Here is a 72,089-nt window from a genome sequence, read left to right as displayed (position 1 = left end):
TATACTGCGACTGTTTTGGCTGCCCTCCCACGAGGTAGCCCTATGTTTTCCATCCACCCTACCTCTGCCCAACTGACCAGGACTCATCCCTGCACCCAAATGAACTGGGCCATATTTTTGGTGAAGAAATGGTGAAGACAGAAGAGTGGGTGTCCTGCTGTGCTGGCTGAAGGAGAAGGAATAGAGGGAAGAGGCAGGGAGCGAAGCTGCCAAATGCAGCTACAGGATGTGACATTGGGACAGGCAGCAGAGAGGGGACAAGTATTCATGGGATGGAGCAAATTATGCAGTTTATTTACTCTGCGGTGATGAAACAGAAAGGTCAGTTTCTACGCACCCTGGCTTATAAGCTGGCATATATGATTCATATATATGTATTTTAAGTCTTCTATATCTCTCCAGCTCAGGCTGCCACTCGTTTCTACTCTTCTAACAAGCAGGCTTTTGAACAGCGTTCACGCTCACTTTTTAAGTTTTGAAAGAAGCGTCTCTTGCTGTAGAGGCTGCTGCTAATGAGAGATGAGGCAAAGCGAGGAGCCGGCACTGCTCTAGGTAGTCTCTGTGCTGTGCTGTCCTGCGCTGCGTGAGCAGATGATAGTGACGTTCTCCACCGCACCGGCTGCACCGCCTGGGTCAGAGTCTGTGTTAGCACATGAGTAACCATTAACCTGCCCTTTGCCGCTGGCTTCCAAAAACATTGCTGAGCATTCACTTCTTGTTCTGTAAATAACAGTTGTATTCAAGGAAATGTCAGTGAGCAACAAGATAGGGCTCACTAGAATAGGAGTCACAGAAAAGCAAGGTCATGGCAACAGACTTCACTCGAATCTGGGAAAATAAAGAAACTCTCTCTCACGGGCTTGATCTGTGGGAAGTGAGCTGCTCGGGGACTGGCAGAGCGATGGTGTGTCTGCACTTCAACATACAGCCACAGGAACAGGCTGCGGCCACAAAGTGCCTCCGCTCTTCCCACCACTGGGCACACACTTGACATTTGAGTGGCATGACCTTCAGGTTTGCCCGGTCTGCACCAGGAAGACCTATTGAAACAGGTGCTCAGCATCTCTTAGTCCTTAGTCCTTTAGGATTTTATTCACAAAGAGTAACTCGTCTCTCCAGTCACATCCACTTCAGCCTCAACACTAGAGGTATTTGAAATGTTAAGGTCTGAAAAGAAGGTATACTAGCATGTACATGAAAGGGTATCTCCCCCTGTTTTATGATTCACAAAATACAGGATTGAGAACTATGTGCGCTCAGTATTATTATTAACGGATGCAATAGAGCCAGCCAGGCTTGTTGGATGGTCCCGTTAGAAGTTTTGCCTGCTCTTGTGGCCCATTTGCTCCCCTCTGCCCTCTTCAAAGACCAAATACATTTCTTTTTAATGTGGCTGCCAAAGCTCAGGACTTGTGAAAACAGAAGGGCTGGCAGTGCTGATTCCTCTCTTCTACCAGCCAAGATCTTTAAGCTGCTGACCCTGACAATGGTCCTCAAGCCTGTTGTTTGACCCCTTCACCAATTCTGCTCAGCAGATCCTGCTGCAACAGAGATGGGTTTTGCCAGCCCCTAACTCCCAACCCAGTCTGCATCTCTGCTGCGGCCCCCAAACTCATCAGCATCTCCCCTGAGGGTCTGTCTCCAGAAGCAGCTTGCAGTTTCGTGCTTCTGACAGAGAGGAACATGGTAAAGGGGCTGGCAGGGCTTTGTTCACGATCCTAACCCAAAATCTTCGTTCCTGCATCCTGAGGTGAAAATTCTGCTGAGAAGCTCTGAGTGAAAACCTGGCCCATGATCCTGCATAATCCCAACATAAGGGACAGGAAAGAAAGGAGATGACCCATTTCCGTGGACGATGACTAGCAGTGAGCCTAGGAGAGGCTTTTGTAGAGTCACCTGAACCTTCTCACTGAGCTTCATGTGAGAGCAGAGGTGGGTGCAGGTCACAAGTGCAGGACTGGGGACCTCTCCCTCAGTCACCTCACAAGGAACAGGCTTTTTCCCTTGGGAAAGTAGGCAGAAGTGGCAGCTACCTACAAGTCACTACTGTGGTCAGGGTATCACCTAGGCATGCCTCCAGCCCTGCCTCAGTTCCACTGACACTTCACAATCCCTGACCAGTAAGAACCAGCACAGGCACAGAGAGTTCTAGTACCTCTCCTCCTCCTCTTTGCAAAAACACCTTTATAAGAAACCTCCCCACACCAGGAGCATCAGTTCAGTATCAGCAGAAGATAACACCAGTGATACAACAGCATCTTACTGGGAAATTTCCTCCCAATATACCTTTGGAGAATATCAGTAACAGAGGAAAAACTCTACCCAGACCTGGTCTGGCTTTGGTTTGCTGTGTCCCTCAAAATGAAAAGTGGTGTCTACACAGTCTCACAGAGACCTGAAAAATAGAGGGAGGAAAGACAAGTCTTGCTTAATTAAATTTTTCTAAAAACCAGCAAGCGTTCTCCACCTGCTGTCTCTTTCTCAGCACAAGGCTCCAGGGGCCGGGCAACGTGCTGCTCAGTGAAACGGTGATACTAAACATTGAGCAAAAGTCCTTCTCGTTTACAGCTCTCCTGCCTTCAACAGTGTTACAGCAGGGATCGGTTTCACCTGCAATACAGAGCCGTGCAATTTATACACCCTCCTCTGTCTTAAAATTCCCAAGCTGCACCGTACAAGCAAGGAAGCAATAAAAGACACGGTGCACAGACGAGACTTACAGCTTGCACTCAGTTCTGATGCTGTTAAAAATGCCTAGCTGAAACAAAGATCTAAGTTTCACATCATTTATTTAACTTTCAAACATCATACCCTCGATTTTACGGTGATGGGCACTACAGAAAACACGATGAGAAATAGATGGGTAATTATGGTGGTGGTTTTGACTTTTACCATCATCTAAAACTCTAGTAAAGTCAGAAGACACAGGTTTGTGCTTCTTGAGATATGTGTTTAAATCTAGTTTGTGTCATAAGTGATCTGAATGTAATGGTCACAGCTTGACTCCTAACCAGGCTTAGATAAGTGACTTCGATTTAGAATTAGATGGGGTTTTCTCTATCAGAGCACATGTACCACATGGTCTGGTACAAATCAGCACGACTGGTAACAGGTTTGGGGACTAGGAGGAAGCAAGAAACTTAATTTCTAAAAGAAAGTTGCAGACAGTGATGTGCGTGGGATGCTCCCTCAGCAGCTGTCCTTAACCTGCCTGTTCCTCAACCTGCAGCCAAGCTCCCAGCGCTGCATTTTGTGAGAGGCACTGCTTGGTTTGGGAGGAAAGGAAGGGGAGGACAGAAGCTGCTGGTGAAAAAAAAAATAAATTAGAAGAACAAAGCAGACAGGAAAGATGTTTTAAATGGCACGTACGTATAGATCACCAGGGAACTCTGAAATGCATGACTACGTATTGAAGTGGCCATCATACAGTCTGTAACCCCTGACTGTTACAGAAACCCCACGCAGGTAGGTACTGCTCAGGCTGCAGCATCCTTTCATGCCCAGGTACATGACAAGAGCGTGAGTCATCGCACAGCGAGAGCGTGGGCAGACCAGACCTGGTCCAGAAACAGGGCCAACGGGGTCAATGGCAAGCATCCCCTGTGGAACACGATGGTGGTCCACTATTCCTCCCAGGCCAGATGGTCCCAGCTCCACGGGGGTGTGACCCAAGGCACAGGGTCCCCGCCTGGGATGATGGCTGACCCCCACCAGCCTGTGTGGCCCCACACGGGTGGTGGCAATGCCTATGTGGGATTGCCGTAGGATGCTGACACGATCTGCCCTGCCAAAAGCACGGGAAGGCGAGGTGGGGTGGGAGGGCTTCCCACCCGGGAGCATCCCTGGGTGGCAGTGTCCCCGCGTGGGGCTGCCTGTCCCCTGTGTCCCCGCGGCGTGCGAGCCACGAGAGGGCACTGAAACATAACCAAAGCGCTGAAACGCGCTCAGCTTCCCGCGCCAAAGGGGGGTCTCCCGCCTGATGCCACTGCCTTCCCCGTAATTATATCTTTAGATAAAATTCCAGAACAAAGGACCGATACAAGGATATAGTCATTGCTGTGCGTTTCAACTGTCCATTATGAGGTCTGAAACAAAACCAGGGTTCATGAACACCCTACAATGAAATGTTTCATGTGTCGGGAGCTCGTACGATGAAATATGACTTTCTGTTGTAGTTGTTTGTCAGGCTAAAACAATAATTGCATTGAAATTCATTTTTAATTAAACTGTTTGCTGAGCTCTGGGAATCTGCATTGGCATTTATGTAGTGTCCATCATCGCTGTATCGGTGTGCTTTATCTGCCCAATCAGTTAAGCTTAGTATATTTTAATTGAAATTCTTTCAGTCTTTCAGCTGTTACTTCCCCCTTCAGATTATCATTCATATTATAGCTGCATTTCATGCTTATCCTATCCCGAGCGATTACAAGCATTATTCTACCATTATTTTTAATTCTTCCCTACTTCCCCCTCATTTTCACAGTCCCTTTTTACTATAAACTCCTACTGTTCTGAGGGAATTTAGTGCAAATCAGTTCACACTTTTTTTTTTTAAACTATAAACCAGATGTAAGAAACCCCAGCATTAAAAACATGCAGCACTGAAAGACTATCATTCTTCAGAACTGAAAATATGCCACAAAGATAATATGAAATATTTTTAAATAGAACTGGAATATGTAAGATGTAAGTACTGAAATGATTTTAATAACATATACCCTTAAAATTTCCAAAAGACCGCCTCATCAAAAAAGGAATGAAAAGAAATCCTGTTACTGTCTTTTTTTATGCAACATTTTTCTTTTACTTCATGTAAATTCAATTTCTCTTAACATTTTTGTTAAGCATTCTTAGCTCATCTTACTGTAAAAAAAAAAGGAAAAAGAAACCTGGAGATTCATAGATTTTTTTGCATGAAAGAAAAAGGTTAAAATTAAAAATATTTAAAGAAAAGAGATTTTGATTCACATTTGTCCAATAATTCCAATATATTAACTTAGTTAAAAAATAAGTTCTGCAGATAGTTATATCAATTAATACTCTCTTAGCAGTACATTGTTTTACTGAAACCCCTAGAAATATATTTCATTGTCTCTCATCTCACTGCTATGGCACTATTTACAGTTTAAACATAACAGTCTTACTGCTGAAACCCCGTATCCCGAGCAGCCTGCATTCCTAACCTCTGCTAGAAACAAAAGCGGCAGGATGTAGAGGGAAGCTCAGAGGAAGGAATAGCATCGGAGTTTGTTTTTACTTCAGTGGGAAGCATCACATAAGAAAGAACAATTCCTGTGAATAAGGGTTCTCAGGACCACAGTCCACAACCAATGCTGGCAAGGGAGTGGACTTACCCTAATAGGTTATTTCCACATCTAACTACCACGAGCCTAAGTAATATCCACCACGTTCAGCCTAAACGAGGCATTTATTTCAGCTTCCGAGAGCTTAATTCTTCCCGATTGTTACAGCGTCGTTCTGGCGCTCCATGTGGACCCGCAGCTTCCTTAAGCATCTGCGAGGGCCCTGGGAGCGAAGCCGGAGCGAATAACCCACGGACACCCGTTCGGTGGGATTACAGGGAATTTTGCCATTTGTTCATCAAACCTTTAGACCCTGGGAATTTTTATACATCTAAGTCCAGATCATTTATATGAGTGCGTGTGTGCCGGTATGGTAGGGGAAAAACCGCTGCTCTAAGAATCTGTATTGCCTGGTGATGGTTTTCCAAGGAAAAAATAGTTTTTGTCCTGGCTTGTGCTATATTTCAGAGAGCTCATACCAAGGTAAAAACGCAGCAGGGACACCTCTTTGTGGCTTCAATGTAAGCTGTGGAAGATTGTTTCTTGTGCTTCCAAACAGCTGATTTGCATCGACAACATATCTCAAAATGTAGAAGAACTATATTAACGCGTAGGGACAACATTTGCATATATCAGAGCAGTATATATTATAAATGATTCTATTATATATCTATATATGTATGCATGCCTGCAAATTCTGCCTAATTTGCAGAACAAAGCACTGAAAATTCATCCCAGTTTAATCTGGTAAATTCCTGGTTACATTGATTAAGGAGAGTAGAGATTTGTCTGGCTGCTGGGCGGATGACCAGCCTGTAGCTCACACGGTATTTTCCAGCTTTAAATCTCCCATGGCCCATAAAAACCTTTGCAAGTATTTCCTATTGTTAACTGTGGTATCTCACGATGCGGGTAGGGCTGATCTCCTGAATGATTTCCTCCCTCTGAACTACCCAGAGAAGCAAACCTGACATCAGCACACCCATCTACGCTCGCTTCTCTTTTGCACCACTGGGAAACCCACCGAGCGATATTCTGTCCACTGGGAGCAAACACCAGCCCAGCAGTGCTCCAGACGCACTCTCCTTCAGGGGAAGGTGGTGGGGGGGTGTGTGTGGGGGGGCGATACTTTTTCAAATTCTCTGGGAAGATTTGACTTCCTCCCCCACCTTCTTTTTTCCCCTCTCTTTTAAATGTCAGACTCCTCCACAGTTTCTTTGAAAGTTAGAACAGTTAGTTAGATCAGTCTGGAAGCAAAACAAACCGCAGCACACTTCACCTTCTGCAGAACTTTCCGAGAGACAGCACGCATTTCAGAGCAGTGACTATTCAGCGTTCAGCTCTCTGGGGCTGGGGTGTAGGCCTAAAATTCAAAACATTTTTTTGTACATCTGTGTTGAATCAGGGCTTATTTCTGATTAAGGTGGCTGAATTCTTAATATTAAATTCTTTTTCAAATTGATGACTGTTGTATTTAGGGACATCAGATGGAAATGGATAGTTCTGCTGCAGCATTGCTCACTCTGCTTAGGATCCAAGTTAACTGGGTTGGAAGGTTTCTGATTTTTTCCTTTGGCTGTGTTTTGCCTGAGGTACAGCCTGTGACAACAGAATCTAGACTCTTTGACCTACTCGTGGCATTTTCTTTCACTGCGTGCGCCAGGACATGCTCAGGCGTCTCTTTCCCTTGTCCTGGTGCTGGACGGGAAGTTCATCTCTTCCGCCTCTCCTTGCTTGCAGGAGACAGGGTGCTGGAGCATCCCAGGCTGATGGTACATTGGGTACCACTGAGAGAGGGCTTCCCAGGCAATACAGTGCTATGGGAGATACTGGTGAGGTTTTGAACCCTGAGCTTGGAAGGGGAGCTGCTTCTGCTCCAGCTTGCTGCAAGATCCAAGCCAGAGCAGCAATCTCACCACCTAAGTACTGGGAAAAACGAGGGATGGAGTGCAGCCACCCCCGCCACTCATTGTGGGGGGTCTGTACACAGCCAAACCCACCCAAACACAGGGCGTAGAGAAGGGGGGACAGAGAGGAGAAACAGATTTGAGTCTTAAGTGAACCAGGTAGCAAGAGAAGCTTGTGTTTCCCTGTCCTCCAATCCCAAGAGCTGACCTATCAGCCAGCAATCTGCCAAAATCATCACTGGGGTGTCTCATCACCCCAGCAGCATCAGCCAGGAGGGTCCCTGACACTTTTGGGGTTGCACAAGTGGACATTGCTGTGATAAAGAAAGATACCTAATGAGCAGTGGTGGATCTGAAGGGCCCAGATCATGATGCGTGGCCGAGGCAGATGGCGCTGCCAGCTGACACATCACACACACAGGCTGTGGGTAGTGCCCAGAATGATACTCTGAGAGCCGCTTGCTACCTGCTAAATGCGAGTTAGCATGTTTATGCTGTATCCAGGAACCAGCAGGATACTCTCTGGGCAGCAGACTCACGAGGTCCATGCAGGGAAAAGAGAGGGCAGCAGCACTGTGTGGACAGTGGGGTGCATAGGGCAGAAAAAGGTCCTGCCTCCCCAGCCAAGTGAAAGCACTCCACTTAGGAGTAATTGAAAAGGGGTTGACAATGGTTTGGATTCCCCAGGACCTGCCACTGAACAACTGTGGCTCTTGTTCCCCTAGACCAGGGGAGGTAGAAGGGGGTTAGGGAGGTCAGGGCACAAGTGGAGGCTGGCAGCAGGTAGGCAGCACGCTGGGGAGCAAAGCTGCCTTCTGGTGGAACCAGTCGGATGCCTGGCATGGTGGGATGGTGAGAGGTGAGTGACAGGGACGTAAATCACATCTGCACAATGCTGGTGGTCACGATATACTGCAAGTCATCTCTGGCAGCACTGCTTGCCTGGAGATGGTGGCTGAGTCCACCTCCCCAGTATTTTCATACTGTTCCACATCTGGCGTTTGTATGCTCTGAGATAATGAAGAATCACAATTATGTATTTTTTTTTAAAGGAATGCATCATAAGCCTTATCAACCTAGAAAACACTGTGATTTATCTATCTGCAGTCACCAGATTTGCCCGCCCCACATCAAACTTTGTTATTCCCCATCATCATCCATCATGCAAGAGGAATGGCCAAGGACACCCTCTTCTTAGCCCCCAAGCCTAATTCTCTGGCAGCCTAACATTTTACCTTAACTCATTGCTGTCTGGACAGAATCCCCTCAGTTCTGAATTAAAGAGATGACAGAAACCCTAAAAAGAAGGGTCCTTCCATAACAACTGTGACTTCAGAATAAGTGCTCTCTTCTTCTCAATATTAGCAACACAGAAACACTCTTGCTATGAAGCTCAACCCTGTGTACAGTCTGTGTATAACCTTTTAAACAGCTTTTGCTGTAAAACACAAGTCTGTGTTTGCTGTAACAGAAGCGTTTCATTCCTCACAGCAGAATAAAAGAGTTTGCTGAAAGAAAAAGGGCATTGCAAGTCCCTGCTTTGTGCTCTGAATTCTTTTCCAGCATCTTCCTTTTAATACAGCGCAAAAGGGGGGAGAGAAGAAAAAAAACACATTAAAAAAAAAAGTGTTTTAGAGTGTTTTCCCAAGAAATATCACACACTGAATTGAAACACCTTATCTACAAGGAGGTCCTGGTGGCAAGTGCAGAAGCAACACAGGAAAAAAATCAATACAGCCTGCAGAGATTAAAAACATACTGGAAAAACATAAGAAAAATGCAACAATTAATGCCAGTTGTACATATAATACGTGAAAACAAAGCAGAGAGGCATTAGTGTCTACACACAGATCTATTGGATAGGTAATGCTTTTATCTCAACTTGAAAATGGAAGCTTTATTAGACTGCTTCCCATCAGGAGGCATCATACCAAGAACAGTGTAAAGCTCTAACTAGCTAAAAGCCTCTTCCCCCCCTCCACCTTCCGTCCCAATCACTTTGCATACGGGTGAGATTCAAATGGCTCAACCCCAGACTGAGGTGGTGTCAAATGGGGGTTCAGATTTACCAGCTTGGATAAAACCACACACTCCCCCTTCCAGTGGAAGACATGAACCAACCAAGCAAGATGCCTTGTGATAGGTGGGAGCATTTGGTCTGTGGTTTAAAAAGCCCCTCTGTGAAGTTACAGCTAGAGATTGTCTTATTGTCACATTGTGTTATGCTGCGTCATCTATTATTATACGCCTGACGAATAAAATGCCTGACACAGGTTTTTAGCTCTAGAGGGTTTCATAATAAAGAAAGATGTTCACACAAAAAGATTAAGCAAATATTTAAGGTGTGGCTCAGTGGAATGACTCCTCAAAATTCCCTCCAGCAGCTCTGCATCCATACAACAATTAGGCCAAATTTTACCAATTTACCTAGTATCTTGAGTGTAAAGCTCAGGAAAAGGCATTGTATCTAATAGCTTTTTCTTACTCCACCACCTAATGTTAAAGTACATTATGAAGCCTAAGTAGAATATTTGTATCCTTAGTTTTCTGGATCAGGAACAATAAAGAGGAATACCTCCTTTCTCATAGACACACACCATAAACACAAGACTCACGGCAGGGCTATAGATAAGGATAAGCATTGGATAGCTTGGCAATACCAGAAGAATAACACTTTAACCTTCCTTCTGCTGCCATCCCATCGAAATAAATCAAGGTTAAATCCTTTCTTTTTAAACCCCAGAAACATGACTTATGGTTTACTCATCCCCTTCCTGACACCGGTGAGTATAGAGGCAGGTACAGAGTCACACACGTGCTGGTGGCCTGGACGCTTGGTACTACTTGGAGGCAATAAAAGAGCTAAGCTGAATAAGCCACCTGAAAGTCTTCCCAGGGCAGGGACTTGAAGGACTAAGCAAGCATAAAACATCCAGGCCTCTAACTCACAGTTGGTACAATTTCTATCCAAATACATCCACTGTACTCTCAGCATTGCAGAGGTCAGAATCAGAGCAGCACCTTTAGTGGAAGTCCGTGCTAGACAGACACAGCTAGGGACAAGATACACAGAGCTATTGTTACACACCGCTGCAAAGGGAGGGATTTCATGGAGTTAGGAGCTGTGCTTCGCATGGATTTCACGAACGGCTCTCGGAGCTAAGTTCCTACTTTGCCCTTGCTTTTTGTGGCAGGGGCACCTCATGCTTTGGCCAGGCTCCCATTTTAGCATCGTATAAATCCAAACGGATAAAGAACATACTTGGGTACTGGTGTTCCCACTACGGACAGGCTGCTTGCCAGCGTGGATAAACAAAAGTACTTTTCATTTATTAGTTACTAGATTTCATTCAAACTCCCAGAGCGCCGATTCTTTTACTTTGGACCACGTCCCGTGCTTCCACTGAAGCCAGTTGTAAGATTCTTCTGACCACGTTGAGAGCAGATTCATTTGAAAAGCATTTTAAAGGCTCAGCTCTACTGTTCTTACACAAGAAGGTGTAAAGTGACTTCAACGGGTAATTCCCGAGGATGACTTTACACAGACCAAATTTGCAAGATTTTAATGAGTCTTGAATAAGACCGCTAGCGTTTTTTCAGTAATGCTGTCCGCTCTCAGCAATAAGTAATAAACATTCACAACACCCCATGAGGCAAGAAGTCATGGCTGGGCCTACTTTAAGATGCATAAGCCACAGAAAAGCTATTAAGGCTTCATAGCGAGCCAATGCTGGAGCCAGCACTCGGAGTGCAGGCAGTCCTGGCTCTTAATGCACATATGAACCTGTTAGTGCTAAGGTTCAACTTTGTCCTGTCAGACGTCTTGAGTGTTTACTAAATCCAGATGGCCTGAGGAAATAAATGAGATTAAAAAGAGCCTGTTTCATTCTCACACTTCCCAAAGCCCTCTGCAAAGTATTGAGTTGCTATAGATAACCCATGTACGTGCAGGCAACGGTGCAACCATTATGAACGTGCTCAGGACTTCATTTAACTTGTCCTCAGCAAAGCTCAAAAGCCTTTAACACTTCCACGCCCGTAAAGAAAAGGAACATGGCATTCTGCCTTCTCTGTTCATTTTGACAAATGCTGCCTAACCACTGGTTTTCAACCATACAGCACCTGGGAAACATTTTCACAGACATATCCAAGAGTCCTTGGTGGCATGTCTCAAAGTGGGAGGGGACACCTGACCTCCTTAGGGGGCACAGAAAGGACACACAGGGTACACGGACTCTGCAGTGATGGAGAGATGGCAAGTAGAAGCACTTGAGTTTAGAAAATCCTCACTCATACTCTGGATACAGCAGTGTACAGATGGGCTGGAACTTGCCAGCAGAGGCAGAAAACCTTTTTGCTTAGTCTAGCACAAAAGAAAAAGGCAGAGAGGGAAAATCTTCCACATATGAAAGGCTTAACTCCTTGTGAGCAGTTGGCTGAGCCTCTGGTTGTTTTTCTTCATATGTGGTGAGGCTTACAGCAGGTAAGGAAAGAGGGATGAGTAACAAGCCCAGGGAGGTAAATACATTTTGAGTTTGGGCCATCAGCCCCCTGGAGCAGCAGGAAACGATGGGATGCCCTTGAAGGAGCTGTTATAGAAGAGCTCAGAAAGAGGTCCATCAGGAAGAGCCCAGGAATGCTTGATGCCACCTCAATACGGGAGAAGGACTAAATGGCCTCCTGAGGCTGTCTCACAGAGCATGTGTATGGACAAAATTAGCCCTGCTACCCTGTATATGGGGTGTAAAAGGAGCGATGGGGAACCTTGCGGCCACACAGTCTGTAAAACAGCGCCTGGCCATGCTCCGCACTGGTTTCCAGGAGCACGGCATTCAGACACGTGTCCTTTGGCAGACAGCAGTACCACATAGGACCGACCACTGCTGTGCTCATGGGCACAGCTCTAACAGGGCTGAATAAACACCAGGAAGGCACCCAGGGTTCTGAAAGAGTGAGGAAGGTGATGCAGCCAACTCATTCATCTCCTGCATGGTGTTTGGGGGCACGGGCTGGACAAGGTCATCTTCGTAGCAAAAATGGGCAAGACCTTAATTTCTCACTTTCAATAGCTACCCTTTACTTGTGAGCCCTTCTCAGATCTCCTTCCCTACGACTCTCTTCCTTCTTCATTTTAATCTGATGAAAGATTTATCTTTTTGTAAGGAAAAAGCATCAGATTGAGAGCATCATATAGAATGAGAGGAGGTAAGCATACTTGGGGTAAGGGGTTGCGGCTGGGGGAAGCCCAGATGACTGCTACTAGAGACTTGGGCAGATCTCCTGCTTGCTCCCCACTTCAGCTCAGTGCTTGCAAGTCAGAGATAACAGACTTCTTTTCTTCCAGCCATTTGTCTGGGAAGATTTGGGGTTACTGCACATCCAGCAAGAGGTGGCCCAGGCCTCAGCGGAGATGTCGGCGCTCTACCATTGTACAAACAATAGCACCTCTGAGAAGCAAGCCTTTGCTTTGTATATTTACTTCGTTTCTTGTTGAAGCTTTGTTAGGGAACTGAGGCACTTAGGCTGGTTACTAAAATAAAGAAGTGCTATAAAAAGAGATCAGCTCTTGCAAGGAAATCCAAGCTGCAGAAACATGAACAAAGATCCATTGAAAGGCAGGGTTAAATAAATACAAATTAATTTTGCATAGTTCCAAAGTCCTTCGGTCAATACACGCCTGTTCTCATTATTATTCAATAACATTTAGCTAATATATTTGGATTTGCAAGGCCAACATTTTCAAACATTTTTCTAAATTAGCACAAATCTTCTGCTTCGTCTTTTCTTCATCTACTGTCTATGGAGCAAATAATCAGAGAACAAATAGATACGTACTCCGCTTATAAATTCTTCTTGCCAAAGACTCGACCTCTAGAGACTTGACTTCACATTTGCTTTCCCGTAGAATTTAACAAAATTAGTCAAGTGCGATTTGCTGCCTGTTTGTTTCTTTTCAAATGACGGCAAAGCTCAGAAATGTCTAGCTCCGGTGATTAAAGGAAGAAGGGAGATTTTATTAATAATGCTTAAGTGGAAGGACATTAGAATGCCAGAAATACTCATTAACATCTTCCACCTGTAGGTGAAAGCTTATAAAATTTCATCTTCTGTCAAGACTGAGGTCATATCCCACTTACTGCCACAAAGTCAAAAAGCAAGGGGACAAATCCTAGCCTCAGATACCCTTGCATCTTCCTGGCTGGGCTGTGGGTAGGATAGGCCAAATATTGAATTTCATAACAGAATAACATGCAAAGCACCGGCATGATGTGGCCCTACCCCTGAAGCAGAGACAACCAGAGATGATTACGTATCATCAAAAGCGCATCCTTTCCCCTCTTTCTCATTAGAGCCCGAGGAAGGGACTCTGGCTAAAGCAGTTGCTGCGTTCGGTGCAAGGAGGAGGCATCTGCATTTCAATAGGGTACTTGTCAAGGCTGACAGCAACCAGAGAGTTACTTGTTATAATGCTGTGTACTATAGTTGCCACAGCCCTACTGTATGCCTCTGGTTACTGCAAGCACACTCACTTATCTTTCGGAGGCCTTTAAAGCAGGTGGCAATGGGGGCTCAAACACTGCAGAAAGGGAGGAGAAGCAGAGGACGTGGCCAGCTTCTTGAACATGATTGTACCTTCATTTTTATGAATCAGCCTTTCTGGTCTCGAATGATAATAAATGGAAGGCTTGGAGATCAAAGGTAATTTGATTTCTGAAAGAAAACTAACTGTGATAAACACGCTACCTGGGTATGTTTCAAGTCAGCAACATCAGGGGAATTATTCAGTTACTGCACTCGATGCTTCCCCCGTAAAAACAAAAGAAGTCAGAAACTGGCAGTCCTGCTCTGTTCACTTAGGAGGGGCTGTCCAAGCCATCCCACACTGGCCAAAGCCAGCAGAGCAATAGGGAGAATGTTTGGGAAGGGTCCTAGCTGTCAGTGCTGGGCAAGAAATGGTAGACACTCACCAAGTGATAAATAATTATTTGGTTTAATGGAACAGAAAAGATATACATATAAAGAATTCATATCTGTTACAGGTCTGGCCTTATGCAATCTGTGTTCATGGTCCCAGCAAGAACTGTGTATAATAAGTATTACTCCCTAACCCAACCATGCCAGCTCTAAAGTGCCAAATCTAAAGCAAACGGGGTTCAGCCAGTGTTTCGGTATTTCCAAGAGAGGTTACCCTGGAAATAGAGTTAGCATCAGTCTTTGGTGGAGTCTGACCTGGTACTAAAAGGAGCTTCAGCATCGCATGACAAAACCCCAGACAAGTGGACCCTCTAAATTTCACTTGAAATTTAGCCACCACCACTATTTACTGTCAGATTAGAGCCCAGTGGGATCACACACCATTTTTCTCTATGAAACTGGAAAGTACTTTATTCAAACCATCATTAACACTTGTGTTGGGTGAAACTAGTACCTGAAAACAGTGTCCAAGCCAATAGCTGCAATAAATTGCTCTCTGCATAAGTGGTGCAGAACAGCTAATTAAGTCTCCACTGGAAGCACACCCGAGTACCACTTAGGGCCAGCTGCCGCACTACCCATCTTTCTCTTTTCATCTCCATTTTTTCCATCTTCCTACCTACTCACCTCTTCTTATCCTCTTATGCTCTGCCTTCCCTCCTACCCCTTGCTTTTGTGTTACTCTTCCACCACCACCTTTCAACATTCAGCTTATTCCCTCCTAATCCCACTCAGAGAAAAATAAAAGTTTGTGAACAACATGCCTGTAGGCTGCTTCAAATATGGCTTGTCTCAAGTGGTCCATTCACCCCTGGGCCATTAAGTAGTACCTTCATAAACACAGGAAGTTTGGTCTCTGAGAGATATCTGAGGCAATAATACAGATACTGCCCACTTAGTGCATGTCCACATCCACGGGCAGTAAACTCCATAGGGAAGGTTGCTCTGTGGATAAGCTCAACAAGGCAGGGCGAGCACTGAAATCTGCTGCGCTTTTTGCTCTTTTTTCCTTCCTCTCCCTGACTAAAGGGAAGTCCTCGGACTGCGTGCCTTTCCAACAGTAGTATGTATAGGTGACCATTCCTTTGTTTGACATCAACCCTTCTGTCTTTATAGACTTCTTAATTTCACAGATCTTAGAGAGAGACAACCCCTTCCCTTCTCAAAACAGGTGGGGAAAAGAGATTTCTTGTTCTCTTCACTAGACAGCACTGAGCTGCCGAGGGGGCAAACAGTCAGGTTCAGCGTTACCCAGGGGGTAACAAGCAAGTTGGCAAAAAAATGTCTTTTTACTCTCTACCAAGACACACATCTTGTTTGAACAGACTTGTGCATTTAAGAGACAAATTATGGGATCACCTGCTGTTGTGTTATTTGGAGAAGTGTAAACCTAGATAATTATGCGTTGTCGCCAGTTCACTAAAGCCACCTATAAGTCAAAGACTTTCTTTTGAAAGACAGAGCAAAGACTCACACAGTGACGTGACTCTTCCTGAGAGTAATCCAGGAGTTAAGACGTGTTAGCTATTGCATTTCACTCTGGCAGCCCAGCCCAAAAGACATGAGTCCTTGGTGCAGCACAGCTGGTACCACTGCCATGACCAGCAGTGTCCCTGCATGCAGAACCACCTGGAAATGCTGCTGGAAGGAGGAAAACAAGTATGGGAGCTCAATTGATCTTCTTGATATTGAGAAAACTTATTAAAAATGAGAAAAAAGGAACAGGAAGTGTATAATTATCCAAGGAGCAAATCCCTTGGTGAGACAGAGCTTTTTCAAACACATCTGGATGTCCCCAAGACAATATTCATGGGCTCTCCTTAGCCTCTCCTGATGAAGCTCTGAAATCCAGCAGCTTCCATGACCTGAAATGAGGTTGGAGGTTAGCTGAGACCTGCCTTTTTCTGGGTTCAGACCTAAACAGCTGGATCTCCAAGCAAATCCATCACCCTCTTTCTGAGCACCTTGGGAGTGAATGGCAGACCTACAAGGCATGTATCTTCTGGCTTTCCCAGGTCTTCTGATGTTCCCAAAGGCAGCAGCAAACCATCATGCGCTTCGATGAATGGAAATGACCAATAACTCTTGGCAAAAAAAACTACCATCACATGGATAAAGTGTTCAAAAACATTTCAATACCCTTCTGCAGTTGGAAGCCTAATTCACATTAGTGGTTTTAAGAGCTTTGCCCCATGCCTCAGCTAAATTCAAAAGGCATTGGATCTAGTCACAATCAAAACAAAACTTTGAAATAGGGCCTATTTCCACTGGTCTCAGCAGGCCTTGGATCAGACTGACATTTATGTTTGAAATAACATATTTAAGAGCCTGTACCCAAATGAGTCTGTCTGAATATCATCCCAGTCAGGTGTTTATATGGAATTATTGGGCTCTTGTTACTTCACTAAGCATCCATTTATGACCAAAATAGCCATTTTTTTTTATGATTGAAGTTGTCCAACTCCTCCTGGTAGACAGAAGTACCTCTTAACCTAAGCAACAGTTGCAGATGACTCAGAAAAGACTCAGCTATTTTACATGTTTTTCCTTCAAGGATGAAAATTACTTGTCCGCATTCTTTTAGAAAACAAGCTTTTTAGTTTTGGGTGCATTTTTTGTTTGTTTTTTCAATGGCGCAATTGGCCTTCTCCATTCTTATAAAAAAAAAAAATCTTAGAAACAAAAGACAAAATAACCTGCTGTAAGCCTCACCACATATGAAGAAAAACAACCAGAGGCTCAGCCAACTGCTCACAAGGAGTTAAGCCTGCTTGGAAGAAATTGCTAAACACCTTCCAAAATAAATAAATAATAATTTAAAGGAAAAAAACCCACACAAATAAAAAGTTTGTCTGTCTTAATCTTCTGTGTTATCACTGTGGTTGCCCAGAAAGCTTCTGTAATTTTAATAATGTGAAAAATAATTTCTTTGTCCTTATGGACAAAAAGCCTTTTTCAGCTCATTGTACGCTGGAAAAATCTCAACTATAAGGTGCTTTGTAATTTAGTTCTGATATACACCTTGGCTCACAGGTGTAATTAAAAACCCATTACAATCATCCAACGAGCAAATCAGAGCAGTCCCAAGAGGAGCTGAGCTGTGAGAGCCTCTATTTATAAAATCATATTTAATGTAGTCTTATCTCTACACTGAAAAAAAATCTGTTTAACATACTGTAAACAAAAATATTAAGGTTCCCTGGCCTTTTTGTCAGAATGACTTATGACATGATCTGCAACATATGCAATTAAGGTGTAGCAGAAGAACTGCCTAATTTCTATGGAAACAACTACAAAAACATTGTACATTTGCTCCTGGTTGATACCTTCAGCTCAGGAGTGAGAAAACAAGGACTGATCTGGGGGGGGAGCTGGGGAGACTTAAGAGGGACTTGGTCAACAATTTGCAGCCTCTTATTTTATTTTTATGTCTCAGCCTACAGAAAATAGAGGTGGCAAAAAATGTTTTGTTTTTTTTCCTATGATTTTTGTCTTGAGACTGCAGGGAAAAAACCATGTTGCCTCAAGTGTTAATGAGCTCAAATTAAAGAAAAAAAAGTAAACCAACCACTACCAGCACCATAGAGAGTAATAAGCACATTTGCATAATCCACTCTCCCATGCATTTATAGATAACCAAGTCTTATATACAGAAGATGAGATGCAGTTTGTTCTACCATGAGGATAAAAACGGGAATATAAGCACTTTGATTTAAGAAGTTAGACTAAAATAACACAGTGAGACCAGCAGACATTGGCCATCAGCTGTTGTCAGTGTCATTCTAGGAAAGTCAAGCATGAAGTTTAAGTCTTTTCCACTGCCCCTGTGAAATCATGTCCCCCACCAATATAGTGAATTTAAAATTGGTGGATAGCCACTGAGCTGAGCGCCAGGATCAGGATGGACATTGATGAGTGGTGCTGCACTCAGATGTTGCTCTTCCTGGGAGCAGGACAGATCCAAGCAACACCACAGCACAGCAAAAACCAAGGTGGTCTGCTTGTCAGTGGGAAATGCAACAACGTAGGCAATGGCGCTGCAAAGTCAGGATTCCTGGGGAGCTCCATGGACCAGAGTGGGCTATCGCACCTGAATTCATGTGTCCATTGAAAACCAGAATAAGGGTCAGTGCTAGATCTGGCAATGCCCTGAGCAGGTAGACTCTGGAGCTGCTGTCGCTGCAGGAGCCCAGCACTGTCCATGCGGGTGCACCCAGTGCCTGCAGTACCCAGTGCTGCTGTCATGGGCAGGGACAGCTGGAGCTGTGCCGGGAACCCACACACCATGAAGCACTCACAGCTGTATGCTAGCCTGGACCAGCTGCCATCCATACCTGGCATGGGGGCTTTTCTTCCAGCCCTTGTGTAGCTATCATTCCCTTGCTTCATTTTTGTTCCTTTTGTTAGGTCAGAGAGTTCCATTGCAACTACACTTCTGGAATGAATTATCTTCTACTTTAGGGGTAAAGCTGTTTCCCTAGTTTATCGTGGCCATGTTGTTATAAGGATGAACATTAAATGCAGCAATAGTTATGTTTTTTAGTAAGCAGATAATTGCCTATGATTACGTGTTGATAAAGCACAAGATACAGATCAGCAGCGTTGCAAGAACCTGAGGAAATTAGATCAGAAAAGCCTTCACAGCAAGGACATAGTTAAAGACAGAAAAAGGAACTGACACATCCTACACTGCCTGGTTTGTTTACTTCCATTTTTGACTTGGAGACAATATCAAGTTGTTTGTATGGTTTCTGTTTGCTGGAGATGCTCTTTTTTGGTGTGTTAAAATGTCAGCGTACAAATGGGAAGCCTCTTATATGCAAAATCCAGAAGCAAACAAACAGTCAGGTGGCACTTAATGTTCCTTCAGAAGTGCCTGAATAGGGTAAATGTGTCAGACACACAATTGCTTGCCAGGGCAAAAAGGTGTCCTTGAACTCCAACTTTCATGATGATGAAATGCTGTATTAAATGACTAGAACTGGAAACCAAAACCACACAGTGTAAGGCAGCAGCACGTATCAGTTCATTGGGAAAATGTCCAATTGTAACATCCCCAAAACCCAACGGTAGTAGGTATGCTGTGCTATCAAAGCTCTGCATAAACAATCCCTTGCTAAGTGCACTCAAAGCCATGGCTGAAATTCTGAGGCTACTGAAGTCCATGAAAAGTTTCTGACACACGTGATGGCAACAGGATCCTGCCCTGTGCGACCCGTGCTAACAGTCTTCTACACAGGGATGTGTACTTAACTTTCAACATCTGCTCCTGCTGTGAACTGGTGCAGAGGGTATCTCAATTCAGAGAGAAGTGATTGGCAATTATCGGCTCTGGAGGTCTTGTGGCTGATCCACCTACAGCAGCAGAATTACATGCTGCGTGTTCATTTCCAAATGGGTATGTTGGCAAACAGATGGTATGGGGCTTGCTTGAGATTACATGATTACAGTTAGCAGCAAAATATACCTGGTTAAGAGAAATTACAGGACAACCCAGTTTACAAGTGCCATTTTTCCTTTGAAAACACTTCTAACCAGCTCTAGCTACATAACTCAGCCATTTCCCTGCTCTACTCAATAGCACAGTTGAGTGAAAAGGGAAGGATTTCCTCTGATGTTCACTTGAGACAAAAAAACAAAACAACCTCAGAGCTGAATTTGCCACCCTTTCACAACCACCAAGTATCAGAAGGGACCGTCTGAGATCACAACCAACACACAAAGAAATTAATTTGGTGTTGACACTTTGCAGTGCTTTGAGATTGTAAATCAGAGGCTGCTTGGCAGGTAACAAACACCACCTCCCTTAAACACAGGAACACAGCAGCCGAGTAGACCTTTCTGAGTCATCAAGCACAATCCCCCACTATCATAGATTGCAGCATCTAATATCCCTGCTTCCTTAATAGCCCTCATTATCACAGCAGCTAAGCATCTGGCAAAGTACACAACACTGGAACTGCCCTCCCACAATGATCTGAGCCTGTGTGCGTACTAAGAGGAAAGATATATTCGTTCATACATTTTGATATACCTGTGAACTTCTGAAAACAGACAATAGTCACTTATAGCCCAATGGAAACCTGGGCAGGAAAGACCTTTGAAATATTTCTCAGATGGCTGAGAAAGACAGAAATAAAGCAAATTATGCTATCCCACTCTTATACCTGGAAGGTTCAGAGTATATTCATGCAACACATTCTTTCCATGCAAAAAATTTAGTCCTAGACATTAAAAAAAATAAATCTTTCTAGCCTTAAAAAAGTCTGTGTACTCAGCTTAGACGGGCACATGGCAGTGTCAAGTGGAACGTGTATTCCCTGTGATAATAAATCTTACAACGGAAATCAAAGCCAAGTTGAACTGCACGTTAGGCATTAAGTGTCCCACACTGCTCATCTCGCTAAACCTTCATAATAAAATAACATTACCGTCTATAATTACACAGTGTAATGATGCCACAGGAGTAAAGCTCAGGAAAAGCTTAATTTTCCAGGCTTTGCAACAAGTGTGAATTGGTGTGAGGCTTAAAAGGCATTTACAAGCTGGATCCAAGCCCTGGTGCAAATAGGACTATCATATGTGACATAAACCAGACAAACGGTGGGAGTTCATGCTCAGAGTTGCTAATCAGGCTCTGGGAATGGAAGTTCCCAAAAGCCACCCAGATTTATTGGTTCAGTGTTGCAGCCTGTTGCATCTACGGTGTTGTTTCTGACAGGTCTGAACAGAGGAACCCAGAAAGGCTGGGAGACTTTTTCCACTGTTGATTCTGACAAATTGTGAAACAACAGCAGCTAAAACTGGGAAATAAAGATTTCAAAAATACACATTTTACTTTTAAAAGGATCCTTTTTCCAAAACTCCCCAACTGTGACCACTTGTGTTTTTAAAATATAGGGCTCTCTTCCAAGGTAAGAGAGCCTCAAGACTTTTTTTGGCTAATGCTGATCTGGTACTCAGACATAGAAATGCATCAAATTACCTGTAATTACCCTGACAGCTCGTGGTGGCACTGAGATGTCTCCAGCAGCCAAGGAGCCACCCCAGGTATTGTGCTCAGAGCAGGCTGCTTCTGCTTCAGTCATCCAGCCTCTCCCAGGCAACACATCCCGCAAGGGGATTTGTCTCCCCCTTTTTCTTGCAAAGTGAACGATCACCCAAAGTTTTCAATGCTGTTACCTGATACTCTCAAAAAAAAAAAAAAATTCACCTCAATTGGTTTTAAAGTTTAATGTCATGAAATTATGCTTCAAATTACCTTGCTCAGAAACGAAACGTGGCTTTTAAGGGAGTGTTTCATACCTACAGAAGGTCTAAACACTAAGACAATCCATTACCTCTTATTAAAGTAGCAATCTCAGGGGCAGGATCCCAATTTGGCAATGCAGACTGGCTGCTGAAACAAAGCATAAGGCTTAAGCCTGCTGACTACAACTACAAGGACATACTCTATTGTTACAGAATAAGTTAGGCTGGACAGAACTTCTGGAAGTCTCTCACTCAAAATCCTCCTCACACCAGGGCGAGCCTCAACAGGTCAGGCTGCTCACGTCCTTACCCAGTGAAAGTCTACAAGGGTGGGAATTTCTCAGCCCTTGTCCCAGTGCTTGGACACGCTTGCTGTGAAAATGGCTTCACTCCCATCTAGTCCAAAACTTCCTCTAAGTATTCCTTCTTGTCCTTTTGTACAAGGCTTCTAATCTAATCTAGTAATGTTGCCTCCCTTTACCATCAACAAAGATGGAGATAATCATCTCCATTCCCATGGAGAAAGATAGCCCCTGCTCAACTCCTTCAGCATGGACAGACCATCTTCTGGAAGTGCCTCTTTTTATCAGTGTCTGCAGAGAGACCCTGGAGGATCTGGGTGAGATGCTCAACTTTCAGAACACTTAAAGTTTGGTTAAATCAATCATTTTGCTCAATTTTTCCCTCACCTTCCCTTGGAACTTCTAACCCATGGGATACTCCACTGTTGTGAAATCAATATAAGATGTTGAAATATTATCAAAAAGCTCACGGAACAAATTGTTCGGGAACAAATGCAGTCAGAAGTAGTAAAATCTTAAATTTCAATATCTGACTAAAACAACATTTTAGGGATTATGGCAACATTTAATTTTTCTTCTTTCACTGACCTGAAATATTTTATTTTGAATTAAGTCATGCCAAAACCAAAAAAAATTAGATCAGTGTTGCACTAAGCTGGAATAAAATGTCTTGTTTAGACTCTCCAAAGACAAGACCAGCATTTAGAAGTAAAGCAAGTTTTTTCCCATTTTGATTTGGTAATAGCATCATCTTCCCATTAAAATGATCTTCAGAATTCTCTATCAAGCCCTATGACTGATGAGATGCTAATATTTTAGATGCTTCTGCAGATTTTTTACTTTCATTATGCCCATGGATCAGAATTTAACCATGAAGAGTCACTTGAAAAGAAGTACCTGTAAGTATTTCAGCAGCCCACCGTAACCTCAGAAGTTGCTTTTTGTGATTTGTTTCTATTATTTTTTTTCCTAAACAAGACTAGCTAAAAAAAAAATCCTGTTACAAATACAGGCTTGATTTTACAGAGCTAAAAGATAATACTAGGAATAGATTTAAATAACTAGCCTTTACTTACCTATGACTTAAAAAAGCAGGAATTACACATAAAACAACAGGTTTCATTTGCTGGTTGGATGCTTTCTGCTTATTCTGCACCATTTTCACGCATCGAACTTCTCCTTGAGGAATGGGTGCAGAATAAACAGCAGATACAAAGGATGGTCGAGATCTGTGTTGCAGATCACAAGGGCTAATTGAAGCCTGCACCACTAAGGGTGATGGAAAGACACTACAGCAAAGAACAGATCATCAAACCTACAGGTTCTGGGTTTGAACCCAGGCTGCAGAGTTGGAGGAGCCGTCCTTGCATTTCCCTTCAGCAAAAACAGGGCAGTATTACCAATCTGCCTCTCTCAATCTGTTCAAGAGCGGTATCAACAAGAAGAAACAAATTAAATTTTCTGTTTTTGCAAGGCAAAATTTGATAACATTTTATGTTTTGAAAAAATTCACAGCTGTAGCTTCATTATTTGTTCATGTTCAAGCTGTATCTCTTATGTATTGACAGAGATATATTATGCAGCATCTTTGCAAGACTCTGAATGTTTTACATGCTAATCACTCAAATGCTGAAGTCCTTACTTATGACTTGGTTTTTGGATGCAGACAAGGAGCACACCAAGAATATGTATGTCTATATATAAAACACATATGTGGATGTTTTTAATAATTATTAGATTCACCTTTCCTCAGTTCCTCTACAGTAGTTGCTATTTTTCCTTATGTTGCATTAAGGCTACAAGCTGGTGGATCTCTCAGCTGGATTGGGGTCATAGCACTCACCTTGGTTCCTTGCTCTGCCCAGTAATGACTAAAGGCACAGGCAGAAAAAGTCCTCACCTTAAAAAGTCCATTATAAAAAGCATCCATTGACTTCAAAAGGGCCAGGATTTCACCTCTTTCTTTCCTGTGGCGCTCAGGTATTGCCGCAAGCACTCTCAGACATAGCCAGGGACCTAGGTCTCTTGAGTACTAGTAACTATTTTATTTACAGACATGTAAGACCCATAAGGGTCACATAAATAGCAATAGGGGAGTAAAAAGGTCATGGCTTTCCTACAAAACCTGTGTCCATTACTGGGCACATGGTGATAGGTCAATCATGGGGTCCCCTGAGCCACGTGGGAGCTGCATCTAGGTGTCTGCACAGCGTCCTCACAAACTTCAGCTGGGTTGGAAAACCTACCCGTTATAACATCTCTATAAATGCTTTTGTATAATAGGATGACTATGAGAAGTAAGTCTCCCTACAGAGTTCTCTGATATACTCTTCTCTTACCCATTCTTTAGATGCTTTTGACAAACACTAGTGAAAACAGACTCTTGAGGTGTGGGGTTAATTGTTCTCCCTTTTCTGTTTACATAAGTATTCTGCAGATTGAGAATTGCTATTTCCAGAAATGCACAAATCAATTAAAAGTTTCATATCCCCACCTCATGGATAATTTCAGAGCCTGAATCATCTGGTTTGCAGCAATTAAAACAAAGGACGCTTGTTCGAACGCATTGTTTTCACACTAGAAAGCCCAGTCTGCCTTCAGCTGTCTTTACCAACTAGGAATTCAAGAAGAAAGAGGCTATTAAAGTTTCCTCTACTCAGTTTAAATGTGGCACAACACACATTTCCAGCCAACTTTTCAGACTAAACATCTTAGTAAATTCTTCCTGACAATAGTTAGTGACAAGCATGTCAGAAACAACAAACTCAGTCACATATAAGGCTTATCAATAATTTAGTCTTTTCCCCCCACGAGAGACTGTGTGTTTTGCAATAATGAAATATATGATTTTAAAAATAAATAATAGGCTGTTGTCAGGCCGATTGTAGCTAGAAGTTATGAATTTGATTGATTGATTGAACATTTGACTTCATTCTCTCTAGCAAGATCAAAGCGAAACTCTTCCATTTGCCCAAGGCCACTTGCAATTTATTTAGAGATTGTGTTCATATCCCAGCAGGTAGCAATATTGGACTGAGGTACACAGAAAATCAGCTCTTTGAGGTTTTTTCTGAGTCCAAGGGATGCAACAAATGAGATTTTTTTAGTTCATTAAATCATTAACCACTTAATCACTAAAAACCACAACATTAGTTGCTTTTTCCCTTAGCTAGGGAAAGCAGTCATAGCATTGAAAACCTCCTTTTTAACATCGGTGCCTTTGTCAAACATAACAAGCCTGTATTTTTTTATTTGTATAGCTATTTGCCCCCTCCCCCTTTTTGTTTTAATTAGCGTGGCAGGAGGCAGTGACACCCAAAAGTGACAGGCATATGAATTGCGATGAGAAATCCTTCTACGACCAACATGGAAAAGACACATACATGTGCATAAAAGCACACAGATGATGTTTGTACAGCAAATATTGCAAATACCTTAGTGTAAAGGAACCCCAAACAAGTCAGCCCAGACTAATGTGAAACCTTCAGCCACCATGAGACATGGCCAATACCAACTGCTTTTTTCCCCTCTCCAGATAGCATTCACATGCCGACTATAGACGTTTGTGAGGCTTCCTCGCCAAAAAAAAAAAAAAAAAAATTCTTTAGCTGTCCTGTTTGTCCTACATAAGATTTGGGGATTAGCAGCATTAAAAGAAACAGAACCCAAACCCAAGCAAGAAGGGTCAGCGCAGGCGGCCGAGCAGCAGCTTGTTGGCAGTGATGCATGCACATGCAAATCAGCAGCGGCTACACACATGGGACCACAGCAGGGGCTGCCAGCAGCATAGAGCCAGCAGCCCCAGAAAGCCTGTACAGACACAAAGATAATGCTGGGGGAAGGACGACTTCCAGGAGTCAGGTGGACCCACCTCAGAATGAGGGAGAGGGTTCATAGGAACCATAGAAGATCCAGCCTGGGCAACCACAAGCTGAGAGGAAGAGCGCAACACTGCAGGTGTTCAGGATGCCTCATTGAAGTCTCCAACAGATCATGCCACTTGTGGCCTTAATGCCTTTTGCCAATGGTCAAGACCTGTAGCTCCCATTCAAGTGGCAGAAAGACACCTCTTGGTCTGATGACAGCTTGGATGAGGCCTAGATTGAAGGCACTGGCAAAGCACAACTTCAATTGGCTTTGTTTCTGCTAATGAGAGCATGGGTTTGGAGCAGAGACCTATCCATCCAGGGACCAATGAGCAGCGGTGCTAGGGTCTTATCCAGAGGGCTTGGCACTGTACAGCTAAAGGGCAGAGGGTCCTCAAGGTAGCTGGCATCTTGCATTGTCTCTGTGGCAGTGCTCCTTGGATCTCTGAACCATGGCTAACAAACCCCAGAAATTAGGAATGCAAGTTGTGGGTTGTTTTTTTTTTTTAAATAAAAGATCTACTTGTAAAAGTGATCGCACAGTGAGAGCTGGGAATACAACTAAGCAGTCCCAATCCTCCTGTTCTCAGTTCTCCTGCTCGTTAGGGAGAGTAAAGTTACTCCAGCTGTGGAGAAATACATTTAGACCAAGTAGCACTGGTTGCACATAGGCTACTCCAGGCTGGGAGCAAACGTAGCATCAAGGTTTATCAGGGAAAAGTGTCAGCTATTATCTGCTCCTGCTATCTGGAAAGAGGGGGAAGGAAAAGCTGAACAAACATAGCAGTGTCAGAGGGGTTTCTCACATACAGTATCTTTAATATAAGTATATATATAAATAACTAAAAGGAAAGAATAAAGAATGAATGTTTCCTCAAAAACCAAACTTCACTAAAGTTTCCCATAACAGACCAGTATCATAAGTAGACAAAGATCCAGTTAAGTAACACTTCAAGACAGACATACAAGATGTTTACCAAATAATACACAGGCTCTACACAAAGTACAGCTCCTTACAGTGATCACCAGTCACTAGAGGGCATTTATGTCCATGAAGCTGTCAGACCCAATATTTTCACTGAAGGTATGATTAGTTAATGAGGCTTGACAGTTCCTAGAGTTCAGCTAAACAGCTGAACATAATCATGTGGAAGCAAACACGTAAGCACAATTAGCAGAGTTCTTTACAGACTTTCAGAAATGTTGACAGTGAGTTCCAAGCACAAGCCTGGCTAGTTTTCTTTGTGGGACAGCCTGAAGGCGAGAAAAACCAAGACTTCAGGGTCCCAAGGCAGAATTAGTGAAGACAGAACTCCCCTAGGATAACGGCGTAAGAGCAGAGATTCAATCTGCCTACAAAAATGAACAGAAGAGACACCCAGACCCTGACTAAAAAACAGAAGCCTAATGCGAAGAATGGGAATAGTCTTTTGGACCTCAACGGGTATGAAATGGTTGATTTGGGCACCTCATCAGGTAGGACGTTCATCAGGAGCTTACATGCATGTTCCATGGCATCATAACTTGTATATAAATGCTTCTTGTGTGAATCAGATTTTATTTAATAACAGACTAGAAGGACAAAGCTGCAGGCAAACCCAATGAAAGCCTAGGAACTGCTGAAGAACTCCCTTGAATAATACGAAAGCAGCATGACAGAAGCATGCCAAAGCTATTACTTTTTTAAAAATTGTATTTCCACTCCACCCAATCTGTGAGACTAGTTTTTTTTTTTCATAAATGCTAATGCCCAGGTGATTAAGAGAAGAAAAGCAATCAAACTAGACCACCGACACCCCCTGGGACATATGAAGAAACTAGATATGTTTAGAATAATTGATGGAATGCTAGATAATAGCACTGTTTTTCCATCAAAAACCTTTTCTCTAATCACCATCTTCCCACCATTAAGATAAAGTATGGTTTGGTTCTAAACCTTTTGCTGATTTCAGTGACAGATTGCAAAAAGGTGTGAAACACAGGCTGATCTTCTGTGCCAACACAGATGGTGAAATAAGTCTTGTAAGTCAGAGTCTAAGTCACAGAATTGCAGGGATTAATTCAGAAAGTGAACCTTAAGGTACTGGGCAGAGCAGATGCTATCCTTTAAAGAGAGGAAAACTATTAACTTAGCCTCACAGAAAGCAATGAAGCATTTTTTTTGCTATTGGTGCTGGAAATACAATTGTTTAGGATACCAAAAAACATTAAAAATGTTCTGAATACACCAACAGTCTTGAATCGATGTTTTAAATTAGCTCTCACTTTTCTCAAACTTGCTTATCTGTTATTTGTCCAACCATGGATAAATACTCTGAGTAGGAAGAAAGAAATCAACCACTAAACCATGGAGCAAATCTGAGCAAAAAACCTGTAGCCTTCAAAGTCACCTCCTAACTCATGAAGGAAATAATTAAGGTCTTCCTAATGGAAACAGGTTAGCATCGTGTAGTCATGCTAGTCTAAGAGCACAAGCAAGACAGTAGCAGTAAGGAAGGAAGTTACCTTATATTAAGCCAAATGGTTTTGCCTCTCCTTGTAGACCTTGCTTATATCTTTAAATAGTGATGGCTACAGTATGGAAGGTAAAGGTCACCATTTGAAAGGGTGATTACCAAATGTTAGATAGATTAACAGCAACATCTGCTTTCTGGTTGGTTTACTAAAAAGCTTTAATTACTACCACAAATTGTGCCTCATTAATAACACAATGTCATCTTCCCCAGCTGGGTAGCTTTGCCCCCTTTCATTCTGGCTTTCTGCACACATATCCCACAGCCAAGGCAAAGGAAGGAAAGTTTGGGGTTCTGGATTCCCTTCCTGGCTCCAAAGATAAAAAGGAAAAAAAAAAAAAATCCAGTGTAGAGAAGAGAAGTTTTTACCATTATCTAAGAGCAACTGAAAGTACACAAAGGTTGTTTGGCATTCAATGTCCAAGAAGGGACATGCAGGTGTAGAACAACTGGAATCCATGAGACACAATTTCAATCTAGAAAAAAAATTATAGGCTTAAGACCTGACAAAAGTTTCAAGGTAAAAAGATAATTCGAAGTTTTGTAACTGAGAAAAAAAAAAAAAAGATAAGTCATACTGCAGCATCAGTGAGGTGGAAGAAAGTTCTGCTTATCTACATTGGCAGGCAAATGGTAATTAATGAAAATCACTCACATTCTCTGTCTACTGCCAGCAGTGGTTGACAAGCTAAAATTGGCACATAGTGACAGGCCAAAAAATGCTGCATACATTGGCAGCTCTTACTTTTCCTCCTGGTATCCCCCAGCTGCTGAATTTATTTTTAGTTCCAGAGATTTGGGGTTTCTACACCAGTCTCTTGTTGCTTTGGTACTACAGCATGGCGGGGTCCTAGCATAAGTTCTCAGGCATTTAAAAAATGAATAAATAGAATTAGTTGTAGCTGTAGTGGGAGAGCTAATTCAGAGTAGCTATTCACTTTTACCCCGGGACAACAGCTGGACCTGCTTAAGCAGTCATCTTAAGTCATGGTGAGACAACTTGGAGCTAGCTCCACAAAGAAAATTGAGTCTTGGAAATGCAACTTCTAGATTCTTAGCCGTCTAATGAAGGTGCTAGTCCAGAGTTAAGCCTGCAGGGGACACCTCCCACCTGAGCGCACAAACCAAAAAGATCAGGGCTGTGATCATGAGCCAGTGACAAGTGCCTAGGAAAGGTATAGGAGCCCTATGTAAAACCAATATGGGGCAATGAATATTTCAGAAGAGTACTTTGTCTATGTAACTACTGAAGCAGAGGTTTCTCGTCAGGCTCGCTTACCGTTTCCATCTGCACACTCAGTATCTTTCCTATTTCTCACCGTACATATCTGTATAGTTTGCTTTCCAAGTTACACAGCTGCTAGTGGCTGCTCCTCCTAAGAGCATCTGCTGATGTGATAGTAAGAAACTTCATTAGCTGATTCAAATCAGAGCCACAAATATAGCTTCCTTCAAGGAAGTCTGTGTAACAGAGCCAAATTTGCCCCTTAACATCCGTAAAATGCCCTGGAACGTTCAGATAAAAGGCTTTACAGGAGTTGACAGAGTGATAATTGAAGCTGACTGCTCCTATTTCAGCCAAAGACATCCTGACCTTTAAGTTCAGGCATGGAAAAACTGGTAGTCAAAGCATACCTAGGTAGGTGCTGCGCTAACCGTGAAGCTACAGCAAGGTATCACAACAGCAGAGCCTGCAGTGGGATTCAAGGGTTCCTCCTTCCACCACGTCGTGCGACGTAAAGCATGTGGGGCTGAAAAACCCACCACCGGGCTTGTGCTGAAGCCCTGGAAGGTCAGCGACAAATCACCATGTAGGATACAGCTCCTGTCTCTCCGCTTTTGTTTTGTTTTCCAGAGCACACCAAAAAGAAATCAGTGAACCTACAAATGTGCTGATATGACCTCTTACATTGTTCCCTTGGGCTTAGACACCAGTGCTGCTATGAAGCAGCTCCGCACTGGCACGGCATTCTGGCATTGACATGCAAATGAGCAAAGCCAATGGAATATCTTCCAGTCCTTATGAATGCCTGATTTCTGTTATTTTTTTTTTTAATAGGTCGTATTTACTTTTTGATGCTTTCATAGTCCCCCAGAATAACTTAGATGTATTCCTACTTCGACAGCTACAATTTTTTTCCCCCAGCAGATTTAGAGCCTTAGTGTGTGTTTGTTTATATATACATATAGATGTGTATAAATTCATCTTACTTTAGGAACAGGAATATTTTAAGCATTTCAACCACAAGAAAAAGCATATGATGATTCTTTGAAATTCCTCAGTGTAAAACAACTGCAGTTGCCTTGCTTTAAAACAGTCAGAAAATCTGAGACCTAACACCCAGCAATGATTATTCAGCTCCCATGAACTGACAGTCTGTGTGCCATTCAGGAGAGGAAAAAAAAAAAAAAAATTCATTTTTTCCCCCCTCCTCCTTTGGCTCATCAGGTATGAGGCAAAAATTCAACAAGGAAAACCTTGACTGAAACTTTTACTGCAAAATTGTTCCAGAAATGCACTTTTTGCATAGTTTAATTGTCTGGGTTTAGATCCCCCAGAGTCGAAAAGAATTCCCTGATCCCTTCTAGCAGACATCTGAAAGAAAAACACTGAAATCTTCAGTGGGTTTAACTGACAATGAAGATAGAGAGCAAGGTTTACCCAATCTTCCCAGTACTTAAATCCAAAGTTCTGGCTGATGTCCGAGGGGACACTGAAGTTCAGGGTACAGTTTACCTTGGAGATGCACTGTAGACAACTGCATTTTTTTGCATACAGGCTACAGGAGGATCAAGAACACATTCATCTAGTATGGTTGAGTCAAAAAACTTGAGCATGTCTTCCTCCCCCCACCCCACATTGGGAACAATGGAAGCAATAGCAAGGCTCTTCTGCTGAAAAAGCTCACTCATTTTCAGATGCCATAGAGATGTAGGTTGCTGTAAGACGCACTGAACGCTGTTGGGTGCTGTTTCAAGGAGAAATGACATTTGTACCCTCCCAGATGCTTGCTGAGCATCATTCCTGCCTTCTTCCACCTATTCCTCCCCAAATGGTAACTTTTTTACACTTGTTTCAGTTATCAAAAACATCGTAATGAACTCTGGGGCAGATTTCTCACATGATCCATCACCTTGTGCAAAGCTGAGGAAGCATTTTTAGAGTTTGGCCTGCAAAAAGACCTCATGACTAAGGCATGTATTTTAAGGCTTCTCTGTGTGTGCTTGTTTTTTAAATGTATACAGCAATAGATATTAAAGCACTTGGAATAGCTGAAAATACTACCATTGCTTATTAACAGCATTTATTTTAACATCTTTGGCTATATATAGAAACTTGAGGTTCACATCCAGAGGAATGGTTTATTTTGTTTGAACCACAGAACTGTGGTGCAGTGGTCCAGACAGTCCCACTTTTATTTAGCTTAGGGAAAACAGGAGACAATGTGTTTTTATCTCCAAACATCTTCAATAAACCCATGGTTTATTGCTAATACCAGACCTCTGTGAATCCCATCCCCAGGCCTAGTGTTGCCATTGATTACCCTGAGGTTTTCAACAAGCTGGCCGCCCATGATTCCTCCAGAGGATGAAAACAGACAAAAATAAGGTGGGTGGGGTAAAGAGGAAGGGGATGTTTCAATTCAGAGGATGCTCTACTAGGCACAAATAGGCTTGGAAGAACAGGAACGTAAACAACACATGACCCTTGGCAATGAGCAAGTTAGCAAACAAAAATACCCCAGGACTTTTTGTAATGGTGCCTGATAAATATCAGAACAGCCCTAGATTTCATTTAAACATTAGAACTAAATTTGGATCTGAAAACAAAGAATAAACATATTTCTTCTGACATTTAATGTTGTCTGATGACATGCAATTTCATTGCTTTTTCTTTATGATGTAATTTTTGTAAGTGATACCAGTTGTCATCAAACGTCATAAAAGCCAGACTTGCCTCAAGTCATCAATATTTATTGTTCTCTTATAACAGAGCCTGTTTTGAGTTTGGTGCGCATGGCTTTAATTGTTTAATGGAAAAGTTAAACCCAGCCTTTCCTAGTATAAAATACCAGTCTGAGATGGATCTGTTGACATGATGCAATTGAGATATTCTGGCAGCTGGTGCAGCAAATGTCCTTTAAGGGAAAAAAAAAAAGTGGGGGGGAGGAGAGATGGGGATCTGGCTGGATGAGGGGATTAGTAACAGTACACTGAGCCTTTTGCCTCTGGGTCAGTCATTCAAATCCTCCCTGGGTCATGAGTGCCCACCAGCCCCCTGCCACCACAGGGCCATTGAGCCCCCATGGGCTGGGCCAGCAGGTGTCCCCAGCATTACACGTGGCATTAGTTCACACCATTCACGGGTGAAGCCAGGAGAGACCAGTGGGAAACAAACCTGCCCTAGAGGGATGGGTGTGTTGAGAGTCCAGACCAGCCTGAGCAACTACTATGCCTACAATGGCCAGGGAGACATGTCCTGGAAAGAGCAGGCCCTCCAAGGAGACTCCCTGCTCCTTCAGCCTCTACTTTGGGCCTCAAACCCTGCATGTGATGGGATCTACAGGAACAAAAGCAACAAACAAAACCCAAAACAACACCCACATCCTCTCTTTGCTACTATTTGTTCTTCCACCATTGTCCAAATCCCACATACTATAGGAAATCTTGCTCCAGCCCTCAGAGGCACCACGAGGGTTGCTGACCTGGAGGGACATCTCATCCCATGGACACCCATAACACCAGCCTCCCACAGACCCATCAATAAACAGTTGGTTTATTCTCTCCTTTCAGGAGATTTCTAGGTCTCTGTGCTCCTCTCCTTTTGTCAAAGGGAAGCAGTTTAACTTCCTGGCTGTTTCAGGGCTGACTGGAAGAAAAACTTTTGGCTACGAGCAGTCACTAAAACAGAAAAATGAGCAGCAAAAGCCCATTTAAAAGAGATGGGAACTAGAGCAGTAGAAGTTTGACAAGGAGAGGGATGTAACAGAAAGAGCAAAGATGACATTTTTGGAAGGAGCTCTCTGAGCTCGAGTGTCTCTGGAGAGCTGCATAAAGTTCACTGGAGCAGCTGAAAGCAAGGAATAAAATTCACCTGACTTGTCAGGAGAACATTGTTCACAAAACCCTGCTAATTTGGCTCTTAAAGCACACAGACTAACTCACATATGCCCAGGCTCAGGCAGAGGCACTTCTGCTCGCTTGCCACATTTAGTTTAGCTGGGTGGATTTTGTTTTATTTATTTATTTTATTTTGCCCACACATCTGGTAGAAGGAGCCTGTAGGGGCTTCAGCTCACATTTGTCTTTGTGAATATTTTATGTTACCACCCAGGATATCAGTACTAGATCACCAAACCACAGCGCAGCACAGGTGCTGTACAACTCAGATGAGCCTAGGATTGCACATCCTAAAAAAAACCTTGCTCAAAACCAAAAAAAAATTCCCCCAAAAGAAAAACTGAAATTTCAAGACTTTGCTTACAGTTTTAATTGGCTCTCCAAGTCTCCTCACACATGGCATGAGGCAGACTGGATTTTGCTCACAGGCCTGCAACATAGGGATTTTTGGTCAGGATCTATTAAAACTTGTTTTCATCTCACACTCAGCTTCCTTTAGCAGCACTCTGAGACTGGATGGGTTTTATTTATTTGCTATTTTGCATTTATCCACCCTGGGTCCTTCATGCACATTCATTAAGGAGCTCTCACAGCTTGTCTGTGAAATGTGTCGTTACTTCTGCTCATAGCATTTCATGTACAGGTAAACCAAGCTGAGCAACAGCTTTGGGTGCTTGGGAAGAGCTCTGGCAGCCGTGCAGAGTGCCTCCAAGGGGGACACCAGCACATGGTGAGGGGTCCAGCCCATTAGAGGAACCTGACATAATCAGCCTGTTGACTTCTGTTGGCACAGACATATGCAGACCAGTTTGCTTTCATCAACACAGGTCTCCTTTGTGCAAGGGCAGGGAAGTCCAGAGCCCCAGAGAACAGCAATGGGGTTGCCAGGCTGGTTACTTAAAGCATCAGAGGTGACGGCATGGCTCTATCCTTGCATTGATACCTGCTGGGGTTTTGGTAGGCACCAGCAGTGTACTACAGTCTCACAAAGGCTACCAGCTCAGGGCAGAGAGCACCACAGCCACTCTACCATAAAGCCCTAGTAGGGCTTTTCTGCATAGTAGAAACAACAGAACAACCAAGCCCAACAGAAGAAAGAGAAAACATATTCTTCATTAGACCATAAGCCAGGCCCGAACCCGGGGAACTCCTCTTCCTTGCCCAGTTAGGGGTAAGATTTCAGCTCAGGAACTAAGGTCACCAGCTCAGGATACAATCTAGCATGATTTCAGCAAAGTCTGCACCAGAAAGTCCTAAACCCCCAACCATTAAGCCCAGGACTACTCACCTTCAGAAGCAATGCATTCTGAAGACCTTCTCCAGCAGCAGGTCAGCTTCCTGCCAGGCTCTCCTATGTGCTTTCTCTGGAGCTGTGCCTCATCCTAGATGAGCAGCACCTGCCTGAGGGCGGGACCCATCCCAGGTGGGGTCTGTGTCAGCCCACTGGCTGGTGGTGGAGATAACCTAGGGGGACCAGCTCATCAGGGTGGGTTTTGATCAATTTGGGTTTTTTTCATACCATGTATGTTATACTGCTGGGCAAAAATCTTCTCTATTTCCGTTCTTGTCCCAACTCTGCAATAAGGGTATGCTCCCAAGAAATTTGTAGGCAGATGAGAACTGAGTGCAGAGGTGGTGATAGTAGCTCTGTTGGGACACCAAGCTCACAGAGAGTTTTTGCTCAGCTTGGAGCCTGAGTGTAGCAAGCTTGTATCTGCTTTCAAAACCCACACAACAGCTCTTCCATCTACTCTTATTTTCAAGTTTTGATCAAGAAGCCACTCTTTTTCTCACTAAGAAGTCCTGCTGTAGAGGGTAAAGCAAGATATATATATTTATGTTCCTGAAACTTCAGATCTGCATGTTTTTAACAGAAAGAGAGAGTAAAGAACATGGCCTTCACTAGATCACCTAGTCCAGAAGACAGTGTAGCAATACCATTTTTTAAAAAATACGAGAAAACTTAAATATGGTTACCCAAATTATTTTGAATTTTGTCTAAAATGTTTCAAGTGTCCATTTCTTTGCCAAACAGAAGTTCTATTAGCCTAGATGGAGAGAAAAAATGGCCCCTTTCTCATGCATGGGATTTTTAATTTGATTTGTAAACTCCAGGCTTCCCTCTGTTGTCTGTCTGTGTGGCTTTGTCACCTTGGAGAATGCTCTTTCCATGATACTGGAGGACAGCCCCAGTGGGGAAATGACTCTGTAAATAATATGGAAGAGACCAGGCGAGGAGTTGGAAACATGTGGGATGGCCTTAAATGTAAGTTTGAATAAAAGCATGAATTAGAGTATGATGTAAATACTGGTTGCTCTTTCATACAGTGTATTGGTCTGTCCTAATGCCACCATTCAGTCTGATTCTGACTCAGTATTTCTGATGATGGAAGGTCATTATGCAGATTTCTAGTAGCTACTGAAGCATTATCCAGTAGAGGCAATATCTGGTGATCTCATTTGTTATAAAGATCTGTGTGTACTGTGAACTATCTGCACAGAACAGCATGTTGAATTTTGGGTGAGTGTTATATGTAAGAACTCCTTGATTTGATCTGTGAAGATTAATAATATAGGGACTGGAAAATTGTAGACCACAAACTGACTGCTTTTACTTGCCAATGCAAATCAAGGTTTTCCTTCCTGTTAAGAAACTGTGGCAGTGGAGGCAACGTGAGGAGATGCTACATAGGTACCCTGCAGCCCCACAGGTACGCTCAGTCATTTGGAGTGAGGATCTATAGCAAATTTTTTATTTGAAAAAAGAGAAGAAGAAAACTCATACTTACACAAATGTATTCAACAAAACACCCTCTTTCAGGTGCAAAGAATCTTGTTTTCAAACACTTTTTTCATTTCTTTAAGCAACATCAGCTGTCATATGTGTGTGAGGAGACAGGGTGCAGTGTCCGTGGGGGTGTGTGATGCAATGCCTTGGGATGATAATTGGCCTTTACAAGAGACTTTGCTTGAAAAATTTATTTTCCCAATGTCAGTTTAATAGTTTAATATTCCTTACTTAAGAGAGCCTGGGTATTAAACACCATCAAAGACAGTGGTGTTTAATTGGGCTATAAAGCTATTTAAACCTACTTGTGACAGGAGTACAGTACAACGTGGCCAGCCAGCATGGAGAAGGCAGGGTCATGCAGCGTGTGAAGAAGCAAACAGCCCCTTCTTCTGCCCCACGCTTGCAGCCTAGGGCTGAGCTGGGGCTCATTTAGCTCCTGATCCAGCAATCCTTTCGAAACTGGGTCCCGTGAGCTAATTCCCAGCTGAGCCCTGGAAAGTTTAGTTTGTGTTGGCAGGTGCTGGCTCCAAAAGGTAAACCGTGTGCCCTGCCTGCTTTAATAAAACAGATCTGCCCATGTGCACGTAACCCTCCCAGCTTCTTCAGATCCTTTCAGTTCCTTGGATGACTCTGGCTGAATGCCAGACCTCTGCTGCCCAACGAGCCTGTGGCTAAACCCACAGGAGAGGCTGGAGCACCTCGCAGTGTTGATAAAGCCAATTCTGCTGAAACATCCAGAATTTGATCTTTATCCAAAACATCACCAAGCTGGGCCAAAAATACCGTTAGCTATTTCCATCCTTATTCTTAATATGCACACAATGAAAAGAAGTGAAACATGATGTTAAAAAAAAGATTTTTTTTTCAACCAGAAGAAAAAATTTACTTTGGGAAGGGCTTATTCTTGTTGTATCCATCTCCTGGTTTGAGGATTTGATCTTGTAGAGCCCCTGGCTTGTGCTTATCAAGTTTTAATTATCTAATGAAGTCAAAAACACCCAACAATATTTCCTTAATCTTAACGCCATGGCTAACATGCAGTTTGACATTCCTTTTGGAAAAATATGGCATCAGAAGGGCACCAGATATGAACTTGAGACCCTGCAGCTCTGGCCACTTAGTTCCTCTGCCAGGGAAGGGGAGAATGTTGCACTGTCACTGGCCACATTTCCCAGGCAGCCACACAGGGCGGTTAGAGCTTTTGCAGACTGGCGTTAGTGACTACCACTGTGACCCAGAGCAGCAACACCTTCAGCAACGGAACCACCTATTCAGGTGCACAAATGTAGTTTTCCAGGTGCATGGCAGAGATGGGTCCATGTGTGCTCCTCAATATGAAAAGTAAACACAATTCCAGCTGAATCACAGAATCATAGACTGGTTTAGGTTGGAAAGGACCTTAAAGACCATCTAGTTCCAACCCTCCTGCCATGGGCAGGGACACCTTCCACTAGACCAGGTTGCTCGAAACCCCATCCAGCCTGGCCTTGAAATAAAAATGAGAAGGGAGGAAAAAAGGACAGCAATGCATGCAGCTGAAGATGAGAAGGACAAATCAAGAAAAGTCAACAGTATCAGTGTTGAACAGAGGGAAGTTTCCAGGCATTTTAAGTCAGTTAATGTGTGTGGAAGTGAGTGTGTCCTGTCAAAAAGGATGCAGGACAGAGTTTATAAGGTGAATCCCAAGAGCATACAGCTTACCACTAATCAGTAATAATCTTCTTTGTTCCTCCACACAAAGGTGTGAAGCATTCCAGCTAAATACACTTTATGGCAATATCCACCTTGGATAAACAATATGCAATGTAGTGCAATGTTCCTGTAAACTCCTTGGCCAAATAATTACTGTGCCTTCTTGTCAGTAGTCCAAAGAGGCAGGGAAAAAGGGCTTCCATGAAGAGAAGTAGGAGACACTGACCTTCATGCAAATACCTCCTTCTTCTGCTTTATTTCCCCCCTCCTGTTGTCCAACAATAAGACTGTTTTAGAAGGCCAGGAAAGAAGATGTTTGGAAATGGAGATTCTGCATTTTGTTGTGTTTTTTTTTATTTTATTTTTTTTAAGAAATGTCTATGTAATTTCACAATTAGCCTACAGCAAAAATTAGCCCTTCATGTAGATTCACACAAAAAAAATGGGCTGTTTTTGCTGGGACTGTAGTAAACATTTCTAAAACAGATGTAGCCTGAGGTGAAGCTATTCTTATACTTGTGTTTAGAAAGCATGGGATAAAAAAAATATGAAATGAATCATTCCTGAGTGGATTAAAACTGTAAATGCCTGTTAAAAACACAATCTCTGATCATGTGGGCAGCTGGTGCATCCTACTATATAACGTTGCTACCTGGCAAAATGAAGGGCAATTTAATTAACAGACATTTTCAAATCCACGGTAATACGCCTTACAATGGGTGAGTCAGAGCCTGAAGCTGTAGCCCTTATTCTTGGGAGTAATCTTTACTCACCAGAGTAGTCTACTGGTTTCACCTTTTACCAACTTTAAACTGGGGGGAAAATAAAGAATATCCATGGATAAGTTTTTATCTTTGTTAAGATGACACATTCTCTTCACCCATTCAAGAAATATCGTCCTCTCTTATCATCCTCTCAAGGTCTTCAAGTACCTACATGAGGAAGAGATTTCTGATGGAAGAAGGGTCTTTAATCTAGCAGAAAAAGGCATAATGAGATCCAGTGATTGAAAGCTGAAGTTAGACAAATTCAAACTATCTTATCTAGGAGCTTGGTAGATTCCCCATCACTTTTGAAGTCTTTAAGAAGATATCCAGTCTTGATGTAAAAGATATGCTCTAGATCAAACGGAAGTTATGGGTTTGATGCGAAAATTATTGGGTGAGGTTCTGCAGTCTGTGTTATGCAGGAGGTCAGGCAAGGGAATCATAATAGTCCCTTCTGGCTTTAAAATCTGTGAAGCCCAAACACGACTTCAATAAGGAAAAAGCAAACCACCCTGACGACCTCTTCTGCCCACAGAACTTTAATTTTGGAAACAGAGGCTGGTTAAAGCAGTTCATCAGCCTTACCTGGACTCTGCTTAGCAGAGTATTCGTAACACCTCAGGTTCCTTCAAAGGAAGAAATTTGAAAACAGTCTAGTTTCTCTTTAATAAAAGTAGTTCAAAAATGCTGACTGGTTTCTCAACCAGCATACAGCTTTTTCTTTCCAAAGTATAGCAACTTTTTTTTAAATTTCCATGGTAAGTCTTACATTGTTTCTCATAATTTTCAGCATCTATTTATTTGATGCTCCTGCAAATTAAGAGAATTGAACTAATTATGTGAGATTCCTACTTTTAATGACATTTATATAGCTGCTAAGTGGGGAATAATTAATGTCTTATATTATTTTATTGCTTTTCTACTATGTAGTTAAGAAACATCTTTCAAATTGAGCCCCAATAATACCAGCTTTCACAGCTTTATCTTGAATCTTGGATAATTTTCCTTAAATTGCCAGCTCCAGGAGTTATGTGACTATATGAAAATATTGACATTTATTTTCCAAAAAATAATCACTCATGGTGGTTTTGAGTAAAGCTTGAAAACATGATACTTGCTTTGCTCAAGACCTAAGCAAATTGCTAAATAAATAAACACCTCCATTTCCTTTTTCATCTTGTAATTTTAAAGCCAAATCCCCTCATTCTGGAATTTAAAAGTTTGGGGTTGGCAGTTGCCAGGTGTGTTGAGACTGAAAGTCTCCCATGTGGAAGGAAAAGCTGAATGGGGGAGAATGAGCCACCTTGGTTTGCATGGCAGTGGCGGAGGCTTAAAAATCCTTATTTTGAGTAAATAAACCCCCAAAATTCAAGTGCCAACAAAGAAAAAAGACTTGAACAGGAGATGAAGACTTGGAGATGCTGATGGCCTGGCCTTGGCGCAGGGACTTTGTGCGGCTTCTTCCAACAGAGCACCTTTCCCTTCTGTAATGGTCTGGAGGGTGGCCACGATGATTATTTGGGTGAGGATGCAGTAACACACACTCTTCCCGCACCGCTGGCGGTAAATATTCACTTCAGCAGCAGCCAGATGTTTTCTGCACCGGAGGCGTTAAAGAGGCTAAACCTAATTTTCTGTGACACAGAGATGTTTAATTCACATGGGGCTGCTGCCACGCTCCGTGCAGCTTTTGGGCACACAGTTTGCCATCCTGCACTGCTCCTGGAGGTGCCCATGCCCAGGGGCAGGGGGTGCCCATAAAGCTCCAGCACTGCTGGGAACCATCGCCAGCTGGTGAGGGAGGTGTGGGGGGCAGAAGAGGTTGGATGGTGTGGGATGGGGGGCCAGCACCTTGCTGACACATGCAGCCATTGGCACAGTAAGGTGTGGGTGGGTGCCAGCGGACCGAGGGCAGCCATGGGCAGGGGGACCAGGCAGCCCATACGTGCTCCCCTCAGCCTGCCTCATCCCCCCATCACCTCGGCCTGACAAGCACCCATGGCCAACCATTTCATAGCCAAACAGGAGTGAGCAAGCCAGGCTGACTTTGCGCTGGGACAGAAGAGGAGCATTCACATTGCTACAGCCGAGCACAAGCCTGGAAGAAATCTGACCCTCACCTTTCCTCTGTTTGTCTGAGATTTGTTGTCATTCATGCACACCTCATGTAAACGGGAGCTCAAGCTTTTTCCGGAGGGATTTCTCTGCTCGGACACTATCTCAAGCCTTAGACTGTGATACCTTCCTTTGAAGAGTAACATTATGGATTGGCAACAAAGTGGGCAGAAACTCGGGGCTTAAATGCACGTAAATGACCATGTGGACCTGCTCACAGTGGCAGCATCAGGGTCCACAAATGGGCTGTGGTGCAGAAGACGTGTGAAAAATGGCAATAATATGTAAAAGCCTCTTTAAAATCTCTAGCCCTTAAAGAGGCATGGACACCCTGCAAGCTCTCCACAGCTCTTTTCTGTTGTCATCTCACTCCAAACTGTCACAAGATGTCAGTGTTTTCAGATACTCCTGCTATGGTTGAGCAAACAGCCTCCCCGCACTGTCTGGCTGACTTTCAATGGAGGAAAATTCATCCATAAAATTGAGCCATAAGTTTCACAGCAGAGCGGCGATACCACATAGAAACTCGGCGCAGGGACCACATCTGAGTTTCAGCCTCCAGCAGCGGGATCAAGGCACAGTTGTTGTTTCCTCTTGGCCCTGGGGTAGCTCTAAGGCACTTGGTGCTCAAGCTGAGGTGAGTGATGCTTGTTTGGAGCTTGGTGTCGGCACGGAAGTCGAGCATAAATGCAGCAGGGTGAACCAAGAGAAGGAGATGTGGCAAAACAGCAGACAACTTTGTCTTTCCATGTGCTACAAGATTGCCCTTTTGGGGGGACCCTAGAGGTTCAGGTCATGCGGTTGTCACAGCTTCCCCATGCTGACACATGCCAGCCACAATGACCTCTGGTGAGTAGTTCAATATTCTGCCTATTGGTATTTTCTAAGGTCCTTTTACATCCAAAGACCTTAATCCAGACCATTCTTCACTCATGTATACATAGAAGGATTTGCAGGGACCCAATGTCATCTGCTTTTCCCAGCAAATACAGAATATGTAATTTCCTGTCCACTGATGAGCCTACTACTCTGGGGCATGGGGGTTATAAAAAGTGGTGAAGCCTTGTGCTGAGAGCCCTGTGACTCATATTTCCTACTAACAGAAAAGTCCAGTTGTAAAACTGAAGAGGAGCACCTTAACATGAAAGGCATCTACATTTACTGAGCTATCTTCAAGGTCCTTCTAAAACCAATGCATGGGTTACAAAATCAATATGGGATCCTATTTTGGAAGCTTTAAATTACCCTTTTAGGGAGTCACTCCTTGCTATCACCAAATTAAGAGGAATAATATCCTACTAAGCAATTGATAGACTCCACCAGTTGGATGGCACTAATGTCCCCTTGTCCCACTGGATCTTCCTGGCAGTATTCGGTGACCCCCTCCAATGGGGACATATAAGAATTTTTTCCCTTTTTCTTCATGGGAGACTTGTCCTTTTCAAGGCTCAAAGGGCTGGGGTTTTTTAACAGAGACCTTTGTGGATTCTGCCCCTGAAGCCATGAAAATTAGCATGGTTTCAGATGGCGTTGTGTTACTGGGAAAAAAAAAAACTTGTCCCATTGTATAGAAAACTCCTAGGAAAAATAAATTGGTTATAGTAATGTTTGGAACTCAAATCCATCTGCCTTGAGCCTTTCGTGTTAATGCCAAGGTATTTATTTCAGAGAGATGCTCTAGGTTGGATGTTTCTGTATGAGAGGACAGCTGATTCATGGTGTGGTTTTTCACCACCGAGCCATCCTGCTGCTTTGCAAGCCGCACCCTTTGCTGCCTTCCCGAGGTTTGGATTTGATTTCCCTTGAGACAGAAGCTTGTGTTCGCATTCCCCATCCACCTGTGTTGCCTCAATACAGCATTGTATGTTTTCTGCTTTTTTTTATTCCCCCCTGCTCCCTACCTCCCCCAAATTTGCTCTCATTGAGTGACAGGAAGGAAAAAATAATAATAAAAAAAAAAAAAGCCCACCTCCTACTAAGAGGACTAAGACCTGGGGAGACAGCGAAGAGGAGAGGCCGTTGCCTCTAAAGTTCAGAAATAAAAAAAATGACTCGTTCTTTTGAGCTTGCTGTTCCCTGATGTGACACTGTGATCAGTATCAAATGCTTGGTGGCAAGGATTTTTGTCAAGCTTTCCCAGCTAAAATAGATTTAACCTACCAGTTGCTCTTTGTGGGTTTAACAATGTGTGTGACAATAAAGGGCTGCTGCCGCTGCATTGTTAATACATGAATAGTCCTGGTTCTCTGTATTTACTATTGTGCGCTGCAGATTTCCAGGAAGGAGTGTTTGGCTCTGGCTATTGATACAGGTCCTGTTTTGCAGAGGGAGCTGAATCAGCCCCTCAGTGATTAGTCAATGCAGAGGCGCAGTTAGGGTTTAATTGAAATTAAGGAAAGCACCCAATTGCCTTTGAACTGCGTGCTGGGCTTTCTCCCCTGCTCAGAGATGGAGCACCTGGGTTTCGCACTTTGCCGTCACTGCCTCCGGATGCAAGGAGTTCACCCTGCGGGCAGGAAACTCACAAAAAGCCAAAATCAAGGAAGAAATCTGCTCCTTGATAGGAGTTTGTGGTCTGCTCTTGGCTGGGGCTGGCCAACAGTGCAACAGAGAAGAATAAGAGGCAACGAGAAGGGAACTGATATGTTCTGTCCTCCTGGAAAAGCACGGTCAGACAGGTCTGCACGAGAGGGGAGCTGCCAGTGCTCCCGTGGAGGCTCCCGATGACTCCTGGGCATGTCATTTATTCTCATCTTATGTCAAACAACACTGAGAACACCCAGCTGGGACCGGGCTACCTGGGTCAGAGGAGGATGGTGAAGGCAAGGGGGCTGGGCAGGGTGAAGCAGGGTGCTGACAGCATCCCTGTGGGTCCAGCATGGGGGGGACTGACCCCTGCACCAAGGTGCAGGTGTGCCCCTATCACTGTGCCCTGCTTCACTCACCCAAAATACCCTTGCAGCCTCCATGGTGCAATGGGGCTGCCCGTGAACATTGGCCAGCCCCATGAATGTCTCCCCAAGAGCAAATCTCAGCTATGCCTTTGCTCCACCAAGCCTAAGGGAGCGCTTGTGGCAGTGCCCTTGGTGGGAGCTGAATTTGGCTCTCTCCTGGATGGCAAGAGCCCCCAACGATCTCAGGTGACCCAGAGTTGGCCACTCGGGTAGGAAAGGAAAGTTGCTCTCAGGTGCTGGGGAAAAAAGGGGAAAAACCCAAAGGGTGAAACCCCCCTCCATCCTGGAAACACTCTTTGCTGGTGTTTCTCTTGGTTTCATTTCCGTAACAATCAGCCACTTATTATTAAATCAGAGCTGCTGGGGAAATGGAGTTAAATTAAGGGAGATCAGAGGCAGGAACGGAAGCGACGTCTATATAAATATCTGCCTATATTATATAGAGTACTGTAGTTAATCAATCCTGAGAACAAAGAGCTTGGCTTGAACTAAGAAACAACCCCAGCCAAGTGAAGGAGCCCTGCTGCGGTAAGCAAGCAAACAGCGCTATCGACAAGGAAAATGTTTCTAAAGGCCTCTCTCCCACTGAAGGAGTTGAAAAACAAGGGTTTTCAGCCCCTGGGGCAAGCGCCGGTCCCCCGGCTCTTTGGGCGAGTGCTCCTCTGAAGGTTAGCGAGCGCGGGAGCCAGATGAGGGGACAGCAGCTTCTCTTAACTGAGGCAAAAAACTTATTGATTATACGTTCAATAAAAGGTCAAAACTCCCTTTGAGGGTCACCACAGTTGCGGTAAAGCTCTTCCCAGCCCCAGCCCCTCTCCCTGTCTGCTGAGTGTTTCGTGCCAGTCTCTCCAGGTGGACACCTGGGGTAAAAGTGAGCTGCAAATGAGCTAATCATCATTAATGTGTCGGTAGAACCTGCCAGCCTGACATCCCTCCTAATGGCTGACAAATGTCAGGGTGACTTGTATGCTTTTTTTGTTAATTGAATTGGTTAATTAGGTCCCAGAGGCCTGGCTGCTAATTATGAGCTGCAGTGGAATACGGGTTTAAAAAAAAAAAAACAACAAAAAAAAACCAAAACCGCCACCAAAAAAAAAAAAAAAACAAACCAACCCAAAATCCCCCATAAAATCCGATGCAAGGAAGTTAAAACAAAAGGGAGCGATGGGGGGAAAAATAGCACCCCCCACTCACTCACTCACACGCACGCACACACAAAACCTCCTTTGTGTTCTTTACAATCTGTACAGTTACCTTCGCTTAATTTCTGACCTGCCACATGCTACTGCCTTCTTGATGTGTTTTTAAAAGGAGGGTTAGAGAAATTCCAAATCTGCCTTTTTTGACGGGAGCATCTGCTCAGTCAGAAACACAGTCATTAATTTTCTGCCAATTAGCAAAAAAAAAAAAAAAAGAGAGAGAGAGGGAGAGAAAGAGAGAGAGGAAAAAAAGAAGAGGGAAAAAACCCCTCCAGATTTGCATCTTAATTTGTTACTTTGTAAAGATGTTGTTTTTTTTAAAAGTTAAATACTCCCTCCGGTTTGCCAGTCATAGAAAGTGAAGAGATGATAGCAACTTCCCACCAAGAAAAGGCAATTAATCATTATATTTTGCACTTCTATAGCAGCTTTCATCCCCTGATCTCAAAGCGCTTTGTGAAATTATTGCATTAAGTCTCCTGCCAAGCCCCGGCGAGGGTGGCAGTGTACCAGCAAACTCCTTGGGGCCAAGGTGGTCTTAATCTGCATCTGCTGAAATGTGCCAAGGACACTAATAAACTTTATAACAAATAATTACTAGTCTACCTGTTTCAGGGAGGGGTAGGCAGAGGTGCAGGGAGCGCTCAGGGGCTTCCTGCAGCAATACGACCTGGGAGCTGGAGGGAACATCTTGAACCACCTTCCTTTAGTCTCAGCATTCCCACTCCTTCTTTAATAACAGCCTCAACTGGCAGCTACATGCAGGAAGATCTCTGGCATTGCAGTAATTAAACACATTAGAGCTAGAGCTGGTTGGGAATCAGCTTTTCCACTGTACAGAATACCCCACAGACTATGAAAACTGCATCTGCTCTGTCCTGAAACAAAAAACTTGGGAATTCAAACATTTCCTTCCAGGCAAAAGTTGAAAAACAAACACCCAGTAACTCGAAACATCTTTTTCGTAAACCATACCACTTTGCACCATGTCTCAGCACTGTAGACTTCTCCATTCATTTCCACCTTCCTAAAAGAAAATCTATTATTTTGCTTCAAAAATCAATGCTATTTCTTCTGAATGAAAGGAGGGGTGTTTTTGTTAGTGGGCTTTGGATTTTTTAAATAAGATGCTTCCCTCCAGAACTGGTTTGTGCAATTTTAAAGAACATGTCAAAATCCATACATTTCCAACAAAAAGGAAAAAAGGTCCAATTAACATTGAATGACCATCGCTCCTTCAGTAGCCTCTTCCTGAACAGGTACTGACATGGGGGGCTCAGCCACTTGCCTGTTCCCATGTGTATTTTGGATTGCCTGGAATTTTTCTTCCTTCATATAACAGAGGGATCCCATTGACCCAGCAAGTGGAAACCTAGGAGGTCGATCCCTAGTGTTATTTCTGCTGCGGACTAGTTGCAGCAGCACAAGTCCATTTGCCTCAGTTTCCCCGTTCTCCCCTTGGCTGCAATGCCTCCAGGCTTCCCCCCTGGAGCCCTTGCTCCCCTTCTCTCTCCTCACCCCAAACTCTTAGGGGTGCTGCCGGGCTGTCAGGAGGGGCAATTTGCAGATGCTGGCGATGGACTTGCAGCCCTCAGGTGAAGATAAAATAGGACGATTATACTGCTTTCTTCCCCACCCCCCTTCCCATCGGATAGCAAAGTTGCCTTACGAGTTAAAATAAATTGCCTCGCGCTCCCCACTGAAAGCATTTTGACTTTGTCTTGAATTGCGTATTCCAGTAGTCATTATACTTCAGCTGCTTCTTCTTCTTCTTCTTAGCATATGACATATATAGCAGTTCAAAAGTTGCAGCGAGCTGCTGCCAGGTCACATTCAAAGGAAAGTATCTGGGAAGCTGGCAGCTAAAAGTATCTGATAAGTTGGCACTGTTACTGCTCAGCGGGAGGAGGGAGAAGTGAAGGAAGGAAGGGGAGGGGGAGCCAGGCATGGGGGAGCAGGGAAGGGGAGAGATTCAAAGGGCTTTTGTTTCTGGATCAGATTCTTCCAGACTCTGAAACTTTTGCAGAGATGTATGTGCCAGGGATTTTTTTTTTTTCCCTTCTTTTCCTCCTCTCCGTAGTTTAATGCATTAAAATAACCTATTAAAAGGCCTATATTTGCTTTCAAGCAGACTCTGAAAGGCGCTGAAGATGTCACTATTAAAAACGGCGCTGCGCTTTGCAGGCGAGGGTGTGTGGCTAGGAGAATAAAGCAGAATTGATTAGCTGCTCCAACTTTGCCAGCCTTACAAAAGCTGCGGTATGCCACAAGTTGCTAGAGAACAGATCAGCAGCTTCTAACCAGCCCGCCGGTATACAAGGGTGCGTTGCTCCGAAATCCAGCCCGGTTTTCCAAAGCCTGACGCTGATCTGGCATTCCCACGGTGTACCCGCATTTCCCCCTTCCTCATGTCCTGTTTTCCCCCTTTTGTGAGTCATTTGGGAAGAGTCAAAATTAAACCATCATGAAATTCTCTCTGAACCCAGAGAACAAAATACCCCCCCGGGAGGCTGCAGAGGGTGTTCGATCCGAGGAGGCCACGGGACCCCAATGCAAACACCGTGGCTGTTGCCCCAAGAGGCTTGTTCCTGGCTCCATAATCGACAATGAATATTAGAACAAACAGACTGGAAAATGTCAGCAAATGCTGCAAATAGCCAAAAAATATAAAGCCAAGGCACAAAGGTAAAGAGAGGATTGGAGCCCTTACGTTCTGCATGGAAATGATCTACTCTGCACCTTTGAAATTAAGAAACGGAGTTAGTGTCATGCCGTGCATCAGTCTGACAATCCACCCCTGAGTAGTCATTGTCATTATACCACGGGTCACATGTGTTACAACTCTATTAATGTGTATGAAGTTACTCCCAGTCTAACACTGGTCTAAGAAAATCAGGCTTAATTAGATTCTCCTTGTAATTAAATGCAATTTATTCTTATGCTTTGTGTTATGCTTCTGGCTTGCCCATACTATTGTCTGCTGATTATTAGAAATGTATTTATGGAAGGTGTAACAACTGTGTAAGAGCCGTGTTTATAGCAAACATACAATTAGCCATGCTTGTACCATTCCCAGCACAGCAGGGGCTTGGTCCCTGAATGCAGCTCATGATGGGAGTACTCTGCAAATAAATAGTAGGCACAGGCAAGCCTGATCTCATTTGCCTTGGTAGGTTAAGGTTATATCGTATAAAATCAGGCTGAGGCTCTGTGTTCCACATTTATACCTATAATTCTTCCCCAAAAAAGGTCCCACTAACCCTGACTAATGACTGACTAACACCTTCAGCTATGCTTTTTCAGAGATTTGCAGTTAATTAACCCAACGAGTTAAAAACTGGGCCACTGGCTTTAACAGAGACTACATCTAGACAAGCAGGTGTCAGTCCCTGAAGGACTGGGTCCCTGTGTTATTCATACCTGTGCAACTCAGGTGGAAAACACCTTTTTCTCCCTTCACAATTCTGTCGACAGCTGCCCCAGGTACAAGCGGAAGAGCAGTTCCAAGGAGAGACAGGGCTGCAGGAGCAGGCTCTCATCGAGCTGCTCCCCATGCATCCCCTCACCAAAAATTACCAGCCACTGGGTTTTCATCTTTTGATTTCAAGGAAGCATTTTCTGAATGGTTCTTCCGTGCCTACCGAAGTCAATAGAATTAGAGGAAAATGATCCAAAACCTTCAGTAATTTCAATTTAAATCAATGGTAAACTAGGTGCAGAGAGCAAACCAGGTCTTCCCTGTTGCTACTTAAAATATTTTAATAGAGGGAAACACCTTTGCAGGTGAGCTGGCTCAGGGAGGGCGAGAGTCCGAAGCAGATTGTGGGAACGGTTATTTTCCCCACCACCATGCATGTTCTTGAATAACCCGATTATTCTCATTAGCTCCATTCAGATGGCTGCAACTAAATAAAAGAAAGCAGGGGCGGGAGCGGGTAGTAAATCCTCCATATATGAATACGATGAGGAGTTTAGGCAGCTCCCTCCCACTCCAGCTAAAAAAAGTTTTAATCTTGGCTGCTCCGTGAATATTGACTGGCTGCATATTGACATGCCACCTGCTGGGGCTGCTTCAGCTATTGATAACCAATGCCATCACGTCTAAAGTTCAAAAACCGACAGGCGGCTTTCATGTTTGTAAACAGTATTGATCTGCATAAATAAGCTTGCCATTAGACTGCCGGATTAAACAAGGACGAAGACAGAACATTTGTGAGATTAAATCCGGAAACAGTTAATTAAAAGCTGAGCGATAAACCCAAGCTGTAAACAGCAGCCAATTAATTCAAGCGTCTGTAGATCTATGAACAGCCCTTCCCCGCGTTCCTGGCCGTGCCCCCACTGGTCCCCTGTCCCCAGCCCACCGCCCGTCCCCATCCCCAGCATCCTGCTGAGCTTTACCTGCTCTTCTGCACCTACCACCAAGTCCTGCACTGGTGGTAGCCCCCTCACCACACTGCTGCAAGAAGGGGCTCTGAAAAAAGTAATTTTGAGATGAAGGGGCACTTTTTTGGTGAAGAGGGGGAGATGGAAGCCCTCTGCGCTCTCCTTGTGCACGGTGCAGCCCTGTTACAGTAGAAAGCCTCATGTAGGTTCCTTGTAATGAGCAATGGTGTGGATCTGGGAGAGGTCCCAGGGATTCCTGTGATCTCTTTTTACATTAGCCCCCACTTTGTGGCCTCAGGGTCATCACGTTGGTACTTCACTTCAGTTCTCCTGGCTGCAAATGGAGAAGACAAGGCTTTGGGATGTTCAATTCAGCAATACTTTCCTGTATTTCATACTTTCATGAAATAAAAATGTCTTGTTTTTACATAAATTTTCATTTTTGAAACATGCACCCCATGATCTCAAAAAAATAACCAGCAAGGTTTGAAGATTTTGGGGGTTTTACTCTTGCTTGTCTGTTTGCATCCCCTTCTTCCCTTCCCTTTTTCTAATGACAATATGAAAAAGAGAAAAGAAGGAGAGAATAAAAGCTGCTTAAAGGAAGAAAGAAAAGTTTATTTAACTGAAAACAAACATGAAAATTCAGAAAAATAAATGCAAAAAGTTATTTTAAATTTTCCCTTAAAAGGGAAAAATTCCCTTAAAATTTTCCCTAAGAGATTCCCATATTTTTTAACCAGTTCTGTTTGCTACAATCCGTGCCTTATAGAATTACAGTTAAGTTGGCTGCATTACAGATGATTTAATGGTTATTTTATACTGCCTGTGGAGAACTTGTAGGCTCTAGAAGGCAGTGCAGTGTGACTGAGTCTGTAACCATGTGGGATTTATAGGGCCACTGCCCTTACCGCATTCAAGAAGGATGTGCAATCCCCTACCAATTCTGCTTTCAGAAGTGGGGACTTGGGGCACAGAAATGTAATGGAAAACTGGGAAACAAACCCAAACCTTCAAAACCTTGTCCAACACCATGAGCACTGAGCTATCACTAGCCAGGGGTTTCTCCAGCAAGCAGTGGGAACTGTCAGCAGATCTGCATTGGCCCCAGTGGCTATTCTGCTTGGCTTTTTTTGTCCTGATACTCCCTCCACCATCTCATGATGATTTTATTGGGGGGAACTGGATGCTGTATTTGTAGATGGGCAGACTATATGGTTTCATTGACATTTTCTTACAGTGGCTGGCTGTACTCCTATGAGCAGTCCCAGTGGATTATAATTGACAACAGTGGATGACAGAAATGCCTGAACTTCCCCAAAGGTGGATTTATGGTGGTACCAAAGCCAAGACTTCAGCCCAGATGGAGTGCCATGTATCACTCCAGGAATGTGGTGTTCTCTGTTAGGTAAAATACCTCTACCTTAGATCCCCCATCCATTTTTCAAGCTTAATCTAAAATTACAACAGGCTGCTCCCCTTGGTGTATTCCACTTACATCATTTTCTCTCTTGTGGGAAGAGTGCAAGAAAAAATATCTCAAGAACAGCACTGGAAATTAAATGCCTGTCACTCATCTTTTTGCAATAGTGTTCTGATGTCACGTCCTGGGTCCTCTGCTCTGGACAAGATCTGACAATGGCAAGTAGGCAAAATATTTTTGTGTGCTGATGCTTTCTTGGGATGACAGTTTTCTATCAAGTATATAAGCAAATAACACGCAAAAGGAAGATTGCACAGAAGGATGGGTTAGAGTATTTTCTTTGAAGTCCAGCATCAGGAATTGGTATTACCACATCATCAGTTTTAAACTGGTGAGCTACAGACTTTTAGGAGATCATGGGCCACTCCTGAGAGATTGATTTTTGTAAAAACACCTCACTTAGGTGAGCAATGTTTGTACTATCAGCATCTCACCAGGTTTCCTGAAATGGTATGGACCAAAATCAAACCAAACCAAACAAAAAAAGTTTCGTTATTTTGGAAAGTTTAAAGGTGCTAACTGCAATAACTCAGTTTGTAGCCCAGTGCCAGGCTGCTTCAGTGGTGCAGCTGAGGAGCTGTGAGTAGGAAGAAGGGCAATGGTGCCATGAAAAGAAACGGAGTGGTTGCAATGGGGTAGCTGGAAATGCCTTCAATATTTTGAACATGAGTTTTGCTACTACTGCTAATTTGTGTGACTCCCCCAAGGAGTGCAAGCCTTGACAGTCACCAAGAGCTCTGCCTGCAGTGTCCTACAATCAGGGGAGTGATGCTGGAGTTGCTGTCGTGCATAGCTAAACCTCTGGGTACTAACAAGTGGTAACACTGGTGGACATTGTCACAAAATACAGCACTCTGGGGCAACTATCAAAGCTAACAGAAAACAAACACTAAAAAACACATTTGACTTCTTGCCATTTGAGGTTTTTTTTTTCCTTCCTTATTCTCAAGAAAGTATCTGAAAGCTTCATAAATCCCCCCCACAGTGGCTCAGAAAGACAGGGGTGGGAGCAGGCTGGTCAGTATAAAGGATGCTCCTGCCCTCTTTCATCCCCGTTCCTCAGAGGGCAAAGCTCTCACCTTGAAGGTCCCAGCTGGAAGTTGGAGGTTCAGCTGCTTGTGACTCCTTCCTTCAGTCAGCCCCTCTGAAGGGTGTCCCCAGGCCATGTGGGGGTGTGAGTTATTTATTTAATGAACAAACCCCACGTGCTGGGAAATTAACTTTTACAAGTCTGTGGGTTGACAAACGCAGTACAAATTGCTGTTGTCAGCAGCAACTGGTTCCTCCTGGCTGTCTCTGCCCAAGGCTTTCGGCTGGAGGGAGAAGACAGGTCAGGGCTCTGTGTGAGACCTAACAAGCCTAAGCCAGTCACTGGCTTTGCTTTGGGCACTCTTGACTTGGGGAGAACTCGGGAAAAGCAAGTATAATGCTGAACAGAGATGGTTTTAAAATGACCTCTGAAAGCTCCCAAACCATTGATGAGACTTAGCATTGCCCTAGATGGTCAGAGGGACATTGTACCAGCCAGGAGGGGAAGGCAAAGGGGCTAAGCAAGGCGTAGACCTTTCTCCCTTCTCATCCCACCCCTGGGTGCTGTGGGCCCACATCAAGCAAGAGCCTCATTTCTTTGACACCTTTCCACTTCACTTGGGGTTGAAGGCCATGTACAATTTGGGTTCAAGAGTAATAGGGGGCAGCCCAGCCTTTGAAGACCCTTCTACTTGGCCTCCCTCCAAGTTTTTATTCCAATTTATTACCTAATTATGTTATTACTGGTATTTAATGCTATTATTTTTGCACTATAGTCATATGTCAGACCTCTGTCATGAACCAGGACCCTACAGTATTAGATGCTGTACAACTCCACGGGAAAAAGAAGGCACTTGTCCCCAGAGCTCACAGCCTAAATATAGTACAGTGTTATGGCCTTTTCCCTTCATTCAGAGCCCTGTTTTTATCTTCCTGGATTCAGCTTGTAAATTAAGGTGCAAGGACTGGGTTTTTCTTCTAAGAACTCAATTACCACTGGTGACAACCAGGAATGATTTCTCCAGTATTACCAGTCTGCTGACTGCAATGCCCAGTAGAGCTCAGCCATGATCACCCACAGCAGAGCAGGACCTCTGAAATCAATAGGTGTTTTTTCCTGGCTTGGGTCAGGCTTGGGATAAGACAGTTCAGGGAAATTTCATATGCCTGGTGCTGGGGGAGACAGCAGAGAGTTAAGGATGCTGCTGCTCCCTGAAGGCTGTGAGTAAATGAATTCCTCTCCAGCTGGAGACTCTTACAAATGGCCTTCAGTCCAAAGTACCAGATCTGTTTAAATTACAACAATGTATGTGTCACAGTATGTAAGAACCTGTTCAGATCATATGGAAATAACTATTCTTGGAACACCCAGGTCTCCTGACATCACTTCCTTCAGAAATAGATCCAATTACTTCCACCAAGAGACTAAAAAATGGGTGAGGAGGGGGAAGAGGAAAAGAAAAGCCCTGTGAGTGGAAGGTCAGAAAACTCTGCAGGTGGAGACCTTCTCTTTTTTTTTTCCTTTTTTCCCTTTTCGGAATTGTTTCAATGCTTCAGCATAGAGGAAGGAAGGATGGCCTGGTGGATAAAGGTAGAGGTGCTGTTGACAGTTCAGTGAGTTGGCCCCCGTTCCAGCTCTGCTGCAGACATCCTGTGCAACCCTGAGCAAGTCATCACCTCCCCGTGCCCTTCCTCCTCCTTTCCAAAATGGGGGTAAAACCAGGTTTACTTGCCTTTCTGGGAAGAATACATAGTTTAGGGGCTTCTCCCTCCCAAAGTTTGGAAGGGTCTTGCAGAGAAGGGAGGGGAAAATGTACCAGGATCCAAACTGGCAGCTGGCAAACATCAGAGCTGCTGTGTGCCTGGCGAGGGGAGCAGAGCCATCTCGCACCAGCTGAGGAGCTGGGCTCTTTCATTCAGCTCAGCATCCCAGGGTTCAGCCTGCACCGTTGGGTGCTTGCAAGCAGAGGCAATGAGATGCGACTTTGGTTTTGGTAGTTGTGTTCAGCAAGATAAAAGATGGATTAAGACAAAATATGGACAGCAAAAACTATATGCTCAAGCAGCATTGGGGCACAAAACTTTCTGAACAAGACAGGATTCTGTGTACCTCTCCACAAAGTAAATACTACCACATGTGCATTAAAAGGCTCCTATTATTTACAGAGTGCTGACATGAAACCCCCTGAAAGAGTTAGTATTTTGTTAGGTAAACGTTTTTCCCTCTGAGCGTTTTCCTCTTCTCCCTCTCCCCTCCCCCCCGTCCAATAACTTACAGATGTTAGAACAATAAATTGAATGAATAGTTTCCCACACTGGAATGCCTGCATGCCGAAGAATGCAGAAATGATTTCTGGCCAGTTTCTGACACTGATCTACAACTACACTGCATATATTCTGTTGCTCTTGTATCAAGTCTTGAGCTGCTCCCTGCCAAGAATTAAGTGCTTGTTCCATAAACCTGGTGTAGATTATCACTTAGCTGTATAGATGTATCTAATAGAATTAAATAGTTTGGCTCCTGACCAGTAACAGATGTGCTACATATAATGCAATAATAATGAGACTGAAAGCACCATGTTATGCCAAGGGAACATTGTGAGATAGCTCACATTTCTTCTGTTGCCCAGTCAAAGCTCTGTGAAAAGTAAATCGAAAGTCCCATGTTTATATGAACAAAACAAGCTTTGGCTTTCCTTCTTTTTTCATTTTAATCTTACAATGGGTTTGTTATCCAGCCCATGCACAAAGGCGAGCGCGGGGTCAGCTTTCGTTTCTATGGAGCAATGGATTTGCTTTACTATAGTTTTATTTTTCACTAAAGATCTCCCGTAACTTAAATGGCTATAATGAAATAATGTTGAACCAAGTCATAACTATCTGCTTGGGACATCTGAGCCCATATAACTTGACCCATTGGGGACAGAATGGGCTGGGTAGGAGGAGGAAGAGCTCAGTTGTACACACAAGCTGATCTTTTATTTTCAAAAATAAAACTAAAAAAATAAATGTCAGGACATAGTCTTGTGATGAACTAGGTATTTCCTACAAGGCACCCAAGTTCTCCTGATTTCCGTTGAAATGGAGGTTCTCAGATCGCCAGCAATGAGGTTCTTTATTTTTTCTGCAGAAAAGGGAGGAAACCCCTGGAGATCTGTCACCCACGCTGAGTCTCACTAGCAGGGTCAGGGGCACAACCATCTTCCCGCACCACCACTGCCTCACTTCAGATGACAGCGGAGGCTCAAAGACGAGTGGTGGCACTGGTGGTGGGGACGTGACCTGCCCACCAGCTGAATAGAACCCAGGTATCCACCACGGCTTTTGATCAGCACTGCAGCTACCTGACAGCAGGGCTGGGGGGAGAAACCACCCCACCTGAAACCAGGACAGCTGGTGGGTGCAGGGTATCTCTAGGAAGCACAGAAAAATCGTCCAAACAAGCTATTACTGGATGCTGGCAATCTGGCTGCGCTGTTTCTGTTCTTCAAGTGTGGGCATGGTTAATGAGAAAGTTGTGAAGGGAAGCGAATTCCCCGAGTACCTGACTGTCTCAGCCTTTCTTGACCCGTGTCGGCCTGGGTACAGACGGAGTACAGCACAGAGACTGCACTGCACGGGCAGTCCAGGTTACAGATGAATATCAGGGCTCCAAGATGTTATTGTTAGATCTATCAGCTGTCTTTGATGCCCTGAGGTATTGTTGAGTTGCTTTTGATCCTCAGCAAGAATAGATGGGACTGTGCTCTGCTCACTTTTCCCTTAGCTTTCAGAGAGATCTCAGAAGGTAATTTTGGATAACTGCCCTAATTTATTGACCTTCAGGGAATGCTGCCTGATGTTTCATCAACGATGTACACAAAATCAGTGGGGGTGATTAATGAATTGGTACTTTTTTTTGCAATTCACTTGGACAGACAGAGCTATTATTAGCATTGGACAAGTACCTCTGAATATATTCTGCGACCCTCCGTTCAAATATAACATGGAGAGGCCAAGCTGTCATAGCGACATGCAGATAAAACCAGTCTCTCCAGCTCTAGCAGAAAGACCACATAGAAGAGTGTTAGGAGGGCTGGTGCTGTAACAGAGAGGAGTTAGTCCTTTGGGAGAAGAAGTTCAGTTGGTGCTTGCTGATTGCTAGAGCTTGGATTCAAGACCTGGAGATGATCCACTGCGATGGACAGATGTAACTCCTCTTTCTCTGGGTTTTACCCTTTTGAAAGGAAATGCTCTGGGTGACAGAAACATGAATGTGACCATTCTTTTAAGAAGTGGTTATGGCAAATTCACACAAAACTGGATCCTCAGAGTTATGACTGACAGCAGCACTGGGGCCAGGGCCATGCGACCTCACCACATGCCTGATTAAAGTGAAACCGCCCTTCTTGAATTTCCAGGATCAAATGGCTGTAACGTATTGTACAGACCAAGAACTGATACACTGTGATGAGACATTTTGGACCAAGCAACAGACTCAGACTGGGCTTACAGACAGTTCTGAGGCACGAGAAGCAGCAGCAGCAGCTAAATTTGGCAAATAAATTATTCACCCAGCTCTATTAAAAGCAAAAGAAAGGGATAGAAAATAGCCATCTGGGAAGCAAGGAAAAGCTCAAGACAATTATCCTCCTTACTGTACATCATCCTCGCAGTAATACTCAGGGAGAATGTGACAATTGATTAAAACTAATTGGAGGTTAAATTAAATGATAATTAGCATTAATCAATAGCAGTGTTGGCATGCCAGCGCATCCCTCCTTTAGGCAATTCACCTCCAATCCCCAACACACCAATAAGGCTGGTGATCTGCAAGCCCAGCATGTGCTCCTGCCATCAGTAAAGCAGCAAGTCCCAGCAGCATTGACCTGGAGGGTTGGAGGAAAGAGAGCATTTCAATGAAAGACAGACTTGCCATCACGAGAGATGGCTGCTACACTACTCCCGCAGCTAATTGCAGCCAACATCAAAGACTAGGGTGCCCTCAAATGATGGAGGCTGGTAACGACAACTCAATGCCCGCCTGCTTTCAAACAGCAGATCACAGAGAGCCTTGCCTTAGCATATTATTCTGCTTTTGTTAAGAACACTCGTTTCTCTTCCTCTCTCCTTTTTTTTTTCTTTTTTTTTTGGTGGTGTATTATTGTGTGGCCAGTGCACAAGGAATAGCCATGATTGTACAGTCCCTGCTAAGACAGTTTTGCCTCTTCGCAAAGGGCCAGTTTAGCTGGGAGGTTGGGGAGGAAGAGTTTGCTCCAAGGGTGTCATGTGCAGACACACAAGTTAGGGAGCTTTTTGCTCTGATCTTAAGGTTGGGTCCTAATCTATGGTTGTGTTTAAAGGGAGACGGAGTGCCACTTTGTCATTCACCCAGAGCCCTGGTTCTGCTTGAACAAATATAATGCAGGCAATTTTTATGAACACTCAAACAGTGTGTGCACACGCGTGCATGTGTGTGTAAAGCCCTGCGGACACCCAGCACTCAGCTGCCAGCAAACGGTAGAGTCTCCCAGTCAGGCAGGAGCATTTGGGACCAGCCATGTGTGCTCACTGAACCTCCACCTGCCTCACAACCAAGAGCTGCCAGTTCCCTCTACAGTATTGAAAACAATTTCATCTCAGAAGGCTTAGAGCAAGGATTTGTCTAAACAATGTCAACGTTTGGATGCCAAATCTGACAGTTCTTGGGAGACTTTTGGCCTCTTATGCTTCCCCAGCTCTCTGCACTTGGACCCTGGAAGCACAAGGTTGTGCCAAGTGGACACTTGCAGGAAAAGGAAAGCGGGAAATGTTTTAATACTACTCACATCTTGGGCAGTGCTTTGGGATGAGGACAGGGAGAGGAAACACAACTGCTTCCTCTCCCTTTCCGTGATCGGCCCCTGTCGGGAGCAGGTCTGGAGGGCAACAGCCTGTGCAGAGCCACCGGGAAGTGTCCCCACTATCAGTTACCTGACATAAGCAGCTCAACTCAACTAGCTTCTTGTCCCCATCCCCAAACCAGGAATATGAAACAAAAATCTTACTTGCCTTTCAAAGTTTCATCAGCACAGCTCACAGAAATTAAGGTTTCCACCTAGTGTAAGCGATGCCAATATCAGCATTTTTATGCTGATGCTAGGGAGTTTTGTTGATCTCATACTGCAAAGCTCCACTTCTGAGTGTTTTGCCAATCTACATGAGGTAGGGAGGAAAAAAATCCTACCTTTAGCTGACACTGCCGTTCTGTCAGAAATCTTGATGCCAATCAGGGCTGGGACAAGATATCCTGCTGTTAAGTGTGGCTCATTCCTACAATTTTAGTCCCTGCATGTCTGCCAACTGCCTAGATTTCCCACATGGTCCTGTCCTCAGGTGGTCACCTGAATGCACTGCAAACATAAGCATGCCATGGTTTTGGAAACCATCTCCAGTCCACCTGCCCCAGGCTGGGAACGAGTGACTTATCCCTGTTGGGAATGGAAAACCTATGCCATCAGAAGAACTCTGTTGGCTTTAAAACATCAATTACCCTAGGCAGATTTGCCAGCACAATGGTCCTAATTTTACCTTTTCAGTGCACCTAAATATCAACACATTTATGGCTAACCCTTGTCCTCTTCTTGTGTCCTGCACACTGTTGTCCAGCCTCTCCCCAAACGGAGGCTGTAAACTGTCATTTTCTGGTGGGTTTTGGAGGAAACAAGGTGCTGAAATGGATGTCTAGGCAGCCCACCTTGGCAAACTCTTCCCAAGGGCTGACTATCTAGAGGAACCAATTCGGATCCAAAACCTGAGGATCTACTTCATCACACTGCAATCCTCAAGCCAGTAAGTCATCTCCTGAGAAGAGACTTACCAGCTCCAGCAGAGTCTTGTATTACACACTCAGCTTCCAGCTCAGAGCCGTCCTGCCTCTGAGCTGCTCAGAGCACACGCAGCAAGTGCAAATCTCTCTGCAAAAGGCTGTGGTAGACCTACAGAGACACCAATCTTGTCTTCACTGCTCCATCAGCATGAAAAGGAAGGGGCTGTGTCAGTAACCAGATATTTAGATTGCACCCAAGATAATGGGAAGAGGACAAAGAGAAACATCTCTCCAGCCTAGAGGAAAACATGGCTTTCCTTGCACTGACCACACACGTTAAGCATCTTTGATCAGGGGAAAAGCAGGTGGTAAAAGACAGCATAGAAAAAGCTTGGTCATGCCTAACACGTCCCTCTCCAGATCAATATATTCTTGTGAAGATATAATCTTCCTGCTGTAATGCTGACAGGTTAATGACAGCATGAGTTATCTGCTATCTAAATGCCCGCATCAGTACCTGAGTTAGATTAACCCTGGACGGACTTAACTACTCATGCATGCAACTCCATAACCTGTCATCACAACCCTCTCGCCGGTGACTTTTCCTGCCTTTATTTTATTAAACCATCGTGCTGCGGGCCCTTGCCTTCCCCTGCCTGCATGATGCTGGTTGTTGCTGGCAGCCAGGGAACCCCTCCACCTCCTCCGGGCCACAGCCTGGGCAGGTCTGCCTACGAGGTTACTCTGTCTCCAACAGAGGCACTGCCACCATTGTCACACCGCTGCGTGGGAAAGACCCTCTTTGCCATGGGGAGGAACAGAGACGTGGAGATACCTGCCCATTCAGTGCATTTGGGAAGTGGAATACCAAACAATGACCTGTTCCTGTAACTCCCCCAGCATGCTGCACTTGTAAATTTGGAGTGCATCTTTTATTTTTAAAATTAAGACTCAAATTTGTGCCTGTGTGTTTTACTGAATTCGGGTTTCAAGCGCAAGCCAGTCCTTTGAGGAAAAAAAAGTCCAGACAGCGTGCTGTAATGGTGCAGCAGGTTGGAAGAGGGATGAGACATGGCTGGGCGGCATTCCTGGGATCCTGCCCTGGCTTTGGCCCAAAATTTGCAAAGTGGATTATTCCAGCACGTAGCTGGGGTCAGGGTCCAGTAGCATTTGCAATGAGCAGTCTGCACTGTAGCTGGCCTGGGACTTGGGGCATTTAGGCTCTAATCCTGCTTCTGGTCTTGACACCCTGGATAACCTGGAAGAAAAAGGCAGAAGGCGCAAAGTTTTAAAAAGGTAATTTGAGTCATTTGGCTTAAATTCCAGTAGAACAGCCCTGCCACACTCCCATCAGCTGCCAGAGAAACGCCACTATTAACTTCCAAATTGCCTCATTTCCCCCATTTATAAAGCAGAGATGAACCTACAGAGTTGCCTGGCTGCCGAATCCCTGGACCCGCGTGCTCCCACCGTGCTCCTACAACAAAAAAGACAAAGAGGGCAAATTCAGATGGGCAGGGTGCAAACATCTGCTTCTCCCGCCTGCTGCATTTGGGCTGGAAAGCGCTCGCGCTGTTGCCTGGGAATATTAGTAGTTTAACACGTAACTGAATTAGCGGCGAGAGAAAACAAATCACATGTGACTGAGTCTTCTGACAGAAGCAGCTTTGATGTCCTTCTGGTCGGGCTTGCCTGCTTCTCAGCCCAGCCACCCCCCACCTGCACCCCACCCCACCCCGTCAATAAACTGTTTGTTTAGCCTCGCACAGATTATTCATTTCTTGGCACGGAGCTCTCGGCTCCAAAGAATTAACATTTGGATTGTATTTACTGGCTAGCAAAGTGCCAGCGATACAGCTGGGATTTGTTGCACAAACTATTTTGATGGGGGAAATCAATGACAAACTGAGAAGAGGAGGATCAAACAGTGAACTCTTTTGCAATCATTGTTTGAAAACATTGTGTTGGTGATATTTGGAGTTTCTAAAAGGGGGGTGGGTGGCAAATGGGGTGGGGTAGCCTTCTCCCGGGTCCTCTTGCTGACTCCCACACACAACAACCTGACCCTATCCTGGTCCTAGAATAGATTAGTCACAGGATATTTCATTTTAAACCCAAGCTCATGTTTTTTTTCCTAAAGAAGAGGAGACTATCTGGATGTTTATTGCTATTTTGCTGGAATTTCTTTTTGGTCAGAGAGGGATTTGAAAACTAAATACATTTCCTGTTGGAGGCCGAGGGCTGCGAGCTGCAAGGAGAAGCATTGCCTTTGGCTTGGTTCAGCAGTAAATAATCACTTGTGTTCCAAAAAGTCATTCGCATTGGCAAGGGCTCCCAGCACCTGCAGATAGAAGCGCCCGGGGCAAGTCCAAGCACTTCATTTAGACTGTCCCTATTACGATCAATCAGACCCCACTCCTCTTAGCCACAGGAAATTCTAGGCTTAACCCACATGCGCTCTAAAATTAAAAAGGTAGAAAGACGTGTGGTAAAAGACACAGAAAGAGAGATATGGGAATGGAGAAGGGGTTTTATGTGTTTACACCAGAAAGTTTCTTTTTTCACTTCAACCCTCCACGTGAAATTCAAGCACATGAAGCCTTCATCTTATCAATATTTTGATGCTTGGAAAAGTCTAGTAGTTTGCCATCACCCCCATTCTATTTGTATGCCTTTTGTGTCACCTTGTTTTCCGCAATATGGGCACACACAGAGGAAATTGTATACCTTCATCTTCCTCTTTTTTTTCTGTTATCATGCTTTTCATGATGGCTGGGTTAACCAGTTTGGCAAATTCTCCGAGCACAAGTGGTGTCAGAGCCCAACAAGCAGCAAGTTTGTCCTTAGCTCACTGGCCAACGAGCTAACACAGCAGGACTATCCTCTCCTGGGGAAAAAGTAGTGCAAATAGTTAAAAACCCCTCCACCTTAAGTTCTTTACCTCCCAAACTCACAGCAGCCCACTGAATGATTTCTCTTCAATGGACCTTGGATCAGGACCTGACAGCAAATCTATGAGATGTGTGGATGTGGATTACTGTATGAGCGGGGTTGGGGGATCAACACACTCCTGTTTCCTCACATCCAAACAGAGTTTAATTTCACACAATGCATTTCCTAGCCCGGGTGTCACAAAACAACAAGCACTTCCAGCAATCACCTTGGGCTCTGCTGTAGCTCCTTGTAATCTCAAAGCTGTTGCCAGAAGAGACAACATTTTTGGAGGCAACAGGGTGAATTGCTTGCATGGAAAGCCCTGGGGTCTTCACCTTTGCAGGTCTGAACCCTCTTCTTCTCTTAACCACAGTGTCATGGAGTAAAAACTGGGTGTGGGCTGCTCCCTGTCCCAGATGGAGGTTTGACTGGCCTGGGAGCTTTCAACTCTGGCTGTGTCAGGGACACTTGGAGCATCCAGCTGCTATTTTTACCAGTACTGGGAACATTGAGTTCAGACTTGCACTGCCACCAGCCAAAGAGGAGCTGGTAGTGCCTTTGGGAGTGTGACTCAGAGCAGCTATCTCAGCACCGTGGTGTCCCTGAGTACCAAAATAATCATGGAGGTAGGAACATCCCAGGCTGAAGCGGGGAGCTGTGACTCACTGAGATCACAGTGTCAGGTTGCTTTTCTGTGCAGAGACAGTTTACAGCACAATAAAACAGCATCTGCTCCTCCACCCTCTGGAGATGCTAAAGGTCTTTAGCCCTAGGACTCCAGCCTTGCTTAATCTGCTGCTGGATTCCGTACTAATGCAGACCTGTCACCACACGGACTCGGTTGTGTGTGTGCAGCATCACAGCAAAAGTTCACTTCAGCAGGCCATTGCCACCGGCAATTAGGCTGGAGCAAAGCTCGGTCTCTGTCTGAAATGCAATGAAAATGCTGGAAAGGCAGCACCAGGTCCCACTCGGGCAGACTCCATAGGTACTTCTTCAACCAAAGAAGTGGTTGTGGAGGCTGCCACCACCCCTGCTGCTCCATGGGTGTCGGGGGCACCATCCATCAAAGTAACACCTGAAGAACAGCCCTGTGTCAGTGCCAGCTGCCAGGACGAGGGAACTATCATCTGCTGCTCGACAATACAAAGGGCTTCTTTCCTCCTCCTCCACTAAGTAAACTGTTAAAGACCGTGACCCCTGGAAAACATAACAAGAGTGGAGGAATTTACAGTCGCGTGTTACAGGTCAAGGCATCAAGCATTTCACAACCTTGTGATTCCAGCCAAAAGCTCCTCTGTCTGTCTGCTCTGTGCAAATGCAGCTCCCATTCTTACATACACACATGCACACAATGGAGACTCATGATAAAAATGTTAAATGGAGGCCCAGCTTTTGTCTTCTGGCCTTCCTGCCATAACGAACAGTGGCAAAGACATTAGCAGTAGGGCAGCTTCCTCACAGAGACCTGAAAAATATTCAGTGGGCATTTGCAACCATGAACATCCATGTCCCATCATACAGTGCCTAAACACAGCTTATAATGAGGACAATATTGAGATTTAGTCTAAACCAGAACAGAAAGTGGACACATTGTGGCTTCACTAGAGATGGGATGGTGAACTTCTTGGGGCAGGAGAGATGGGGAGGGCTGGAGCATCAGAGAAAGGGGCAGCCTAGTACAGAATAAACAGTAATGGCTGTGGGGTGCTTGGGAATTTCCTCCTCATCTCCATTCAAACCACACCACAGAGTAGAGCTGGGCTTTCCAGCTGAGCCAGTCACTCACTCTTTGGAGGGGACACCAAAAGCCTCAAAACTTGGGACACAGGATCCTTGCGTTAGCAGTTTGAACACAATGTGAGACAGGGTTCAGACCTGGGTTTTGACCTACATTAACAAACCCAAAAAGAGAGGTTTGAACAACTAGCTTGAACAAGTTAACAGCTTTTTGCTTGTTTGGGCAGGACTATTTAATTTAAATGCCTAATAAGCATTTGAGAGAAAAGACTTCTGTGCTAAGGAATGACCACTGTAAGCAAACACTATCAAGACTCCTTTTAACTGACCTAGAAAGATGAGGTATTCCTAGCACTATGAGAGAAAAAAAGTGAATTGAAAACCGCTCCTTGAAGTAACAAAACCTTGCTAACTAACTTTCTATACAGTGAAAAAAGGAAAAATCAATTAAAAACATATATGTATGTATATTAAGTCGTCTTCTTCTTCTAGAGTCCAAAGCAGTGCTGCTCTATTATCTTGTCAAACCATTGTGAAAGTGTCGTACTCACACTGAATACTTAAGCCATGGCTACCTCTGGATTTCAGACTGAGAATTGGACTCAAACATATCTAGTTGAGCAGGGACCAGCCTTTCCATGAGGATGAACCACAAACACTCTTGGAAACACCTGCATGGTTCGCTCCTTGCCTGTCACATCACCAAAACTCAGCCTTCCCTCTCCCAGGATGAGCCTGCACAGGGGCATCACAGGGGTAGGGTAGCACATAGACTGGGTGGATAACTACTGGTGGCAATGACGGGAACTCGGTTATATGTCTGACAAACTTCTAATCACGCCATGGGAGAGGGTCCAGATGGGCCAGGGCCATGGGGGAGCAGCTTGACAGAGTAATTCACCATGGCCACACAAGCCAGATGAATTTCTCTGGCCATTACTCTCCTACCCCCTGCCATGGCCTACAGAAAGGCACGATGAAGCTCCACTGAAATGTGTAATACCATAAGAAATATAAATTTTTCTTCAGCATGCAATACTGCATCAAGCCTCAAATCTATGTATATATTGCTCTGTGTGTGTGTGTGTTTGTATATGGATGCACACACATATATTTATATTTACCTGTGCGTGCAGAGGATTAAACATAAGGTTTGATGCATAGGAATGAGGATGCAGACTCTTAAAGCCAAATTAGCCAACTGACTACTAACTGCCTTTGCCCGGGCCTATCACAACAAAAGAAATGCAGGCTGGTAGCAAGAACCCATGTTTTCATCCTTCTTACATATCCAACATCTGCATCCAGCAATTTCCAGTAATAAAAAGCCTAGCTGCAGCCAAATAAGAGGCCATCACTGCCATAAAGCAAAAAGGAAGCAGAGCCTGTTCTCACAGTACAGAGTCTGCAGGAACATTTGCCAAAGTCCTCAAAGGAAATGTGTTGGCAACATCTCACGGGCGTAAAATAACTCCATGCTGTACCTGCTTCCCACCTTTCCCTGCAGACACTTACACACACACACACAGAGCTGGAAAGAAAGGGGAAGACTTATAGAAAAATAGACAACTCTTGTGAATTAGAAGAGGCAATCCCATGTTTTGGAACAGCTCCATGTAACTCCCTACCATGGTTTTCATTCTGCAATGTCACATGAATTATCCACCAAAGGCCAATAACTGTGGAAGGTGATGTGGTGATCACCACACAATGGGAGGTCTTTCCTTCCAGGGCATAAGGTACCTGTGGCTGGTCTCATCTGAGCCTCTCTGTCCCAGTGTCACAGAGTGTCCCCTACCAGTCCAGGCATTGTTTTGCTTCCCGCATGGGAACCATTTCCAGTTGCACTGGTGGCTTGAGTGATGCAGACACCTTGACACTAATATCCAAAATGGGCTCTCTAAGCATGGACAGCCGCTGAGCAGCACGCACACCCTCCCTTCAGCTGCTCAATTGAGTCCTGACCTGCAGAGTCTGGCTCCTCCCAGGAGCTCATGACTCAGGACAATGTGGAGGCCATGGGGGTATGACATGTGCAGCAGCAAACCAGGAAAGTGCTGGGTACTGCTCCGGGCATGGCTCGCAGGCACCATTTACAATAAGAAAACAAGCAGGAAGGCTTTGGAGATCTTTGGATACCTTCTCTTTTGGGATGCCAACAGTCAGGGAAAGGAGTGGGGTGCCCATCACCTGAAAAATCACTAGCGCAAATCTGGCATTATATCCCAGCTATAAGACCAACCTCCCTTCTCAGTATTCATTTCAGGTCACCTCCAGATCAAGTTTTCCTCTAATTTCATCCCTTTTTTGCTCCAAACCTTTTAACATGAGATGTAACGCCAAACCCAAGACAAGAAGAGAGAACCAGAAGCAACCTCCTGGATGGTGAGAGATACCATATTTTATTTTCCCAGCTAACAGGAAAGTGAAATATTTAACACTCCCCTTCAGATCTGATCCTTTCCTCTGTTTCTCTGCCTTTATAAACCACTGCTGCATGGAGAAGAGGCCAAAAGAAGGATATCAATTGTCTTTCACAGCACAGAGACCTACTCAGAAAAGGCGCCCTGGTCTACAGGAGCCCAAATGTTTTTTCAAATGCTTCTGGCAGAAGAAGAATGCAGAATCCTTCCAGGACTGCTCTTTGTCTGGTGAGATGGCTCTCTGTAGAGTTGAGGGAGGGAGGGATGGCTGCTGTTAAAGTGTCTTCATTTCTTTTATTTTCTTTCCCATGACATTTCTGCAAGAGGATAGTTAAAGAAAAAAAAAGGGGGGGGGAGAGGGGGGGGAAGCAAAGGGTATGCTGCAATGCAATCACAGGGCTACTGCTCTTAAGCTTTCTGGAGATCTTCCTCTTCCAGGCCATCTTGGACTGCAGTTGGAAGTGCCTCTATGAATCTTCAAAGGGTTTTGGTGGAACAGGGTTTCTTTTCTCCCTCATAGAAAAGAATGAACTAGTCTCTTCTTTAAATGATCTAAGCAGCAATTTTTTTCTTCTTCACTTAGACAAGCAGAGCAGTTTGCTTTCTTTTTTTCTTTTTTTCTTTTTTTTTTTAAAAAAAAAAAAAAAGAAAACCTGAGGGGGAAGTTTCTTGCAGTATATTACAAGCAATGTCTGTCACAGACCCTTGGTGTCCCAGTGATAATTCTATAGCAATAAATAACACAGTTTTCTGATGTTATGATTAGGGATTTTCAAGGCAATTCAAGTGATTTAGTTTTAATATCAACATAGATTAAAAGTGAAGTTTCAGGATTGATTTTAAGTAAATCCAGGGCCGTTTTCCACCAAAAGAGACAATCCTGTCCTCTCTCCTGCTCCTGCTGTTTTCCTCAAGAATGGTTTGATGCCAGTGATCAAAAACTCACCTTCTAAGAGAAACTACTGTTTTTCTGATGGATCAGCAACAGCGTCCATATTTCCTTCCATGCAGTTGAGGGTATGGAGCTGCTGCAGGTAGGCGGTCCCATGAGCTGTCAGGGGACTTGTTACCTGCTTCAGGGACAGCATGTCCAGTGGCAGGGTATGGTAGAGAGCTGTGCCTTGGACATCTACACTGCATGTTGCGTCTGTGAGCACTGAGATTCTAAGCCTAAGCTGCTAATGTGCCTTTAAATACCTTTTTGCCAGGCTTGTAGATTTTATTTGGTTGGTGGTCTTTATTTATAAGGCAAGCAAAGAGTGGTGTGGGACTCCAGCGTGGAAAGAAGAGCAAGGGGAAGCTCTTCCCATTCCGAAAGATTCTCCTCTTTAGTTTAGGGTGCACAGAGGCCAACATGAGTCTTTCTCCGGATTTCAGGGAGCTTTGGATAAGGCCCAAGGTGCATCATTATCCCATGACAGAATAAAGACACATACTCGTTTTTATGAGTGAAAACTATTCTTTCTCTCCAGTGAATGGCTGAGATCTGAACACAGCTGCTATTTTGCTCTGTGCAGTGAATCACTTCTGATTCTTAAGTATTGAAACAGTGACATGCATTCCCCTCGCCTAACATGGGGACCTTTCTCCATCATTGTACCATGAGAAGAATATAGTAATTCATGCCATCTTTATGTTTTTAGCTTTGTTATTGCTGGGACTCCTTTCACTTCAGGCTGAAAAAGCAGGCAACTGGGGCAGAGAGGAATGTTGACATTATCTTAAAATATGAAAATTCTGAGAATGGGATGACTCCGAAAGAGCTAGAGTACTCAAACATCTCTTCCTCAGCTGGTAAGCAGGAAACGCAGGAATGACTTTATATGAAATAACAAGGAGACATGACAAAAAAAAAAATCCATTTTCTATTAATTGCTAAGTTGTGGTAGGTTTTCCTCTAAAGATGACTTGGGTGTTTTGCTGGTGGAACTGGCTCTGCAGAAGAGCCTACATCCCTTCCCATCCTGGCACATGCCAGGAACTTGAGAGCATCTACCCGATAATTCTTAATATCATGCTGCAAGAAAGAAGTGCGACGATTGTAAAGTATTTAGGAGAGATAAACAGGCATGATCAGAGGCCTGGGGAACAGGAGATAAGAGGAGAGATAGAAAGAATGAGGTTCATTCAGTCTAGAGAAGAGGAGATACGAGAGACAGAAAAATAATGCTAAGGGGATCTTTGGAGGTCGTCCAATCCATTCCTCTCCCCTGAAACAATCTCAGTAAAATCTAAATCACTCCTGATAGATATTTCTTTGACCTGTTCACAGAGATCTCCACTGGTACACAGCCTACAAGCTCCCAAGGCAACCTGGCTTGGTGCTTCATGAGTCTCACTACTAAAATATTTCCTTATCACCTTATTCTGAATCATTCTTACTTCAGGTTAAGGCCTCTCATTTTATCAGGCATGGTCAATTCCTAAACAAAATAAAACTTTCTTTTCTGTTCACCACTCCTGTGATAAAGGAAATAATATGACATGATTTTTTCTTGACAAACCCACACTGGCTGTTATTCCTTTTCTTTTCCCAGGTGCTTCCAAACAACTATATTGCTTGATATTTCCTGGAGCTGAAAATATAGATGAGCTGATCTGTAATTCCCATGCTCCTCTGATTCCCCTTCCTCTGTATGAAGATAGGTACCATATTTGCCCTTTTCCAGTTTTCTGGTATCTAGCCTAGCTTTCCCTGGCTTCTCGAAGATAACCACAGGTATCTAAGATCATTTCAGTCCACTTTCAAAATATTCTAGGATGAAGTTCATCAGGTTCAGCCAATTATAAAACACGAAGCTTACCTAATTTTCTCACTTCTTTCCTTATTCTTTGCTGAACTCCTATCCTTTTTTGATTCAATTTCCAATCCTGTTAGCCTCCTGATCTCAACTGATCTTTTAAATGAACAATGATAAAAAAAAAAAGGCTTTAAACTCTCCACCCCCTTGCTATCATCTGGTGCTACTTTTCTCTTTTCATCTTATGATAAATATATTTGTAGAACAATTTCTTCATACTCACTCTTTGTATATGTAAAAGAGATCTGCAAAGAGAAAAGGAACATGCTATTCCTCACAGCCACCAAGGGCAGGACAAGAAATAATGAGCTTCAAGTGAAGGTTAGACGTCAGGAAAAGCATTTTATCTGTTAGAACAGGAAAGACGAGGAATGCGTTATCTTGGGAGTTTGCAAAATTTTCTGTCATTGGCAGTCTTTAAGCACAGGATACACAACTAATTTTTAGCCTTTTTGAGACTGTGAACTCCCAGCATTGCTCCTCACAGGGCTTCATATACAGATGGTTTAGCCCAGTGCTAACGGAATTTCTGAGCAACCTGGTCTAGTGGAGGTGTCCCTGCCCATGGCAGGGGGGTTGGAACTCGATGATCTTTAAGGTCCCTTCCAACCTAAACCAGTCTATGATTCTGTGATTGAATGAATCTATGATTCTACTGTTTAGATCTGCCTGACTACATGCCCCCCGCCCCCAAAATGTGCTCCACAGAATCGCAAAAGTCTGTGGGTTGCACTTTCGGAATCCATGGATTAGACAAACATTTGTCAGGAACTGGGCCAGGGGTTCCTGCCCGTCTGCCTTTCTACAATTCAGTGATCCCCAAGCTCCCAGGTGCTATAGCTGCATCCTCTACATTTGTGATGTCTCAGAAGTGAAATTGATGTTGTTCTTTGCTTCCCTTCACTGAACAGCAGCTCTGAAATCGTCTGTACTTTTTAACGAACTTAATAATTGTTTCATCTGCCCTACAGACCAATTAATTAGTGACTATTAATGTCTAGCCTATTACATCCACTTTATAGTGCTGCAGGTCATACAATGATGCTGTAGCAGAGCAGAGACAGATCTGAACTGCCTTCTCCTCCTCCAATCTCCAGATCATTCTCCTTTGCTTAAATCTCATCCATCTGTATAAAGGGAGAACTGAACTGATGTTTGGATAATTTGCATATGCAAATCCGAACTAAAGAGAAACCCTCATGGCTATTGCATAGAGGCTTCTGTTAAATGTTATAAATTGAAATGCTTTCCTCCCCAAGCTAAAATAAAAAGTGCCCTGGAGGGTATATTTCTGAAGGGTTTGTGACTAACCTGATTAGTCACCCTAAATTGTGATAGATGGAAGGAAAAAGCAGTTGTCAAACAAGGAGGAAATTCCAATAGAAGAGTAAATTTAAGGATGACAGTGATGATAAATTCTTACAAGCCTTAGAAAAGATCAGTCTTTTTGTGTAGCTCTCATAAGGACCATTGAGCGCTCACTATATAATGGGCTGTTGTTTGGATAACTGTAGGAATGTGGAGATTGATTTTAAAAAGAAAAAAACCATCACCTTATGCCCAGGCTGATCTGAGCTTATTTTAAGGTACTAAGACCAGTAACTAAATTTTTAAAAACTCCCCTTCCTTGCTGCTCCTGCAGGTGAGCTTGAGACTGCTAGGCCAGGGGGAGGTACCGCAAGAGAGGATGACACTCACGGTTAGATGACTTCAGATTAAAGCCAGGAATAAATTTTAAACAACCAGTATTGGCAAAACTCGGCAAAGTTTCTGCTTCATTTTTGTCACTAATACTTTCTAAAAATAAATCAGATGGTTTTCTAATATATATGTTCTATTTGCAATGGGAACTAGATTAGTGAAGAACAGAGATGATGATCACAGTTAACTCTTCCAGGTTGATTATTGCTGCATGCTTTCTTCCTTTCTGAAATATGTAAAAAATCATAATCTTAAATCCATATAAGAAGGCAACCGGTTTTCTGTTACTCTCTGTACAAACATGATCCTCTGAAAAGAGTTTATTGGGATATGTAGGAAGGGAAACTAAAATACTTCCCCTCCTCTGTCCAGAAACAGCTAGCAATTCTTCAGCTGGCTGAAAACTGAAGGGAAAAGAGCAATAAATTTCATTCACATTTTTCAGCATTTCAAACTTTTAAGTATTACCAAAACTTAACAATTCTAGCCCTTTCTAAGATCAATATCACATAGTGAATACAAGGCGCTGATATTGCTAGAGTTGATAGCAGCTGATTAGCTTAAGACAAATACAGAAGTAGTGCACGTAGAAACAATCTTCTCTTTTTTTGTGATTAATTTGTTTGCTTTAGCACTGAAATTGTTACCTGTATATGCACCAAGGAGCTTCAGTCATGGAACAGAATGGCATTGTGCTAAGACTATACATTACAAAAAGGCAGTCCGTGCACTGAAGAGCCTACGTGGCTGTCATTCAACATGACACCAACCCCTAATGGGTCTGGTTAGTTCCTGACCATGAAGTATGTGAAGTTTCAGCCAGAGAAGTTTTCTTCAGTCATGAGTCTTCCCTTCAACAGTTGAACTCTGTATCTCTGGTAACGTGGTCATTTCTGATCAATGAGGTCAGAAGTAGTGACTTCTCCCATCTATGATAAATGACTTGCTGACTTAGTCTGATGCAGGAAACAGATAAAATCTCACAAGAAAAGCCTGTTTTTGAGAAATTTCAAGCCAAAATCTGCAGTTTTAAGAGGTGTGTGTGCTCTCAGTTACACTTTCTGATAAGCTCATCATATTTTCGGCTGTTTGCTGGACAAACTGAGAATTCCGAAGAGTTCTTTCAACTAAACCTGGCTCTTGGATAGATGGGATAATTGCTCTACTCCTGCTACTGCATGTGCATTTTTGAACAGAGAATTAAAACAGCATGAATTTCACTCCATCCAAGATTTGGCAATATCTCTCCAGAACAGTAGATTAAATCAGTATTTCCCAGATTTCCTGCTAGATGTATCCTTCTCTAATAAAAGCTTTTTTATTTGTTTATTGCCTTAGCTCATTTCCACTTAGAAAATGTCTCTTTTGTCTAATCATAAATCTTGCAGGACTGCAGTGTGAGGATCTTGTGCATACATGGATAAACTATAGGAGCAATTTTTCTCATGTTTAATGTGACAATATTAAACACAAACTATAAAACAGGATCCATGGGATTTCCTTTAACTTTCAAGGACTGGCAGTGATGTCTTTTCCCAAGCAAAATTCCCACTGAAGGAAAAAAATTTAGCAAGAAGACCAAAGAAAGCCAATGGCTTCTTGGCTTATGTGAGAACTGCAACATCATATACAGGGATGACCATCCTGGGTAAAACCACATGGCAGATGTTATCTGTAGAAACTTGTACAGTTCTCACCGTCAGCATGTCCTTTCTGTTGCTTTCTGTTGTGGAAATTTCTGCTCCCTGTGCAGCAGAGAGAAGAAAATACACTTCTTACAAACAAAGGCCATGAAGCTTTAGTATGTAAACACACGACCTTAAAGTGCCTTCAACAGGACAATTCAGGTGTTTCAAGTCAATGGACTGGCAACCATATGTTTTTTAAGTCATAGAATGCCCCTCTAAACGTTCCTATAACTCTTCTAAACTATGAAGCATCCTCCTCCCGCAAAAGTAGAGTATGGATTGAACATGGCAGCAGGTAAAATAGCAGCAATCATCTCTTTGGTAAGTACCCAAGATAGTCTCATGTGTCCTAAAAGGTCAG

The sequence above is a fragment of the Numenius arquata genome, chromosome 15 (genome assembly GCF_964106895.1).
Source record: "Numenius arquata chromosome 15, bNumArq3.hap1.1, whole genome shotgun sequence".
Taxonomy (NCBI): Eukaryota; Metazoa; Chordata; class Aves; order Charadriiformes; family Scolopacidae; genus Numenius; species Numenius arquata.
The sequence above is the reverse complement of the archived record's forward strand: the minus strand, read 5'-3'. Positions refer to the sequence as shown.